The 72,089-nt window shown below is 37.2% G+C and overlaps 1 pseudogene; it reads right to left on the bottom strand.

Moving 5' to 3' along the window:
* Positions 1–17,633: 17,633 nt before the first annotated feature.
* LOC118847358 lies at positions 17,634–59,639 on the bottom strand (annotated as a pseudogene).
* Positions 59,640–72,089: the final 12,450 nt, after the last annotated feature.

The following is a 72,089-nucleotide window of genomic DNA, read 5'->3' as shown; positions in this document are numbered from 1 at the left end:
TTGACCAAGTCTGCACTGGCATGGCCTGCACTGGACTGAACTCCTCTCTCACCCTGGCATAACAGAACTTTTCTGCTGACCTTCTAAGTTGTCTTTGACTAAAAAAAATTTTCACCCTCTCCTTTTATGTGTTCTCCCACTACAAAATTTTTTTGGAATCATTATTTAAAGTTATTTGGAGGGAAATTTGGGAGAGTACAGGAAAACCCCTGCCTTTTCTCTGTCATCTTGGCTCTGCCCCTTCAAAAATTTTCTTAATCAATTTTTCCTCATGAAATGTTAAGCTGATCTCTTCTAAGTGGTCATGAATTTTCCTTCAGTAATCTGGACTTTGATATCAGGTGCTCAGTCAACAAGAATTTAATAAACACTATATGTCTGGTATTGCATTAAGTGCTTAGGAAACAAAGGTAGATCAAAGAAGTTGCTGTATTTAAAATGCTTGCATTAGCAGCTAATAGTGGGAGTTCTGAACAGTGAAACAAACAAAAGCCTCTTGTAGAACACTGGATTTGAGCTGAGTCTTAAAGAAAGATAGAGAATTGGAGAGGTGGAAGTAATGGGACAGAGCATTCCAAGGAGAAAATATAAACCGATATTGCTGTATCATAGAGTATATTGAGGGGAGTAAAATGTAATAAGACTGAAATGATGTAGAAGACCCAGGTTCTTATGGTTGTGGATAGATTTAAATAACAAAGATTGGCATTTATAGTTGATCCCAGTGTTAATAAAGAATCATTGGAGCTTACTGAGTAGATAAGGGAGTGTGGGAAGTGAGTAGGTGACATGGTCAAACCTAGCTTTAGAAAAATCATCTTAGAAGGTGAATGGAAGATAAACTGGAGCTGTGAGAGACTTAAGGTAAGAAGAGCATCTAGAAATAGAAAACTATATTACTAGTCTAGGCAAAAGTTAATGAGGATTGAAACTGAAGTTATGTGTCTATAAAAGAGGAGACATTTGTGAGAGATATTAAGAAGGTACGAATAAGATGTGGAAAAAGACTAGATATGTGATTAATACATTAACATTTTCAATCCTTTTTTTATTTGAAGACTGCACAGGACACTCCATGACAGTGGTTTAAGAAAAACCTTTTGGTAAGTCTGGATCTTCCTATTGTATGTCTTGTTTAAAATAGGTGATTAGTATCAAAGAACTAAGTTGCCATTATGCTTTCTTCTAACAAAAAATCATGAATGATTTTCATAGGAACAAGTAGGAGGGTCTATATTTTACTCTATCCAGTAAACATTTTTTTTAAAAAATAAACAAGCCATAAATACATAAATACAGTAAGATCTTGTATTCTACACCTTTCAGTCAATTGTGTGTTTGTGAAGATGTGGTGCATTGAGGAAATTTATGTTAGTCAGTTAGTATTTATGAAGTGCCTATGATGTGTCAAGCACTGTACTAAACACTGAAGATCCAAAAAGAAGTTAAAAAACCAGTTTCTATTCCCATGGAACTCACAGTTTAGTGAGGGAAACACCATGTAAAAACTATACATAGCAGATGATATATACAGAATAAACTGAGAATAATCAATGGAAGAAGACAATACTATTGCAGAGCATCAATAACTGCTTCTTGCAGTGAATAAGATTTTAAATGGGACCTGAAAGAATCTGGAGGAGACAGAAGATGAGGAGGGAGAGAATTCTAGGTATGGAGAATACTCAGTGGACATACACAGAGGCAGAAGATGAAATGCCTTGTAAGAGGAGCAGCAAAGAACAAGAAGCAGTCTATTGTTCCTTCCATATATTTTCATTTAAGATACCCTCTGTGCAAAGATGTTTTATATAATTCACATTAAGATTTTGTAAGGATGAGGAAGTAAGCATATGACTCAGTTCTTGAAGAATAACTTTGTTTTTTACAAAATAATATATACAAACATATTACCTTGCATTTTCCCTTCTAGTGCTTTCCTAAAATTTCACTAAGTACTTTACTTATAAGTGCTAAATTCAAAAGAATATTGTTATATCTGTTACCATTTAAAAAAAAACCTTTCTGATTTGAAAAGTGCTTTCCAATGGATTTATCATTTTATTGCAACACATTATGCTACATACTTTCTTATGCTGGAAGTCTTTAAAGAAAGGACTTTAATATGTCTGTAACCTTAGAAAATTATAGTAATGAGTATGAATCCAGAAATTTCAAGCAATTAGTTAGGTCAGGTTATACATAAGAAAATTGAATCTTTGTTTCTAACTCTAGAATGGATTCAAGGGATTTAGTCCCTTCACACATCTTGTCAGAAAATAATGACATGTAATGCTTCATAAATTATAAAACAAGCACTGGTTTTAGAGTGACATGAATTTTGAAAAGCTTATGTCAGTTGTAAGCTGTCAAGGATAACCCTCTATAATCGCCTGCTGATGAGAAATGAGTTGTTTTTCTTGTATTATCTGAGGTCAATTTTGAGTTTAGTGAACTACAGTTGTAATTCCTTTTGTCTCATCCTCCTCATTCCTAATACACAATGAACATTCTTAACCATTAATAGTACAAAGAAAAAGCTTAATCCATCTGCTCTGAATCAGGATGATTTCTTCACAAATCTATGCATCCTTTCATTCTCTTTTCAGTGTTTCAATAATGGAATTCAAATCAAGAGGAACCTAGAATAGGCAAATTAAAAAGAAAAAACATACCCTAAACATGTCTTTTGAAATTTTCCTGGAAAATGTTAGTGTGTAAATCTTAAGGCCAAGCCCAACGTCAGTGCCCGAGGACTACATATTCTTCCTTCTTAGGCTAAGCAAAGGATATAGCGTAAAGCTGTTTTATCTAGTTCACTGAGTTAAACTTTTTTTTTCAAATTATTTTAGAATTATGGAGGATAATCTGCTCATAATGCATCTTTTTAGCTCCTGAGTGAATATTTTTTTCATATTTCTTCTCTTCTCTATTGGATTTCATAGCTACTGTTTGCCTATTTCGCTTAATAGTACAGAGAGATTATTATTATTGCATTCCCGTTTGTCTTAACATCAAATTAACAATTCACAAGTATCCACCCTTTAATGAAAAACGATTTGTTGATTCAGAGCCACTTTACTTTGATTGACAATTCCATGGCCATAGAGAACACATTGCATAATTTTCTGCCAGATATTCAGCAATAGCTTCATCAGGCTTGTCTACCTCATAAACTGAGCCCTTTTCTCTGTGTCTTTCATTTTCTTTCAATTGCTTGAGATTTTGTTTGGTATTTGTTGAAACTTTTTCCTTTCTATTTCTTTGTAAGTTTTGAAATTTAACTTTATTCCAAGTATATGAAACAGGAATAAATACCCATGATGTCACTTATTGTGAGGATAGTTTATTTGGAAATGAAAGACACATACACATGCATCTATAGATAGATAGATAGATAGATAGATAGATAGATAGATAGATAGATAGGTAGATGTATGTGTATGTATGTGTGCATGGATACACAAGCATATATACATGTACGTGTGTGTATTGCAATGGTATACTGGAGAAAGTAAAGGCTTTAAGTGTGGAGATTTGGTTTCTACTCCCAGTTCTGCTCCTAATTGCCTGTGACCTTGTGTAGTAGCAATTATGTTTGAAGATCTTTCCCACCCATTAATAGGCCATGTGACCTGCTTACATGACAGGAAAAGGAAGTTACTTCACAGAAATGGAGAGAGAGAGAGGTTATGGCTGCTGGTGGCTGCCCTTATGGTTGTAGAAGTGAACAGACTGCCATAGTGGTACTGTGAGTTTGCTTTGGGGAAGACCCCAGCAGGGGTCAGAGAGATTTTGGGATAGTGAGATTCCAGGTTGTGATATTGTGTGTGGAATGTTTTACTGCTGTGGTAGACTGGATAAATGTCTTGTGGGATATGATGTTCTGGTGTCTGAATAAATGGTTTACTTCTTCTACCTTCTATGTGGAGAGTCTCATATACTTTGCGATACAGAACTACATAGGCATTTTTACAATTATCATCTACATTATTATTATATACTCACTGACATTTAATATGAATAGCTTTATGACTCTTACTGTTCCACCTTGGCAAGTCATGTCATTTCATATGCTTAAATTTCATTTTCCACAACCATAAAGTAACAGAGTTAGACTTCATCAATGGTTGTCAAACATTTTAATCCTGGAACTCTTTTTATACTATTAAAATTACCAAGCACTTTAAAGAGGTTTTGTTTACATTGGCTTCAGAGCGAGAGAGAGACAGAGACAGAAGGAGAGACAGACAGACAGACATACAGAGACAGAGACAGAGAGACAAAGAGACAGAGAGTCAGAGAGACAGAGAGACAGATAGTTAGAGATAGCTATAGAGATTGGTAGATATTTACTTTACAAGAACTGAATCTGCTAAAATTTTAAAACATTTACTGAGTCCATTGGACTCATCTGACTTAAAAATAAAAGTTGAGAACCTTTGATTTAAGTAGAGAGTAGACTATACTTTCATAAATGAAAATATTATAATAATTATAAATATTAGATTTAGAGAAGTTATAGGATGACATATTTAGCAAATGGCAGAATTGAACCTAAACATAGTCTCCTTATTTCAAATCCAGTGGTTTTTTTCAAGTATACCATATGCATTCCTTCTACCTTGCTGGTTGGTATGACAGTCTCAGGTTAGCTTGGGAATTACCAAAGTATGACTCTTTAACCTTTCTATATCTCTGATCGTTCTTCTAATAAGTGAGGATGTTCAACTGTTTTGAGTCCCACAAGGTATTACTTAGTTTTCAAAAAATCTATGTCCAATGCATCACATTTTATTTTATAAGCATAATTTGCCACACATATAGGTGAGGTAAAAAGCACTAAATTTGGGGTTAGAAGATCCAGATTTGAATCACAGCTTTGTTAATTACTACTTGTGTCATTTTGCAGAAGTTAATAGTTCTTCTGGGATCCTTTTTTTCATCTGTAAAAAGTAGTGGAAATGATCTTTGACTTGGTGTCAAGATGACTTGGATGCAAATTTTTCCTCAGACATTCACTAGTTGTGAGACTCAGGGTAAATAACTTAATTGTTTAGGCCTCAGTTTTCTCATTTGTAAAAGTAATGAGGTTGAATTTGATATATTCTAAGGTCCCTTACAACTCGAAAACTATATACCTTGTGACTAGAAAGTCACTAAAGTAATTTTCATCTTTAGATTCTAATATACTATGAATTTAAATAAAGCATTGATTTATTATAAGCTTTTTCCCCTTCAGAAAATAACAGAAAGATAACCAATTCAGATAGGCATAACATTTTTCAAGACTATGACTTTTCAAAATGTATATTGTTGTTTTGGACCATCTTATTTTTCTACTTATTGTTTTAGAATACACAACTTCAAGTTACATGCAACAACACTATTCATCAGTTGCAATAAAATAACTATAAACTTTAAAAGTAAAAATGTCACACTTTACTCATCTGTTTACCTGATATTACATGAGGATAAATTTTAAAATTTATCAGAAATTTAATAAAAAATAAAATTGTTGAGTCAAGAACAAGGTTGACAATACCTCCTCTGAGGGTTTTAGCTGCCTTGTGGGGGTGGAAATTTCATTTTATAATGCTACAGTTTAAAAGTGCCTATCAGTGTACTTCCCACCATGAGTATCAGTTAATGTTCATTAGTTAGCCAAACTCAATTATCTTTTAGGCACGGTATTTACTCAGATATTATAGTAGGAAAAAGTGGTACAGAACATCCCCTTAAAATTTATGGCACACTCATTAATTAAAAAAAAAAATCTAAGGAAAAACTGGGCTTAAACCTCAAGAGCACAAGTGGCAAAGGGTAACTCCATCCATGTAAATTCCTTTGATTAGGTCTGCAAGATGTTCTTCTTAGTACGGTATATCTTTTATTCTAAGTTCTTTGTAGATTTCTTGAATTCACTTTCCTAATGTCATCCAGTTAGTCCTTGCCTCTCAAGACAGACTGACATCAAATATTCTAGGAATATTTCTAGGACAGCAATGGGAGAAAATTTGAAGCTCACAAGTGCCTCCTCTAATCAAGGGGGAGAAGGGTAAGGATAAAGCTGCTCAAAATTCTCAGGTTCTTAACTAGATCCTGATTTTATACAAGCTACCCAGAGCCTGACCAAGTCCTTCACCCAATTGGAAGAGACTACCTGTCAATACCACTCCTTTTTATTAAACAATGATAAAGACTTTGCAATGTGGTCTATAAAGTCTTGGATAGCTGGATTGAGAAATGTCCTCACCTGACATTGAAGTTACAGTTTTAAAGCTGGTGCCCTCCTAGTTCAAGTTCAATGTTTCATGTGTGAATCACTGACCATTCAACAAAGGAGAAGGTTTGTTTTGTCCTAACAAAGATACAGTGGCATTTAGCTACTCTGATCACAGCTGTCCTTTTCGGAAATGTGTCTTCTCAGTCATTTATCAGCCAGTTATCAGGGTATAGTGACTCCATGGCCTTGGGCATTTGACACACTGGAAATGTGCAGAGGCAATAGGCTTTTTTATTGGCCCTAGGCCAGGAAGCTGTCTCACAGAAGCTAAGGCCAATTAGCTTTCATTAGGGGAGGAAGCTTTCCTAGGGAAACTGCTAGAACAGGGATGGGAAATCTGTGGTCTCAAGACCACAGGTTTCCCACCCCTGTGCTAGAGAAACTGGGGCTGAAGGATGTGCTATGGGAGTGGTGCATGAAGAAGCTTTTTTTAGGGTGAGGTATGTATGCTATATCAGCTGGTGTCCTACTGCAGCTTTTGATAGCTTTTTATCACTTATTTTAAATGGGGTTGGAGTGATTTGCTTGATTTATGTAACTGAATATGCACCCTAATAAAGATTTTCTTTGCATATGCAATGCATAGTTAAAGTTAGGTTAATTTGTCTATTTTTTGAAACTTCTAAGTTGTGTTAGAAAGAAAACAGTTAACAGGGAATTCAGTTTCATATAAAACTATTCATGGTTCTAATCCATTTGTTCATAATTGCCCTGCATATTTATAATTGCAAACAGAATGTTATAACTTTTTATAAACTAAAATTAGAAAAAAATGACATTCATTTATCACTTTGAAAAGTGATAGCACCGACAATTGGTTAAAATACATACTGATTTGATAGAATAATACAATATATTAGAAGAGCACTATGCTAATAGATGAACAGTATTTAAAATGTTGATGAAATTGTAATGCATCTTGGGACATATAGTGAATATTCATTTCCCCCAAGACAACTCATCTAATCTCCATCTAATAATATACCATTCTAATTATGCAGTTAGCTTTAAATTAACATGTTTACCAAGGATACGCATTTTAATTTCATCTAAATTCATCTTAATTTGGTTACAAAATATGAATGATTTTTATTTATCCACTGGTATACATTTTAACTCTCATGGAAATCGACAATCACTGTTTGTGTAACTTATATGAAAGCATAATTTCTGGTTTGAGCTAAAGGTTTCACAGTTCTGCCATTCTACATGACTGTAAGAAAACTTACAGCTTAATATTGACTGAGAAACAAAACAAATAGTTATTTAGGAAATAAGACTGCTGATTTGCATGTATGTTTCTGGAAGAAAGAAATCATATCTGCTACCTACACAGTGACCAAAATGTTATTGAAAATAATATTAATAAATATTTGCTGAGTGAATAAGAGACATAATTTGATGACAATTTAATTCTTCCTACTCAAGAAAAATGTAATGCCTGAAACCACATACCTTTAAGACTTCAAAAATCAATGCTGTAAATTGTGAAAAGAATTAAATTTTAGGAAATAAGATTAGAAATTGTTATGCTATGAACAAGATTTTGAAGGTTTATGGATCTGAAAAGTGACCTAATTATTAGGACTGTCTCTAAGTCATCTAGCATAAATAAAGTAGTGCAACATTATTCATTGGAATTCATTCTTCTCTTCAGTACTGTATCTCCAACTTGATAATTTGTTTTCTATACAATGTGAGATGTGGAAGATTTTCTTGAATTGTGGTTCATAATTAGAAGTCATTTCTCAACTTTATAGTTACTGAGCAATGTCTTGCTCAGATTTATCTTGGAAATATTATAAAGAAGGCATCTAACCTCTGTCTCCTGTCATTAAACAAATAGTTTACTTAAATTGAATATCTACCCCATATAATATGTGGTTTAGAGTCTATCAGTCAATAAGAATTTGTTACAGCACCTAATATGTACCAGATATTGTGACATGCCCTGGACATTAAAAAAGCCTACTCTCTGCCCTCAAGGAGCTGACAGTTTAATATGTGAGACAGAAAAAAATAATTATCTATAAATACAAATGCACTGCATGGGATACATTAAACTAACTACAGAAGGTGAGCATTAGCATTGAGGTGGATTTAGAAAGGCTTCTTAAACAAGATATTATTTGAGGTGAAATCTGAAGGAGGCTAGAGAACCTAGGAAAAAGAGCTGGAGAGGGAGAAAATTCCGGGCAAGAAGCACAGCCCATGGAAATCCACTGCTGGAAAATCAAGTGTTATGTGGAAGAGAGAGCCAGGAGACCATCACCATTTAATTAAAATTATGTGGAGGGTAGTAAGATGCAAAAATACCTGGAAATATATGAAGATACCTGGAAATGAAGGGGGCATGGCATGATCAGATGTTCTTTAGGAAGATCATTTTGATAGCTGAGTGGAGGAAGGACTTCAAAGGGGAGAGAGTAGAGGCAAAGTGACCAACAGAAGATTATTTCATTAGTTCAGGTTTGAGGATATTAAGGCCTGAACCAGGGTCAGAAGGGAGAAGGGGTTGTACACATAATTCACACATTATTGTAAAGGTTAAATGTTTATACATTATTGTGAAGGTTAAATTGGCAGGAATCATAAGTAGATAGGATAACACAGGTTTCTAGCCTAAGTGTCTAGGAAGATGACTATGATATTGACAGTAATAGGAAAGTTGACAAGAGGGAAGGGTTGGGGGTGGAGGGGTATGTGGGAAGATAATAATCTCAGATCATACTGTATGATTATATGCTGGAATTGGGATAATAGAAGACCATTCAAATGTCAGCTCCCTTGATATAGCAAAGTTTAACTTGGGAATTGAGCTATAACTTTCCTATCCTGGATTATAGTCCTTAATGCTTCTACTTTTATAAAGTCAACAGTACCTTAAACCAGTAACTCATTAGATCCCAAACTGGATGGCATAACTGTTTAGCTTTCCGAAACTAGAAAGATGAATAGTTATGATCCAGGATGGGAGGATTGCATGGGATCTGCTGAATTGATAGGTTTGACTGCCACCCTCACCTTAGAAAGTTCAGAAGGTTATCAGAAAGTGTTAAGAAAATGTCAAACTACCTAAAGATGTAATTACTCCTACACTGAGAGGAAGAGCAAAGATGGCAGAGTAAAGGCAGGGAATCACCTGAACTCTCTGCCAAACTCCTCCAAATACATTTAAATAATGACTCTGAAGAAATTCTTCAGTGGCAAAACACACACAAAGATGGAGTGAAACAATTTTCCAGCCCATGACAACTTAGAAAGTCAGCAGGAAATATCTGTTGCACCAAGGTGAGAAAGGAGTGTAGTTCATTGCAGGCTGCACCAGCACAAACTGGGCCCCCAGAAAAGCAGGAGTAGGCCTTGGGAATGAATGAATCAGCAGCAGCAGTGACTGCTTCTAGGGCTCTCAGTCCACAGATGGTAAAGGGGTCAAACAACTGATCATAAGGAGCTTAGAAGGGGTCTCTTTGCTAGCACTGGAAACAGGACTCTGTTGCTTTGCCCATACTCAGATCCAGGTAACAGACCTGGGTGGCAATCTGAGGGCAAGGAGCAGTATAACCAAAGCACAGCTTGCACCCACATAGGAGTGGGGATGATCCTCACAGTTGCAGGGCAGAAAAGAGTGTTTATGGTCACTCACAGACCAGAGCACAGGAGAGGGGAGTAATAAATACCACCTCTCCTTAGATCATGCCGCCATAAAAGAGTTGAAATTTTGAAAGTCCCTAGAAGTACCTTTTAAAACATTTGCACAAAAAAACTTGAAGTTTGGGACAGTGCTCACTCTACTCAGGAAGAAGAGCCCTACTTTAGCAAAGAGTTAAATGTCAAGTAATATGCTGGGGAAAATGAGCAAAGAAAAGAAAAAAATGACCACAGAAAATTACTATGGTGACAAGGAAGAACAAAACACATACCCAGAGGGTGATAACAAAGTCAAAGCTTCAACATTCAAAGTTTTCATGAAAAAATAAGAATTGGTCTCACGCCATACAAGAGCTCTAAAAGGATGTGGAAAATCAAATAAGAGAGGCAGAGAAAAATTGACAATCAAGAAATGAGAGTGATGCAAGAAAATCATGAAAAGTAGTGTCAATAGTTTGGTAAAGGAGACACACGCAAAAAATACTGAAGAAAATAACATGGTAAAAGACAAACTAAGCATGGGGGCAGGGATAGGATGTCCATTATCACCATTGTTATTCAATATGGTAGTAGAAATGTTAACTTTAGCAGTAAGAGAAGAAAAAGAAATTGAAGGAATTAGAATAAGCAAAGAATAAACTAAGTTATCACTCTTTGCAGATGATATGATGACATACTTACAGATTCCTAAAAAATCAAGTTAAAAAAATATTTGAGGTGGGGGGGTGGAACCAGGATGTGGCTGGAAAGCAGGGACTTGCTTAAGCTCTCCCCCAGGTACCTCCACACACTGCAAAAATGTCTCTGAACAAATTCTAGAGCTGCAGAACACATGAAATAGCAGAGAAAAGCAGGGCTCCAACCCAGGAAAGGCTGGATGGTCTCTGGGAAGGGTCTATTGCATGAAGCTGGGAGCTGAATAGAGCAAAGCCCAGGGTGGGCTGTGTCAGGACCAATCAGACTGAGAGCAGGGCAGAACAAGCCGTAGGGCCCTGAGTCATTGAGCTGTGGCAGTTCCCAGACTTCTCAACTCACAAACACCAAAGAGCAGGTTAGTGGGAAACTTTGGGATCACCGTGAAAGGAATGTATGGTCGGCCATAGACCTGGGGGTGGCAAAAGTGGTGCAGCTCTGGGGCTGCTTCCAGAGTTCCAGTTGCAGTTGCTTTGAGCCCCAAGCCTACCCAGTGGGAGGAATTAAGTGGCAGATCACAGCAGGAGTGCAGAGCCTGCTTGAATCTGGGTCGAGGTAAGGGTTGGCGGTTCTTGGGGGAGGAGGAACGCTGGTGTGGCAGAGCTTGCTGTGCAAAAGTAGCTCCAAAAACAGCAGCATAGCCCTTAAAGTTTGGGGCAAAGTACTCTCTACAGGCAGTCATACACGGAAAAAAAGCTCAAGTGTCAAGTAATTGGTTGGGATCATGAACAGGCAGAGAAAATAGACTCAGATTCAGACCCAGTCTTTAGAATCTTTTTGGTGACAAAGAAGATCAAAACATACAGCCAGAAGTCAACAAAGTCAAAGAGCCTACATCAAAAGCCTCCAAGAAAAATATGAATTGGTCTCAGGCCATGGAAGAGCTCAAAAAGGATATGGAAAAACAAATAAGAGAAGTAGAGGAAAAATCGGAAACACAAATGAGAGTGATGCAACAAAATCATGAAAAACAAGTCAATAACTTCCTAAAGGAGACCCAAAAAGACACTGAATAAATAAGACCTTAAAATGCACTAACTCAAATGGCAAAAAAGCTCCAAAAAGCCAATGAGGAGAAGAATGCCTTGAAAGGCAGAATAAGCCAAATGGAAAAGGAGGTCCAAAAGCCCACTGAAGAAAATGCCAACTTAAAAATTAGATTGGAGTAAGTGGAAGTTAATTACTTTACAAGAAATCAAGAAATTATAAAACAGAACCAAAGGAATGAAAAAAATGGAAGACAATGTGAAATATCACATTGGAAAACCCACAGACTTGGAAAATAGATCCAGGAGAGATAATTTAAAAATTATTGGACTACCTGAAAACCAAGATCAAAAAAATAGCCTAGATATCATCTTTCAAGAAATTATCAAGGAAAACTTCCCTCATATTCGAGAACCAGAGGCTAAAATAGAAATTTAAAGAATCTACCTCTTGAAAAAGATCCCTAAAAGAAAACTTCTAGGAATATTGTCACCAAATTCCAACATTCCCAGGGCAAGGAGAAAATATTGCAAGCAGCCAGTAACAATTTGAGTATTGTGGAAACACAATGAGGACAACACAAGATCTAGCAGCTTCTACATTAAGGGATCAAAGGGCTTGGAATATGATATTCCAGAGGTCAAAGGAGATAGGATTAAAACCGAGGATCACCTGCCCAGCAAAACTGAGTATAATTCTCCAAGGTAAATTATTTATTTTCAATAAAATAGAGGATTTTCAAGCTTTATCAGCCAAAAGACCAGAGCTGTTTGACTTTCGAACACAAGAATCAAGAGAAGCATGAAAAGGTAAACAAGAAAGAGAAATCATAAGGGACTTACTAAAATTGAAATATTTTGTTTATATTCCTACATGGAAAGATTGTGTAATTTGTGTAATTTGTGTAAATTGTGTAATTCATGAGACCTTTCTCAATATTAAGGTAGTTGAAGGGAATATACATATCTCTGGACAGAGGGCACAGGCTGAGTAGAAATGGGGAGAAAATTTGTAATTCAAACTCCTTGTGAAAATCAATGCTGAAAATTGAAAATATTAAATAAAAAAAGAAAAAAAAATCTTCCAATTTCTAAACTCCCTCCCCACTCCAAGATGGCATATATTCTGATTGCCCTGTTCCCCAGTCACCCCTGCCTTTTGTCATCCCCCTACCCCCTACCCAATCCCTTTCCTTCTTATTTTCTTGTAGGACAAGATATATTTCTATGCCCCATTGCCTGTATATCTTATTTCCCAGTAGCATGCAAAAAACAACTCTTTTTGAGCATCTGCCTTTAAAATTTTGAGTTCCAAATTCTCTCCCCATTCCCACCCCACCCACGGTCCCTAAGAAGGCAAGCAATTCAACATATGCCACATGTGTATCATTATGTAAAACCCTTCCACAATACTTGAGTTGTGAAAGACTAACTATATTTTGCTTCTTCCTATCCTTTCCTCCTTTGTTCAGTTTTCCCCTTGACTCTTTCCCTTTCTGAAAGTGTTTGCTTTTGATTCCCTCCTCCTCCTATCTGCCCTCCCTTTTATTGTCCCACCTTTTATCTCCTTCCTCCTTCTTTACTGTGGGGTAAGATATGCAACTGAGTGTGTATGTTATTCCCTCCTCAGGTCAAATCCGATGAGAGCAAGATTCACTCATTCACCCTCACCTGCCTCCTCTTCCCTTCCAAAAGAACTGCTTTTTCTTGCCACTTTTATGCGAGATAATTTATTCCATTCTATCTCTATCTTTCTCCCTCTCTCGTTATATTTCTCTCTCATCTCTTAATTTTATTTTATTTTTTGTATATTATCCCTTCATATTCAACTCACCCTGTGCCCTCTGTCTGTGTGTGTATGTGTGTGTGTGTGTGTGTGCGCACGCATGCACACGTCCACATGTATTCCCTTCAGGTATCCTAATACTGAGGTCTCATGAATTATACACATCATCTTTCCATGTGGGAATGTAAACAAAACAGTTCAACTTTAGTAAGTCCTTTATGATTTCTCTTTCTTGTTTACCTTTTTATGCTTCTCTTGATTCTTGTGTTTAAATGTCAAACTTTCTATTCAGCTCTGGTCTTTTGGCTGAGAAATCTTGAAAGTCCTCTATTTTATTGAAAATCCATATTTTGCCTTGGAGCATGATACTCAGTTTTGCTGGGTAGGTGATTCTTGGTTTTAATCCTAGCTCCATTGACCTCTGGAATATGATAGGTATCATAGCTGCTAGATCTTATGTTATCCTGATTGTGTTTCCACAATACTCAAATTGTTTCTTTCTGGCTGCTTGGAGTATTTTCTCCTTGATCTGGAACCTCTGGAATTTGGTAACAATGTTGCCTTCTTAGGGAGGGTGGGTGGGGAGAGAAGAGGGGAGAGAATTTGGACCTCAAAGTTTTAAAAGCAGATGCTCAAAGAAAAGTTTTTACATGGAACTAGAAAATAAGATATGTAGGCAACGGGGCATAAAAATCTATTTTGCCCTACAACAAAGTAAGGGAAAAGGGGATGGGGCGGGGTTGGCTGACAGAATGGAGGGCTGACTGGGGAATGGGACAATCAGAATATATGCCATTTTGGAGTGGGGGGGGAGGGTAGAAATGGGGAGAAAATTTGTAATTCAAACTCTTGTGTAAATCAATGTTGAAAACTAAAAATATTAAATAAAAAATAAAATAGGAGTACTCCATATAACAATGGAAAATAAAACCATGTATACATAGAGAAGGATATTGTTTCCATCAGTTTATCACAGGGTCATTAAGTTAAACAAAATTGAATCAGAGAAAAGCTTAAGTCCTGAAGGCCTTTTCTAGGAGTTGTTTAAGATTTTCCCAATTTCCCTAAGAAAAGGAAAAGCTCTCATGTTATATAACAAAGCAATTTGCTAAAAATTTCTAGGTGCATTTGATAAGTGACACCCTCACATACACAGAAAAAAATCCACAAGTCCTATATTTGAATAATTTTCTATAAAATTGCTTACTTAATATTACCTATATCAATGGCTTAAGTTGCAGCATTTTTCTTGCCTTGTTGACAGATTATAAAGTTTAATAGCAGAGCTAGCTAGCAAGCATCTTTTGATTCAGTGAATATTCCCTATAAAGGTATTCTTCCCCTTTTTTCAAAATCATTTTCAATTTCTCTTTCTCCTGTGACAGAGCACTTGTTGACAATATATTTCAAAATAATTTGACAGAAAGTTAAAACAAGAAGACTTTATTATTTACAAGGAGTTGAGATTAAAAAAATCAACTTATTTTAAAAATCAGTTAAAATAAATGCTTTAAAATCATCCACACTTTAATAGCATTCTTTGAGTTTAAAACAAAAATTGCCAGCCTGACATAGATCAAGATACCAGGAATTACAGGTTTCAGTTTGAGCCAAGAAACTGCTGGATAAAATTATTCATGGCTATCATGCCTCCACACTCATGAATGAGGTTTTAGCATAAGCGACAATTTGCATTTTGATGACTGTTGGCTATGACTGATGATAAATATAGATTATGGTGTCATCTCTCTCTAACCATATAACTGCTCTCACTATATTCATTGAAAGGCATACCATTACCTTCAGCCTCTCTGGGCAAAGTGATTCTCTTATAGAAATACATAGGGGGCAAACATGGTCTATACCATATTTAATATGTTAAGATATGAAATTTCATACCACTTTCTCAAGTCTGACAGCCTAAATTACTATTCCTTATTTTTATTCAAAACTTCAGCTATCATTATAGCTCACAATCCTCCCCTCACCCTCTGGCAAAGAAAATGAAGCAGAGTGAAGGAGAGAGAACCTAAAGAAATGAACCTGGAGGAACTCTATGTTTGTAAGATGATAAAGAAAGTTGCAGTAAAATTGAAATTGATAAAGGAACTTTAATTTTAGAGAAAAGTACTTTAAATTACCTGAAAATATAATAGGATTATTCAACTATCTGGATAAAGGAAGAAAAGATTTTTGGTCCTTCTGAAAAACTAGATGACTGACAATAAAGGAAAAGTAAGCAAACTATTTAGAGATAGATTTTTTAGAGATAGATTGGAACATTAATTGGAAATTCTATAAAAAGCAAAAACAAGGTCAATTTACAAAAGATAAGTTCAATGAACTTATGGATGCTAATGACAAAATAAGGAAGACTAAGCAATCAAATAAAATATAAATAGGAAATAATGCAATAGAGAAGAGGGGAAAACACAGTTGAAAAATTTCAGATGTAGTGAGTATTAAATAATTGCTCCTTTATCAGACAGAGAAGGGAAAACAGTAAAGGAACACATTACAAGGCTTTTTAACCACAGTCTTCACAAATCAATCAATAAAGACAGAATATCAGAAGACAAATGTAGCAACATATTATGTTTTGTGCCTAATATTTTTGCTTTATTTCAACTCAAAGGAATGCTATTTTATTGGCAGGGTATGTTTAAAAAGTCAGAACTGACTGACAGCCCTTCAGATTCAACATCTAAGAGCATTTTACAATAACAGTGTTCAATGTGGGGCCACTGAATATGGGATCGAATTTGTAGTCATTTCATTAAGCAGTTTTATTTTCTCATTCTATACATCAAACAGTAACTTCTACATTTCTGTTCTGAGAAAGTTTATTTAGAAATGTTCACACGTCATCCCAAAATGATCTTTTGTATTTCAAATTTATCAACAATATATATATATATATATATATATATATATATATATATATATGTGTGTGTGTGTGTGTGTGTGTCAAGTAAACAAATATGTAAAATCAAATACGATGTTTCTAATTAATTAGTGTATAATATGTACTACATTGTTACATAAGGGTTGTGTTACAACAATCTATGTGGGGGAGAAAGAAAAAAAAACTTCTTAGTATGAAATTTCTCAAATGTCTTAACTATCCAAAATTTACAAAGCATCAGGAGCTGATCTATGGATTTAGGAAACCTACTATTTAGGAAATTCAAAATGTTTTAGAGTCAAACCAAAATGATAGATTATATCAGTCATATAGTTCAAACCTTTCATTTTGTAGATGTCAAAATTAGAGGCCCTATGAAGGCCAGTGATTCTCTTGAGGTCCCACAGGTAGTAAGTGTGGATTTAATTGGGGTATAAACACACAATTTCTGATGCTAAATATAGTTCTTTTTTCCATTGTATTTATCATTTGTCTCTTTTCACTTTTATGGAAGGTAGAAGATACTAAATTTATAAACCAGAAACAATTATATCACTAATTTATTAACTGTACCTCCAGAATATAAAATCAAATACCCTTGTAAACATTTGAATCATGTTTACATACTTTCTCATTGATCACTGAAGAATAAGGTCTCTGAAATTCATTACATCTTTCTAGTAAGAGTCTAAAACAAGGGATTTCACTTTCATTGTTGTGAGGACTACTCCCTAAGGCATAGCAATTAATATGGCATAGTGGGAGGGCAACAGATTTGCAGTAAAATCAATTAAATTGTAATCCCAGGTGTGCGATTTGATACCTCTTTGAATTTTAGCAAGTTGTGTCTCCATTCTGCACTTTAAATTCCTAATCTATAAAATAGGGATCAAGGGGTTTATCTAGATGAACCTATAATCCCTCCCTCCTCTGTTTCAATGATCTAGCGATTGGGGGGGTCTGACAAAAAAAAACTACATCTTAGTGATTTACATCCCAGTTTCCTTTGAAATGCATGACTACAGTCTCAGTTTCTCATGATTAGGCAACATTTGCTTAACTAATAATTTGTCTTGACTAACTCCTCAGTCAGAACACATTGCAACTGAATCACCAAACTTTTCTCCATTTCCACTTTTAAAAATTTGCTGGGGGGGAGAGGAGGGGCAGACCCAAGATGGTCATGTGAAAACAGTGTCTTATAGGAGCTCTCTCACAATTTCTGTCAGATTCCTATAAAAAAGTAAATCTGAGCAGATTTGAGAGAGTTGGAAAACTCAAGCAATCTGAATGAGGCAAATTTCCAATCCAGGAGAGTCTGCAAGGTCAATCGGAAGAATCTATAGGCTGGTAGAGAGCTCGGGCATGTGGAGCTGCTCCAGATAGCACCGAAGTGGAAGAAGCTGTAGAAACCAATGTGCTAGACAGGCTGGAAGAAAGCTGGGCACCTGAAACCGGCAGAGATCCCTGGGCCTCCCAACATAGGACAGCAGTCTGCAGAAACCATGAGAGGTAGCAGCGCAATGACACTGGCCATGAGACATCAACTCCTGAGGCTTGCAGCCCAAAGGTATGAAATGTGAGACATAATGGCTGGTTAAATGGCTCTAATCCCTCCCTGCCCCACAACCAGATAATTCCTTGGGAATAAAGACTGGAATAGAGGAGACAGAAGTGGGGCTTGGGTGGCCGAGCAGTAGGAGTTTCTGAGTCCCAGAGGGGTAGAGACAGCAGGGGTCAACACCAGGAGCTCAGATGTACCCTTGCATGCCCAGAGGAAGTGGCAGACACCAAAACAAAATGGGCTCTTAGCACTCAGTTCGACCAAGTGCCCTTGAAGAGTTTAGTGTTTATTTCCTTGATTAGATTTGGCATTCCTTGGTGACCTCCTTGCCTCAGGGGAGGGCCTAGTTTACACATGAGTTTGAGTGACATGTTTGAGACATCAGAGACTTTTAGACCACGTGGGTTTAAGTTGCCTCTTTGGGACAATTCTAGGTCATGTGGGTGAATGGCTGTGACGATTCTAGGTCATGTGGGTGAGTCGCATGTGTGACTCACCCTTGACCCTTAAAAAAGATATAAAACCAGAGGTTGGCTTTCTCTTTTTCAGAGCTCTTACCCACAGCAGTGATGGCACACGTGACTCTGGGCCAGCCCTTGTTATGAGCTCCTGGGCTGAACGTAGATGTTGGCAACTATGAATTGTATTTGGTGTGTCTGTCGATGTTTGTAATTTGTTTGTATTTTGCTCTGAAGTTCAGTGTGCTGGCTTTTTCCCCTGAACTAAGAGAATGGTATTTGTATGTTGGATTAAAGTAAACTTGTCAACCCCTTAACATTGTTTTCCTTAGTAAAGCAGATGAAAAGTACCTGGGCTTTTGCAGCATGCTGGTAGAGTTCTGGTTGTTGGGCTTGTGTTGGTCTTTAACCCCTGCAACAGCTTCTAGCCAGATTGTTGAAACAAGGAGGTAAACAGAATTTTAGAAAAGGCAGATATGATAGATCTCTGGAGAAAACGGAATGGGGATCAAAAGTAATACTTTCTTCTCAGGAGTACATGGCACATATTCAAAAATTGACCATGTACTAGGGCATACAAACCTCACAATCCAGTGCAGAAAGGCAGAAGTAGTCAAGGCATACTTTTCAGATCATGATGTAATAAAAATTATTTGTAATAAAGAACTATGGAAAAATAAGCTAAAAATTAATTGGAAACTAAATAATCTAATTATAAAGAATGAGTGGGCCAAAGAAGACATCACAGAAACAATTAATAACTTCACTGAAGAGAATGACAATAAGGAGGGAATGTACCAAAACTTATGGTATGCAGCAAAAGCAGTTCTTAGGGGAAGTTGTATATCTCCAAATGCTTACATGAATAAAATAGAGAAAAAGGAGTTCAAAGAATTTGGCATGCAACTAAAAAAGCTAGAAAAAGAACAAATTGAAAATCCCAATTAAATACCAAATTAGAAATACTGAAAATCAAAGGAGAGATTAATAAAATTGAAACCAAGAAAACTATTGAAGTAATAAATAAAACAAAGAGCTGGTTTTATGAAAATAAAAACAATAACACTGATAAACTTTGGTCAATTTGATTAAAAAAAGAAAGAAGAAAATCAAATTACCAGTATCAAAAATGAAAAGGGTGAATGCACCTCTAATGAAGAGGAAATCAAAACAATAATTAGGAATTATTTTGGCCAACTGTATGCCCATAAACTTGACAACCTTAGGGATATGGATGAATATCTACAAAAACATACATATCCCAGGTTAACAGAAGAGGAAGTAAAATTTCTAAATAAACCCAACTCAGAAAAAGAAATTGAGTCAGCCATCAATGAACTCCCTAGGAAAAAATCTCCAGGGTCAGATGGTTTTACATGTGAATTTTATCAAACATTTAAAGAACAATTAATTCCTATACTTTGTAGACTATTTAGGAAAACAGGTGAAGAAGGAGTCCTACCAAATTCTTTTTATGACACAAATATGGTACTAATACCCAAACCAGGTAGAGTCAAAACAGAGAAAGGAAATTATAGACCAATTTCCCTAATGAATATTGACACAAAAATGTTAAATAAAATATTAGCAAAACCATTGCAGTAACTTATCACAAGAATAATACACAAATACCAGGCAGGGTTTATTCCAGGAATGCAAGGCTGGTTCAGTATTAGGAAATCTATTAGCATAATTGACCATATCAACAAAAAAACTAGCAGAAACCAAATGATCATCTCAATAGATGCAGAAAAAGCCTTTGACAAAATACAACACCCATTCCTATTAAAAACACTAGAAAGAATAGGAATAAATGGAGCCTTCTTTGAAATTATAAATAGAATCTACCTAAAACCATCAACAAGCATTATTTGTAATGTGGGTAAGCTAGATGCATTCGCAATAAGATCAGGGTGAAACAAGGATGTCCATTATCACCCTTACTATTCAATTTGGTACTAGAAACATTAGTTGTACCAATAGGAGAAGAAAAAGAAATTGAATGAATTAGAATAGGCAAAGAAGAAATTAAAATATCACTTTTTGTAGATGATATGATGATTTATTTCGAGAATCCTAGAGAATCAAGTAAAAAACTGCTTGAAATAAAAAAAAACTTTAGCAAAGTTGCAGAATATAAAATAAACCCACATAAATCCTCAGCATTCCTATACATTACTAACAAAGCCCAACAGCAAGAGATAGAAAAAGAAATTCCATTCAAATTTTCTGTAGACACTATAAAATATTTGGGAGTCTATCTGCCAAGGCAAACCCAGGGACTATATGAACATAATTATGAAACAATTTTCATGCAAATAAAGTCAGATCTAAATAAATGGAAAAATATCAGTTGCTCATGGTTAGGCTGAGCTAATATAATACAGATAACTATTTTACCTAAATTAATCTATCTATTCAGTGACATACCAATTGAACTACCAAAAATTTATTTTACAGAGCTAGATAAAATAATAACAAAATTCATCTGGAAGAACCAGAGGTCTAGAATATCTAGGGTATTAATGAAAAGAAATGCTAGGGAAGGTGCCCTAGCCATACCAGATATTAAACTGTACTATAAAGCAGCAATCATCAAAACTACCTGGCTAAGAAACAGAGTGGTGGATCAGTGGAATAGGACAGGTACACAAGATGGAGAAGTCAATAACTATAGCAATCTCCTCTCTGACAAACCCAAAGAATCCAGATTTTGTGCTAAGAATTCACTATTTCACAAAAACTGCTGGGAAAATTAGAAAATAGTAGTGCAGAAACAGGGTATAGACCAATATCTTACACCATATACCAAAATAAAGTCAAAATGAGTTCATGATTTAAGAATAAAGGCTGATACTATAAGCATTTTGGGAGAGCAAGGAATAGTTTACCTATTAGTTTTATGGAAAAGAAAAGAATTCATGACACAACAAGAGATAGAGAGCATTACAAAATGCAAAAGTGAGTTTTTGGTTGGCCCCAGCCTGGGGGTGTAGAAGTGGTGCAGCTCTGGGGCTACTTCCAGCTGCAGGTACTTCTGGCCCCAGGTCCACCAGGTGGGAGGAATTAAGTGGCAGATCAGGGCAGGAGTGCAGAGCCTGCTGGGATCTGAATTGTGTTTGGATTGGTGGTCCTTGGGGGAAGAGGAACACTGGTGTAGCACAGCTTGCTGTGCAGAGGTAACTCTGAAAACATCAACACAAGGCCCCTAAAGTTTGGGACAATGTACTCTCTACTCTACAAGCAGCTATACCTTCACAAAATGTTCAAGGGTCACATAGTTGGCTGGGAACATGGCCAGGCAGTGAAAACAGACCAAGATTCAGACTCACACTTTGGAATCTTTTTTGGTGACAAGGAAGACCAAAACACACAGCCAGAAGAAGTCAACAAGGTCAAAGAGCCTACATGAAAACCTCCGAGAAAAACATGAACTACACACAGGCCATGGAAGGGCTCGAAAAGGATTTGGAAAAGCAAGTTAGAGAATTAGAGGAAGAAATGGGAAGAGAAATGAGAGTGATGCAAGAAAATCATGAAAAACAAGTCAATGACTGACTAAAAGAGAAACAAAAAAATACTGAAGAAAATAACATCTTAAAAATAGACCAACTCAAAGGGCAAAAGAGCTCCAAAAAGCCAATGAGGAAAAGAATGCCTTGAAAGGCAGAATTAGCCAAATGGAAAAAGAGGTCCAAAAGACCACTGAAGAAAATACTACCTTAAAAATGAAATTGGAGCAAGTGGAAGCTAGTGACTTGATGAGAAATCAAGATATTATAAAACAGAACCAAAGGAATGAAAAAATGGAAGACAATGTCAAATATCTCATTGGAAAAACCACTGACCTAGAAAATAGATCCAGGAGAGATAATTTAAAAATTATTGGACTACCTGAAAGTCATGATCAAAAAAAGGGCCTAGATATCACCTTTCAAGAAATTATCAAGGAGAATTGCCCTGATATTCTACAGCTTGAGGGTAAAAGAGAAATTGAAAGAATCCACCGATTGCCTCCTCAAATAGATCCCTAAAAGAAAACACCTAGGAATATTGCCACCAAATTCCAGAGCTCCCAGGTCGAGGAGAATATGCTGCAAGCAGCCAGAAAGAAACAATTTGAGTACTGTAGAAATATAATCAGGATAACACAAGATCTAGCAGCTTTTACATTAAGTGATTTGAAGGTCTTGGAATATGATATTCCTGAGATCAAAGGAGCTAGGACTAAAACCAAGAATCACCTATCCAGCAAAACTGAGTATCATGCTCCAAGGCAAAATATGCATTTTTAATAAAATGGAGGACTTTCAAGCTTTCTCCATGAAAAGAACAAAGCTGAATAGAAAATTTGACTTTCAAATACAAGAATCAAGAGAAGCATGAAAAGGTAAACAAGAAAGAGAAATCATAAAGGACTTACTAAAATTGAACAGTTTAATTTGCATTCCTACAGGGAAAGACAATGTGTAAAATACATGAGACCTCAGTATTAGGGTAGCTGAAGGGAATATACATATATATTTACACAGAGGGCACAGGGTGAGTTGAATATGAAGTGATGATATCTAAAAAAATAAAATGAAATTAAGGGATGAGGGAGGAATATATTGAGAGAGGGAGAAAGGGAGAGATAGAATGGGGTAAATTATCTCACCCAAAAGTGGCAAGAAAAAGCAGTTCTGGAAGAAGGGAAGAGGGGGAAGGTGAGGTGGAATGCATGAATCTTGCTCTCATCGGATTTGACTTGAGGAGGGAATACCATATACACTCAATTGGGTGTCTTACCCCACATGAAAGTAGGGGGAAGGGGACAAAAAAGGGGGACATTAGAAGGGAGGGCAGATGGGGGGAAAAGTAATCAAAGCAAACACTTCTGATAGGGTTAGGGGAGAAAATTGAAAAAATGGGGACAGGATAGGAGACAGGAAAATATAGTCTTTCACAACCTGACTATTTATGGGAGTGTTTTGCATAATGATACATGTGTGGCCCATGTTGAATTGCTTGCCTTCTTAGGAAGAGTGGGTGTGGCAGGAGAAGGGGATAGAATTTGGAACTGAAAATTTTAAAATCAGATGCTCAAAAAAGGCTTTTTTTGCATGCAATGGGAAAATAAGATATATAGGCAATGGGGCATAGAAATTTATATTGCCCTACAAGAAAGTAGGGGGAAAAAGGATGGGGGGAGGGGAAGTGGGGTGATAGAAGGGAGGGCTGATTGGGGAACAGGGCAATCAGAATGTATGCCATCTTGGAGTAGGGGGAGGGTAGAAATGGGGAGAAAATTTGTAACTCAAAATCTTGTGGAAGTCAATGCTGAAAACTAAAAAATATCAAATAAATAAAAAGATCACCAAAAAAAATTCTACCTTAAGAGTACCTTCTCCAAGGATGTTCTCCAGTGTATAAGTTAAGGTACCAAAAGTGCCCTTGATAGACACACAAACATAGACAAGTTTTTAAACAATTCTCTTATTAGTGAAATTAAAGTGGTGTATAAAATAAGGACCTATACTCACCAAAGATGTTTGCTATTCTTTTGGAGAATGACTAATGCAGAGTCAAAGTAAAATAATTTCTTATCAGTGGTGAGATCCTAAGGTTCTTCCATTTGCACACGAATTTGTGTGAATTGCATTAAGCAGAGAATGTTACAGAACATCCTAAATGGGCATCCGTTATTATTCAAATGATGCAGAAAATATCTACCACACATACAGACATGTTCTACAAATTTTTGGTTATAGATTACTATTGTATGTTGTATATAAAATGGAAACATTTTCAGTCATTTTTCATAAAGGTTTTTTTAAATTAATTATTGACTGGAAACAATTGTTGTTAGATGTTTTTGTTTTCTTTTGAATTGTGAATTTTAATACATTATTGGTTCACCATTTTTTAAAATGGATGTTATCTTGTTGCTTCTCCACTATAATGAATAAAATCACTGTAAAACTCAAAAAGCCAAAGAGACTAGTAAGGTAATGAAAATGACAAGTCAGTGATATTTAGCCTGCAGAAGAAGAAAATTTGTTGACCACGAAATACTTTGAGAATTTTGTTACAGATAAGTATGGTGAAAAATATGTCAAATGGACATGAGACTTATTTAGGCAGCTGCATAATTAGATTGCAGTTTGGGATTATAACTTTAACCCCCAAACAAATATGACTAACTGTAAAAACCTCAGTTTCGTTGTTTCAAGTAATAATTTTAAATCTCAATATTTTGGATCCCCCCCTTAATTTTTGTAAGATGAATGTGGTTGTAGTGTATGCTGTGGTGCTTTTGTCCTAATCCATATTTCTCTGGAAGATCAAGTGTGAAAATTAAGGCTGCTATATCTCATTCAGAGTTTGTGTGTTTCTGTAAAGGGCTAGGACATTTTTTTCTAGTGCTATAATTCACAAGTCCATATAAGTATGCTCCTTGCCAAGATTATTAACTCATATAAATTAGTCAGATAGAATAAATCAGTTTTTAGAAAGCATACTTACTCAGAAATTATTGTAAAAACTGTTAGTATAGAACATTCCCACACTTCCCCCAGAAAAAAAAATATCTGTGACATACTCTCACACAAGAACAGACATAGAACAGGGAAAAGTAGGGTTATGGTTAACAGGTGTTAAACTTGTAGTTTATATCTCCCTGGAGTTCTTTTGCTAGAATTGTCCAAATATACCACCTTTGGGAATTAATAACTTCTCCTCTGGGTCCCTTGTAGACTCTTGAATCCTCATTGCATTATCAGACTATGTCTGGCATCTCATGCAGATATTGCTGCCAGATCCTCTCATCCTGGAGATATTTGTAGGACAGTGATGAAAAATTCCAAGCTTCTGGTGTCTGACAGTCCTTCATTGGCTAAGTATGTGTGGCACAAAGTGATTAGGATGAAGAATGATGCTGAGGCTAGGGTTTTTCTCCTCTTAAGTTATTTCTTCTTAGGAGCTTGGTTAGAAGGCTTCCACCATAAGTTATCAAACACTCAAAGCCACTATTCAAAATCAGATTTCTGATTTTATACACATTTTGTAAGATATGCCCAAATCTCTCAGTCTGAACTGACTTACTTTTACACCTAGGGACTTATCTCAGACTTACACAAACCAAGATCTTACCTCTGATTGATTTAACAGACATAAGTTCTCACCTAATAAAGGGATCAGAAAATAAAATCTTTCAACCTCAAAATAAATTTGTAAAGCAGACTTTTCAATTGCATAGGCTGACTCTTTCCACCCTCCTTACAAGAAAATGCCCCCTTTTTTGTTTGTTAGTGAATTCTTAATAGCAAACATAATTATTTATGTTCTGTACATCAAAAGGTATGAAGAAGATTGTCTTCTGTTACAGTAATATTGTAAAACAAGTAGATGTATGAAGTTCTAGATCCTCTTTATGGAGGGGGGGTGGTTGTAAAGTTGAGGGAAAAAAATGCAATCATGCAAAATTACTCTTGTATTTTCCCCATAAATTAGTGTCACTGAAGACATTGTTGAGCTCTAATTAGAGAATAATAAAGACTCCTTTGCATTGTCTCGAGAGAAAGCTCTTTTGAAGGTCAGAATTTTTCAAAAGAGCACTTCTCAGAGTCATTTGGAAAACCCATCATTTCTGTCAAAGTGTAGAATAGCTAACTACCTTAAAGAATGTATTAATAAAGTGTCTCCATAATACTTAGGATCATAGAGTTAGGGCTGCAAGGGACCTTGGAGGCTATAGAGTCTAACTCCCTCATTTTGTACATGAAAAAACAAGTGAAATTACTTGTCTAAAACCACATTTATGATATGTAACCCAGCTAGCTTTTGAACCAAGACATTTTATTTCCAAATCCAGAGCTCTTTCCACCACTTCTCTTTTGTGTGGAAGACATGTGCAACAAAGAGGCTAAATGACTTTCAAGTCCTCCCTAAACCTGCAATGCTCTAAGCTCTGTATGTTTCACACAATGTTTTGCAATCAGCCAAGTTTAAAATATATTCACCAGTTGAGCATCGATATGGGACGAAATTGTAAAATGTCTCTATCTGCCTATCTTTCAACGCTCCTCATTGATGTGATCCACTTTTTAACACCCACAGTCTTTTCTATTCTTTCCATATCCTTTGAATATTATTAGTAAAACAGAAAAGAAAACATTTACTATAAGATGGTTAGTTAGTATGTTATTCATATAACAGTTTAATATTTCATTAACACAAATTTAGTTCCAGGACTATGGCTGTTTGACTAACAACATGAAAAGTCCTTATTGACAAGTAGGGTGTCATTGATAAATATACTTAGAAAATAATTGTAAATAATACATATCTATCATCGTTTATTTATAAGTTTCAAAAAAAAGCAAATAGAGCACCTGAAATCCACTGAAATTTTAATTTATATTTATCACTTAATAATTTGCTTCAATGTGGGATAATCCAATAAAATCTATTATTAGTTAAATAACAATTATTTAATAATAATTATTTAATACCTCTGATTCAAAATTGATTTTTCCTCACTTAAATGCATTTTTTCTTCCAGGGAAAAGAAACATTATTTAACCTATACTACTGTTGAGTACAACATAATTTTTGTTGGCAATATCAGTCAAAGCAAGAAGGGTCAAGGTTCAAACACATTATAATGAGTGTATCTTCCAAGTGCTTTTCCTTGTGTATGTCTCATAGTCATCTGTCATTACTGTCAGGAGTGAAGACCAGCAAAGTAAAAGGAACACATCAAAGACAAAAGAAACAAAGAGATGAGAGGAAGAAAAGAAAGGCATCATGAACTACACTGTCCTTTTATGATGTGGAATTAGAGTAATACTCCTTCAGAATGAGTGGAGATTCAAATGCACTCTGTCATTACAAATCTTCAGATTTGAGAGAAGCACCAATGTGGAAACTAATATTAATCTATAAATGGGAGGAAATAAGTAATTTCAATCATCTAGCTGAGAATCATCTCCCCTTTTCTGAGCTCTTCAAGACACATTCAGGTGGTTTGCTTTACACCTATAACATCATAACCATAGGAACAACAACAAATCTTCCCAGCCTTCTTTGTAGCTATCTCAATTGAATCATCCCTCAGTTCTACTCCTGCCCATTTCCAAGTAAATCTGAGTCTCAGACAAGGGTTTATGTGTATCAAACCTCATAACAGGCCGTTGATCTGTGGGTGATTCTAATTATACAAAATCACATCCATAGGTCTTCATATCTGAACACACAGGAAGACTCAAAGAACTCCATAGCAGTACCCTGTTCTTTGAGCGCACCTTAAAGGCATAGTTGCTTATTAAGGACTGGGTCTGGAGTGAGGAACACCTGAGCTCAAGAACAGTAGCCTACTTGCTGCTCCTCACGTCAGACACCTCAACTTCTAACTTTGTATTAGTTATCATCCAAGCCTTCCCTCATTTTTTCTGCCTCCTAGGTTCCCTGTCTTCCTTCAAGATGTTGCTTAAATGCAACTTTCTGCAGAAGACTTTTCCTGGTTCCCTCAACTGCTGGTGTTTTCCCCTTTCAGGTGAGCTTCCACCTATTCAGTATATAACTTGTACATACCTACTTATTGTCTTCCCCAGTAAAAAAAAAAATGCCCCTTATCCCCAGAACTTTTCATAGTTCCTCTCTCATAGCAAGCACTTAAAATGATTCTTAACTGACTAACTGAAATTTACTAAGAACTACTGTTTTGACCTTTTAAGAAAGTGCAGTGTGGGCATATCCACAACATTTGGGGGTAATCTTTTTTGAGAAAAAGGCTCACCTCTTTTCAAGTCCATTAAACTGTTCAGGAAACTTCCTGGATGAACGTTATAAGAATAGCTTTTATAGAATCTGCAGAGAGGTCGGACAGTGAAAGGAACTTAATTCTTCCAGAGTAACCCGTTCACTTTGCCAGAGGAATTATTTCATCACATAAGGTTTAAACTTGTCTATCAGAGGCTTCTATATGTATTTTCTAATTCTGTTTTCTGGATCCAAATTGTGAAATCTAACACTTATTCTACAGTGCAATCCTTAAAAAATAAATTAATTAATCGCATCTATCTCCCCTGAATTTTATCTTCTTTAAATCAAATTTAATTTTTTTCAAGTGATTGTCATGTGTATGGTTTTCTAGCACTGCTGTTATACCCACTTTTTGCCATGTTCCAACTTGTCAATATCCTTCCTAAAATGTGGCTCCCAGGACTGGACATGTATAGATGTGGTCCGAATAAGGCAGATGACAGAAGAGTTACTTTACATCTTGACTTCCATATTATAGTTCTATTAATATATCTCAAGATCACAGTTTGTTCATTTATCTGTTTTCACTACAATGTCAAACTGTTGACTTCAATTTAGCCTTCAAAAGATTCCCAAATTTTCTTTCACTAGAATATGTAGGTTCAACATGAATTTTTCAAAAATAAGAAACTATATCATTCATAAAACACCTGTAAAACCACACCATATACTCACTAACATCGAATCTGAATGGCTTTCTGACTCTTTTTTTCAAGAATTAAGAATGAACAGTACAGTTGCAGATGCAGAAGAATGACTCATTCTCATGATCAAAAAAAAAAAAAGAGAGACTCATATTTTTACTTGAAAAATAAAAACCAGTGGACTTCCAGGAGCCAAGATGGTAGAGTAAGTAGTAAATTGCGGTAGCTTTCTCATATTTGTCTCCAAAAAGCCATAAAATAGTGCCCGAGAACAAATCCTGAAACAGTGGAAGCCATGTGGAAGAATGAGGAGAAGCAATCTTTTAGCCTGGGAGAGTTGTAGTACTGGCAACAAAGATGTGTCTCACTTGGCTCAAAGGGGGTTGCATTCCAGGACTGAAAGTATACCAGCAAGCCTGCAGCAACCCCTACCACAACAAACCAATGGGACATCCTGATTCTCATTGTGGTGGAGCAGGCAAACACCAGCACTAGGACCCCAATGAGCGGCAGCAAACCCAGGAGAACCAGTGGACTACAGCTCTGAGAATGACTATGTGCTTCTGCATAGCTCTGGGGAAATGGGACCCTCCAGCACAGGACCTCCAAGTGCTTCAGCACCTCTGAGGCCAAAAAGACATTCCCCAAAAACCAGACTACTATGTGCTTCAGCAAAGCCCTGGGAAAACAGGCACCCTCAGCTGGCCAGACCTCCATGGACTACTGTGTAAACCAAGGAAAATGCAGAACATCCTCCCTCTCCTGGACTCTGGCACATACCAGATACCACCACTAGGACCCCAGCTTAGCACTGGGTAAGCTGCCAGACTCCTACAGCCTCCAGCAGTGTCAGCCACCCCCACCCCCTACAACACAGGACCAGACATGAGAGTCTCCTGTGGGCCTCAGGGAAACATCAGCAAAGCAGCAGGTGAACAGCTAGGGCCTTAAGCCACTGGCACAATAAGGGTGAGACAGAACCCCATCTGCCCTGACAGCAGAAATCAAATTTAAAAGACAGGACAAATCCCACCCACCCCACCTCCAAAAAATGAGCAAACAACAACAACAAAAATTAATGATCTGACCATAAAAAGTTATTATGGTGACAGGGAAGAATTAAGACAAAAATTCAGAAGAGGACAGCAATGTCAAAACACCTATGGGCAAAACCTCAAAGGAAAATGGGAAGTGGTCTCAAATCTAGAAAAAAACTAAGGAAGAGTTCAAAAAGGAGCTTAAAAATCAGATAAAAGAGGTAGAAAACATTGGGAAAATGAGAGTAATGCAAGAGAATAATGGAGGACTCAAGAGCTTGTAAAACTACTTAAAAAGGTAGACTTGGCCAAATGAAAAGGAGATACAAAAATCCACTGAAAAAAACAACTCTTTAAAGTGTACAATTGGCAAAATGGAAAAGAGAGTAAAAAAGTTAATTGAGGAAAATAACACCTCAAAAGTTGGAATTCAGCAAATGGAATCTAATGACCCTATTAGATATCAAGAATCAATTAAACAAAATATAAAGAATGCAAAAAATATGGATGAAAATGTAAAATATCTCATAGGAAAACAACTGACCTGGAAAATAGAACCAAGAGAGACAATATCAGAATCATTGGAATAACTGAAAACCATAATCAAAAGGAGGATCTGGATAGCATCTTTCAAGAAATTATCAAGGAAAATTGTCCTGATGTCCTGGAACCAGAGTGCAAAATAGGCATTGAAAGAATCCACTGATCACCTAAGCAAAGAGATCCCAAAGGAATATTAAAGCCCAAATCTGAACTATCAGGTCAAGGAAAAAATACTACTACTGGCCAGAAAGAAACACTTCAGATATCAAGGAATCACAGTCAGGAATTGGCAGCTGAAACACTAAAGGACAGGCATTCATGGAGCATAATATTCTGGAAAGCAAAGGAGCTAGGACTACAACCAAGAATTACTTACCCAATAAAATTAAGCATAACACATCAAGGGGGAAAAGGTCATTCTACAAAATATAGGGATTTCAAGTTTTCATAAGAAGACCAGATTTAAATAAAAATATGACCTCCAATATTAAGACCCAAAGAGAAACATAAACATGTAAAAAAGGAAAGGAAAACATAAGGGATTCAATAGAGCTAAGTGATCTACATCTCTATACAAGAAGAGGATACTTGTAATTCTTAAAAATTATATCACTAATAATTGTATAGGTAGAAGGAATATTCACAGACAGAGGTTACAGGTATAAGGTGAATTTGAGGGAATGGCATAAAAAATTAAGAGATGAGAAAGAGGAGTGCAATGAGTGCAGAAGGAAGGGATGGGAAGAATGGGGCAAATTCTTTCACTTGAAAAGATGCTAAAAACATATTACAGTGGAGGAGAAAAAGGGAGGGTGGATGAGCAGCATCACTTCAGCCTTATTCTCAGCAGCATTGGCTCAAAGAGGGAATCATATACACAATCAGTTGAATATAGAAACATATCTTACCCAACAGGGAAGTAGGAGGGGAGGAGATCAACTAAGGAAGGGTGGGCAGGAAGTGACAGAAGGGAAGGGAGGTAAGGGAGGTGGAAGACAGAAGGAAAACACTGGTGAGGAGGAATAGGGTGAAAGGAGAGAGAAAATTTTAAACAGGGGAGAAAACAGAATGGAGGGAAATAAACTCATAACTGTTAATGTGAATGGGATGTACTCTCTCATAAAATGGAAGCATATAGCCATTGATAAAACGCCAGAATCATACAATATGTTGTTTACAAGAAACACATTAGAAGTGGTGACACACACAGAGACACACAATGTGTGCGTGTATAGATATACAGATATGTGTGTTTGTGTGTGTTACATACATACATATACATATATATATTCATGTTCTTGCTTAAATATTTTGTGCATAGTGCAATTTAAAAGAGGTGTTACATTTCACCTTAGAAGAAGCTAAACTTCAAAGTGAGAGAAATATGAATCATCTTTTCTCTATCATATGAAATTTAAATAACATTTAAAGACAACACTAAAATTCATGGATGACAGGTTCTACACAACAGCAAAACTAACTTTAAAAAGTTATGACAATCATAAGAGACCTTTAAAATAGACTACCACAAACTTAATATAAATACTGTAACTTTACCTTTACCTCAGTTTACTGTACACCAGCTTCACTTGGGTGATAAATACTCTTTGCCTGAATTTATGTTCCCATCTACTGATCTCTCTTTTCAGTACTCTAGATCTATTTGGATATATGATGAATATAATTTCTCAAGGACCACCCCACAAATTTAAAATTAATGGTAAGAAAATAATGTAAATAAACAGAATGTAATTGTGTCCACAGTGTGCATGGGTGTGTGTGGGTGTGGAAAGGCAGGGGGGAGAGGAAAAAGATATAAGAACAAAGTGGACGTTGAAAAATACTATTGTGTAGGAACTGCAATTTACCTTGCAGCCCATCTATGCCACCTGATAAGCCTTCTTACCCTTTTTGGTAGGCATAGGCTACCTAGATGAAGAATGTACCAAATCATGAACTACAAAAGGGCTGAGACACAGGCCAGGCAGAAGAACCAAACAAATTGACCCTTTATATTCTCTGGCAGGTGCAGCTTCTGTTGAAATAGTTCAATCCCAGCAACATAACAATTTATTGAGCCCAGTATAAACAGAGCTCTAAGGAAGTAACCATCTCAGGCAACAATAGTTGGAAAGAGATTTCAGCAGGTTCCAATACAAAGTCCAGTTGAAGCACTTAAGTACTTCAAACCTAAAAAGAATTGACAATGGCAAAGAAAGGTCCAGAGTAGATCAAATTTAAGATCGTGGTTTTCAGGACATATATATTTCTCCATGAACTACTCTGATAGTGTAAAAGTGAAACATTATGTAAACAAATCAGATAATTCTGTCTTTTCTGGTGTGCTATACAAAGTTTTGCTTTTGTTGGGCACAATTGACACACTTTCTTCACAATCCCACTCTGCCATTATGTCAGAAAAGTAAGTCATTATAAGTCTTGTAATCACAGTCACTGCCTGGTTTTGTTTAAATCACTCAAATTTTCTAGTGCGGGACTTCAGTATTTATACCAGAAATCAATGCCAACTGATGTTGCCATATGATGGTAGAAATGAGGCTGAACATGCAAGCCGTTACCAATCCTGTAGCAAAATGGTTATCCATTCTAACATTTAGATTGTTCCTATATTCTCTTAGGCTACTACCATGAGCCCACCCTTCCTGATGCCCATCCACAGTGGCCCTACCTCCCACCAACATATCTTTCCCTTTAGGAACTGAAATTGTTATAACATAATATATACTTACTAATTACTATAATATCATAATATAATGGGATAATAAGTCCAGAATAAGTACATAAGTAGAGCATAAAATAAAGAGTTATGAAACTATATGAAGGAGAGATCAATATTGGCTTGGGAGGCTCAGAGAAGGCAATATGGTATAGTGTCTATATCAAATTAAGGAGTTTAGACTTTATTTGGCATGCATTAGTAGAGTGCCACTCAGTGTTTTTTGAGAAGGTAATCAACATTTGCCATCTTTGCTTCAGGCAAATTGATCTGGCAGCCCTGTGTAGGATGAAATAGAGATAAAATGGAGAAGGGGAGAGAGTTGAGGCAGAGGCCAGTTAAGAGGCTAATCAGTTCAAGTGAGAGATAAGGATGCCTGGAACTAATAGGAGTCCACAGCATTTCTTATATCAGTCCACTTCTCTCTATTCATAGGAATCCACAGCATTTTTTACATAAGTCCACTTCTCTCTATTAATACAACTTTTACACTGGTTCACTTCTGGGCTTAAGTAATTAACTTGATTAATCAATTGAACTGAACTACAGTTCAGTCTGCTTGTATCCATCTAGGTGGCATAGCAGATAGAGCACTGGGTCTGGAATAAGGAAGACAAGTTTGAATCTAGCCTCAAACACTTGTAGCTTGACCATGGCCAAGTTGCTTAACTTTTGTTTGCCTTAGTTTCCTCAACTCTAAAAATGATACTGTCAATAAATTTCTTGCTGAGGCACTAATCTAAACTATTAAGTTCTCATTTCACATGAATTCCAAACCCCTCAAGACTCTTCACAGAAAACTCATTGTCATCATCATCACCATCACCATCATCACCATCACCATCACCATCACCATCACCATCACCATCACCATCATCACCATCACCATCACCATCACCATCATCACCATCATCATCACCATCATCACCATCATCATCATCATCGTGACATCTCTCCTTTCTGTAATATATTCTATGCACAACTGCTGAAGTGAGATTCTGAGAACACATCTGACAATGTCACTTCCCTTTTCAGAAAGCCGCAGTGGCTCCTGTATGATGACATAGGGAAATATTAATGTGAGCAAAATTTCAGTAAAACAATCAATAGAAACAAATATATGATGAGGTAGTAAAGAGGAAGCAGCCAACACAAATGAATTCTAGGTTTTGAGTTTCCTACTGTGGTAGAATGGAATTGCCATTAGCAGAAATAGTGGTCAGTAAAAAAAGGGTTTTTTAATAAGATAAAGGTAGACATTTGAACAGCACCACAAGTTTTGCAAGGCACTTACTTTTGTTCACTTACGCGCATTATGCCAACTGTACTCACAACAGCCACTTGAGGAGTATATTAAATGGATCCATGCAAACTAATGTGATCCACTCCAGCCTGTACTATAACAAGACAAAGGAGCAGCTAGGTCACAAAGTGGATAGAGTGCCAGGTGTGAAATCAGGAAGACCTGAGTTCACATCTGGCTGCAGACACCTATTAGCCACATAACCCGAGGAAAGTTGCTTAACTGTTTGCCTCAGTTCCTCATCTTTAAAGCCATCTGGAGAAAGTGGCAAATCACGCTATCATCTTTGCCAAGAAAACATCAAATGATGGCATATTTGGACACAATTGAAATTATTGAGCAGCAACAACATCACAAGGCCATCAATTTGCGCTTCCCTAAATGACTCTTTTCAAGATTTGTGCAGTTAATAAAAAAACAAGCATTTATTAAGTCTTTATTATATGCCAGGCTGTGTTCTAAGTACCAAGAGTACAAAGAAAAATAAAAATAACCCTTGTCCTCAAGAAGCTCACATTCTGGAGAGAATGACAAAATGAGACAAGATAAATAGATAAACTTTTCTCCCCAAGGTTTGAAATCCCCCTTCAATACACACATGCCTATCAACACAGGACCTCATATCAAGTTTACTGTAAGAAAATGGAGATTATTCATTTTGAATTCTCTTTTCTCCCCCACTCTGTATCTCAAAACATCATACCCCAGTCCCTCATCCTTTCTAATCTTGCCCAAAGCCAATACTTTTCCTTGTACCTTTGAGCCTCTATCTTTTAGTAGTTGTTCAGTTATTCTCAGTCAGGTCCATCCCTTTGTGACCCTATTTGGGTTTTCTTGGCCAAAGTTATTGAAATAATTTGTCCTTTACTTCTTTAACTCATTATACAGTTGAAGAAAGTGGGGCAAAAGCATTGAGTGACTTGGCCAGGATCACATCGTTAATGAGTGTTTGAGGCCAGATTTGAATTCAGGAAGATGAGTCTTCCTAATTCCAGGCCTGACATTCCACCACTTGACCACCTAGCTGTCCATCCTTTGGATCATTGCCCAGATAACCACTTCTACTCACTCATTTGTTCTCACTCCTTCTTTTAATCTATTCCTTTCTGCTGGCAAGCAGGTAACCTCACTCAAAAGAAAAACAAAGCAAAATAAATACTCTTTTACTCACTAAGGCTTGCCCTAAAGTTATCTTCCTGAATCTCTTCCTCCCTTCTCAGCTAAACTCATAAAAATCTGTCTACGTGCATTGACTCCACTTTCTTTCCTCTGTCTCAGTTTTCAATGCTATGCCACCTGGCTTCTAACATAATATATCCACAGAAATTACACTCTAGTAAATTACCAATGATCTCTTAATTGCTAAATCTAACGGCCTTCTCTCAGTCCTTAACCTTCTTGAATTATCTCAGCATTTATTACAGTAAGAATACCCCTCCACCTGGATAGTTTCTTATTACAAGTTTTTCCCTCACTGTTCTCCCTAGATTCAACCTCCTGAATGTATAATGACTCCTCAGTATCCTTTGCTGAATCATAATCCATGATATATTCCTTAACTCGAGATGTGGTCCCAAGCATTTTCCTTGTCTCCTTTCTTCTTATTGTATTCTCTCTTGGTAACTTCATTAGCTCCAACTGATTCAATTGCTATTTCTAAGCAGATTGCTTCCAGATCTATAAAGTTAGTCTTAACTTCACTTCTTAAAAGAGGAGGGAGCATTCATCAAGTGCTACCATAAGCTAGGTACTTGTATCAGTAAGGCAATAATAACAATATAGATGATAATTGTCAAAATGCCCATGTGGTTCTGTATCGCAAAGTATACAAGATACAAGGTAGAAGAAGTAAACCATTTATTCAGACACCAGAGAACCATATCACAGCAGTGAAGCATTCAATACATAATATCACAAAATGGAGCCTCGCCATCCCAAAACCTCTCAAACCCCTTTCTGGGGTCTTCCCAAAAACAAACTCACAGTACAGTTGTCACAGTATGTTTAGCTATCAGAGGCTCATTTTCTTTACTTCAGCTCTCACTATTATGAAGGCCTTTCACAGCCATAACAGCTCTCCCTTTCTCTCTCTCTCTCTCTCTCTCTCTCTCTCTCTCTCTCTCTCTCTCTCTCTCTCTGTCTCTTTCTGTCTGTCTCTCTCTTTCTCTGTCTCTGTCTGTCTGTCTCTCTCTATCTAGCTATCTATCTCTCCCTCTCTCTATCTCTCTGTCTCTCTCAACCTTTCCTGTTACATAACTTCCTTTTCCTCTCAGTAAGCTCCTCCCACCACATGTGACTTAGGCTTCTTGTGACATAAGCACATCATACAGCCTATTAAATGGTGGGAAAGATCTTCAAATCTAAATTACTATTAGAGTACTGTGTTAAATCCTTTACAAGCATTGTCTCATTTGATTACTAATGGCCTATTGGACATTTCAAACAAAATTTCCATGGCATCCTAAACTTAGCATGTTGAAAAATCATTACTTTTTCCTCAAATCCATTTCTTTTCCTGACTTCCTTGTATCTCTTGATACCACAATTTTTCTAGTCATTCAAATTCTCAATCTCAGAGTCATCATTGGCTCCTCAATCTCTCTCACCCCAAGATCCAATTAGTTGCCAAATTTAATCAATACACCTCTACAACTCAAATCAATGTATTTCTGTGCACAAATACACCTGCCAACCTGTTTCCATGCCTCAACACACTTAGCATTAAATATTGCAAAGCACACATAGTTGTTCCACTTGCTCCCAGTATCTCCCTACTACAGTCCATTCTCCACACAGCTGTGAAAGTAATATTCTGAGAGAACAGCAAACTCCAGTGGCTCCCTATCTCACCAAGAATCAAATATAAACTCTTCTGTGTGACAGTCATAAGCCTACATAACCTTACTTCACCATCTATCTTTGTGAGCTTATTAAACATTATTACCTTCCAGAAACTCTGGTTCAACCAAACTAGCTTTTTTTTGCTGTCACTGAGACACAAAGCTCCATCTGTTGTCTCCATGATTTTGCAGAGCCTGCTTCTTATATCTAGAATTGAATCTTTCCCTTTTCAGCTCTTCTACTTAATTTCTTTTAAAATTCAACTCAAGTAGCATATTTTCTATGAGATTTGTCCAAATCTCCCTAACTTTCAGTGCTTTTCTACATCCCCCAAATTGCCTGTATTTACTTTGTATTTATAATTTTATGTATTTATGTTGTATATATTGTGTTATAAACTTTCCAAAGGTAGTGACTAATTTATTATTTTTTTTAATATCCCCAGTACTCAGTAAAATTCCTAGAACTGAGTAGATACTTAATAAATGTCTGTCATTATTACTGTTCCTCTCAATCTCCCTTTGGTTTAGAATACACTATGCTTACTTCAAAGATGAGCACACTGAGCCTCAGTGAGGTAAAGTGATTTGCCCATTATCACACGCTAAGTATCAAAGGTATAATTTAAACAGAGTTTTCTGACATTGCTAAACATTCCATTATGCCACTGCAATTCAATTAAACCATTTTTACGATAATTCGTTTAAGATGCTGAGGACAACCAAAAGGAATAAATATAGTATGGAGTTGTAAACATTGAACTGATGTTCAGGAATAATAACATGGGCTTTATAGTTTGGGGAGTCATCTTAAATAAGTTGATAATTAAATCAAATTCATATGATTAGATGTAATCAAATAGTATGGCAGAGAAGTAAAAATAATTGAAAAAAAGTTATAAAAGTCAAAACATTAGAAGAACTATGGTTTTAGGAGATAGGAGGAGAATGGCAAAACAAGTTGTAGCACACGATTATGATAGACTACTTGGATTCTGTATGTAATGATGAAGGGTATGATTTTAGAAAACAAATTGAGAAAAAAAATTATATGAGCTGATCAAAAGAGAATTGAGCCTAACAGGAGAACAAAGCACAGAATAATAGCAATATTATAATAATAATCGACTGTGCAAACTTAGCAATTCTGATCAATACAATGATCCATGATAATTCCAAAGCACTCATCATGAAAAGTGCTATCCACCTCTAGATACAGAAGTGATGAATCTAAAAGCAGATTAAAACATATTTTTCCCTTTCTTTTTCTTGCTCTTTTTTTTTACAACATGGTTAATGTGGAAATGTCTTATATTACTCCATATGTATAATGTGTGTCATACATCTTGTCTTCTAACCAAGCAGGAGATTAGATATGAGAAAGGACAGAATTTGGAAGTCAAAGTATAAAGTAAAAAAATGAGACCCTGACAACTCTTTTCTTTTTATTCCTCTTCCCCATCCCACTCCCCAATAGGAATAAACAGTTCCAAGTACAAAACACCCCTCAGATTTGAATCTTAGGCATCCTGACTTATGTCATCCATGTTGGACTGCACCATCTTGTCTACAACCATGGCTCCCTCAAAGTCCTGGATTCTGTGGGAATTACCTCCAGCACTGGCAAGGAGGAAAAATACCATAGAAAAGAAATAAATACCCAGAAGCCAGTTTCTCAGAGGAACTATTTGAGGAACTATGAGAGGATAGGAAAGAACATTAGAAAAAAAGTGAACGAATGGCTTAGTTTCATCAAGTTTAAAGATCAAGGAAGCTAATCAAAAGAGAATACCCATGCACATTATAGGGAATGGCTTAGTTTCATCAAGTTTAAAGATCAAGGAAGCTAATCAAAAGAGAATACCCATGCACATTTTAGACCAACTGGATATGCTCAGATGAGCGCCAGTTCTATTTTAATAATTACAATAATCTAATAAGCCTAAATCTATGTTATATAGTCTGTATGTTTTATAAACACAATAAAAAAGTAAAGTGGAATGAAAACTCTTCTGCATTTTCTTCTATCAAGTAAATACATTTTATCATCTGAAACAGTGATCCTTATAGCCATAATATAGCTATAATATAATTATATTGCTATTTAGAGAAAAGAATTTGTTTTTCCTGTTCTTAATCATAATGTAAGAAACTGGTGAATTATTAATTGATTTGCCTGAGAAATTTGGAATTTTAATGAGAAGCCCTCTGTGATGTGTTATCACACAATTCATCAAGTGAATGTTACCTAAAGCAGTGGGTATAGAATTAAAATCTCAGTTATTTTTCTATCAGCAGAGTCCTCTGAGGAACTATTCCCACTACAACTTAAAATTATTCCTCCTACTACAATGCTGCATTTTATTTCCCTCAATTTATTCATCATATAGTTATAGAGAGAGAATCTAGATTCTAAAGGTAATATTTTACTTCCTACATTAGTCCTAAATGTTGTTATTATCTGATTCAAAGGGGAAAATCAAGCCAACTCCACATTTTGCTATGATTTCTTGAAGTAAGAAAAGAATTGAACAAATATTCTAATATTAATATTAGATATTCTAAGATATTTTATTTTTAAATGTTCTCAATTTCATTATTTACACATAGTGTCTATTCTCAAAATCATAAGTAACATTAAAATCACCCTGCCCACTTCTAAAATTTTAAATGCAGTATTGCCTCTGATCTACTTCTCAAACTTTTGTTCTCACTCACAGCTATAGCTACCTTGGGTTCTAGAGGAATAACTGTGGGTCTACATCCATAACACAATGTAATTAATGACCCTACATCTGTTTACTTCTTATTAACAGTCACCCATTAGATAGAATTAGCTCTTAGCAAAATAATTTATAGGCAGTTAAAAATCTTTTCTCTCTTTTAAGAGACTTGGTTTATTTCCCTTTGTATATGACATATTTGATAGACAAGTTGCTTACCTGGGTTCTCAGTGTCTGCTCTTCTCTATAGTGGTTCTCTTCTGTGCTGCTAGTCTTTATGCTCTTTTAAGTTGCTTCTTCTCTTGAATAACTTTTTCTGCAATTGTTCATCTAGAGTGTGTGCCACTTCTGCCTGCTGAATTCAGTGTCCCCTACTAGTCCAGTAGCTTTCTTTGAAAACAAATAGCTAATATGTATATAGTAAGATAAATCGGTATCCACAACCAACAACCATTTCCTCTTCCTTGGCATTTCATAGTTTATAATGACTATAACTCTTGAACCATATTGCTTAAATTGCTTGACTAATTGTGCTGTTGCTTCCTGACTCAATAAGAAATATATGAGAGATATCTCTATCTCTTGGTTTCTAGGCAATGGTCCCCTACACCAAATTACTTTTTTTTCATAATTATTAACAACCAAGGGACTTATTTAAATTTAGTGTTTAGGTACATAATAACAAAAACATTAATTATTTTAAATGTGTAGCCTACTTTTTAAAATTACTATAGTACTACTACTACTACTACTACTACTACCACCACCACCACAACCACCACCACCACCACCACCACCATTATTGACAAAGCTCAGTAAATAGAACTTTACAAAAAATACTAGCAGGTCTAGAGAAATTTCCCAAAGCAGCATTCTCCATTTTAAGAGTGGTTCTATAAAGGAAGTAAAGAAGGAAGGAAGGAAGGAAGGAAGGAAGGAAGGAAGGAAGGAAGGAAGGAAGGAAGGAAGGAAGAAAGGAAGGAAGAAAGGAAGGAAGGAAGGAAGGAAGGAAGGAAGGAAGGAAGGAAGGCAGGAAGGAAGGAAAGGAACATGTGTTAAGTGCCTGCTATAAGGCAGGCATGTTGTTGAACACTTTTTACATTTTATCTTGTTTAGTCCTCATAATAATCCTAAGAAGTAGATAATATTATTACCCCCACTTTATAGATGAGGAAACCAAGGCAAATAGGTGCTCACTTGTCAAAGATTACCCCACTGTTAAGTGTCTTAAGTTCAAATTTAAACTGAGACTTCCTGACTATAAGGGTTCTGTGTACTTCCATTTAGGAATTGTGCAGAATCTACCTCTTATTGACAGGGTTATCTTTCCCCACCTTTGAATTTTTGGAAAGAAGGACAAATGGAAAAGTAGAATCCTGAGGGGTATCAGGGGCTACAAAAATGAAGAGAGGGATATTGAGGTCAGAGAGGGAACCTACAGAGAGTAGTACTAAGACTAGGGGACTGAAGTCCTATAATTTAATGTTACACAGAAACTGCCCAGACTCTGAATTATTGACTATTATTGGTTGAGACACCTAAGACCAGTCCTGTTGATCTATCATTCCTCTTCTTTACTTTTATTCCTCACTCTCTTGAAAGAAGACCAAAGTCTAAAGCCTTCCTCTTTAAGGAGGATGACTCTGTTTCCAAAAACTTTGTTTACCTATAGTTGTTTAAATGTTTACTTGTTCTCAAATCAGCAATTATGATAAATGCTAACAAGTCATTGAATTGTTAATGTGGCTGTATGTATTGGGCAAGCAGTTAGGAGGAATCAATTGAGAGTGTTTATCTTGGGTGAGACAAAGAAATTTAAAGCTACAGTTTTATATTATATGTGTATATGTGTGCGGATATTGTATGTATATGTATATTCATTTGTATATGCATATATGTGTGCATATGTGTGTACACGCATGCGCATGTGTGTATAAATATGTGTATATACACATATGTGTATATGTATATGTGTATGTGTATATGTATATGTATATGTATATGTATATGTATATGTATATGTATATGTATATGTATATGTATATGTATATGTATATGTATATGTGGCAGCTAGATGGTGCAATGGATAGAGTGCTTAGCCTAAAGTCAGGAAAATTCATCTTTCTAGTACAAATCTGGCCTTAGATACTTAATGATTGTACTTTACTGGCCCAGTTACTTAACCTATTTGCTTCAGTTTCCTTATTTAAAAATGAACTGGAGAAGGAAATGGCAAACTACCACAGGATCTTTGCAAAGAAATCTCAAATGGGGTCATGAAGAGTTGAGCATGACTGAAAACAATATAACATAAAAATCAAAACATACACATAAATGTATCTATGTTTATGTGTATATACATATGTGTACATGTATGTAGCATGTATGTATGTGTGTATGCATGTATAGTGGGATTTCTCTAGGAAATGACTGAGTCAGTAGCAGTTGGGAGGGTTGGCCCAAAGCCTGCGTTTTCACCACTTTTTTCTTGATTTGCTTCATAGGGAAAACTCTTCCTTTAATTGAGGAGCCTAGTGAATGGCTAGAAAGACATTCACTCTGCCCCCCCCCAAAAAAATAGCCCATCTCAATAAAAAGTGGCTTGCAAATAAGTACATACAACCTAGTTTACCAATCTGGATGTTAGATGAGCAACTGTTTATTGTAAATAGCAAATAACAAGAACTTCCTGTGACAGGATGGTGGAATGATGCAGGACCTCCCTAGAGTCCTCCCAAATTTCCATCCAAACAACCTTGAAAATGGCTCAAATCCAATTTATGAGAGTTGAAACAACTTATACCTCATAAGGAAATCTCTGTCCCACTGGGATGGGAAGGGAACATGGTAAACAAGCAGCAGCAGAGGGGTACACCACAAGAAAAATATCAGCAAGATTCCAAACTCCAGGAGCAAGCTACAAATGAGGCCTTGTACCTGTGTAAGACAGCAGTCCTGAGGTAATACAGCAGTCCATGAAGACCAGCAGCACAGCGAGGCATAACTCCCAGTGAAGGCCAGCAGCAAGGCTCTCCTACTGCTGGCCAGCATTTTGATTCACTATTTGACAAAAACTGGTAAGGAAACTGGAAAATGATATGGTGAAAATTAGGTATAGTGTAGACCAACATTTTACAATGTATACAAAGATAAGGTCAAAATTGGGTGTGTGATTTAAACAGAAAGGGTGATGCCATGAGCAAATTAGAAGAGCAAGGAATAGTTTACCTGTCAGATATATTAAGAAGACAAGAATTTATGGTCAAACAAGAGACAAAGAGCATAACAAAGGGCAAAATGGAAAATTTTGGTTACATTAAGCTAAAAAGCTTTTGTGCAAACAAGATTAGAAGGAAAGCAATATGAGAAAGGAAACAATTTTTAGAGCAAGTGTCTCTGATAAAGGTCTCATTTCTCAAATATATAGATTACTGACTCAAATTAATAAGAATACCAATCATTCCCCAATTAATAAATGGTTAATGGACATAAGTAGGCAGCTTTTAGACAAAGAAATCAAAGCTATCTATAGTCATAGGAAAAATACTCTAAATCACTACTGATTAGAGAAATGAAAATTAAAACAACTGTGAGATAATACAGACCACCTGTCAGGTGGTCTAAGGTGACAGAACAGGAAAATGATAAATGCAGGAGGAGATGTGAGAAAGTTGAAACACTAATGTGTTGTTGTAGTTGTGAACTGATCCAACCATTTTGGAGTGCAATTTGGAATTATGCCCAAAGGGCTATAAAGCTGTGCATACCTTTTGGGCCAGTAATACCACTTCTACGTCTGTTTCCCTTTGTGGTGGATAAAAATTGGAAATTGAAGGGGTGGCCATCTATGGAGGAATGGCTGAACAAGTTATGTTATAAGAATGTAATGGGATTCTATTGTTCCATAAAAAATTATGAGAAAGTAGACTTCAGAAAAACCTGGAAAGACTTACAGGAACTCATGCTGAGTGAAGTGAGCAGAACCGGAACATTGTACACAGTAATAGCAACGTTGTGGGATGACTAATGTGGATAGGCTTACCTCTTCTTAGCAAGGCAAGGATCTAAGACAACTGCAAAAGACTCATGATGTAAAATGCTATTGCCATCCAGAGAAAGAACTATGGAGTCTGAATGCAGATAAAAGCACATTATTTGCTTTCTCTCTCTCTCTCTCTCTCTCTCTCTCTCTCTCTCTCTCTCTCTGTCTGTCTCTCTTCTCTCTCTCTCTCTCTCTCTCTCTCTCTCTCTCTCTCTCTCTCTCTCTCTCTCGCCCCCTCTCTCTCTCAGTTTCTTTCTTTGTCATGATTCTTCCCTTTGGTTCTAATTCTTTTTTACAATGTGACTACTGTGAAAATATGTTTAACATGAAGGTATATGTAGAGTCAATATCAGAGTGCACACCGTCCTGGGGTGGCAGGAGGGGATGGGGGGTAGAAAATTTGGTACTCAAAATTTTGTGGAGTGAATGTTGAAAACTAAAAGTAAATGAATAAAATAATATTTTTTTTAAAAAAAAGAGCAGCAGACCCCACAAAAAGACAGAGCAAAACAATTTCTAGGCTAAGAAAACTTAGAAGGTCTGCAGGAAAAGTCTGTTGCACCGCAGTGAGAGAGAAGCAATCTTCACCAGTGCATATTGGGCCCAAGCAAGTCAGTAGCAGGCCTCAGAGTGATTGAATCAGGGACAGCAGAGCTGGTTCCCAGACCTCTCAGAAAACAAATGTCAAAGACAATGTAGAAGGTCACCAGGAAAGATTTGTCTCATCTGGGAGAAAGTAGAGCATAATCCAGCCTGGGCTACATCAGCCGGACCCAGCCCCAGGAAACTAGAAGCAGGCCTTGGGAGCCATTGAATCAGCAGTGGCATTGGCTACTTCTGGAGCTCTCAGCCCAAGGATGGTAAAAGAGTCAAAAAACTGACCAGAAGGAGTTTATGGATGTCTATTTGCTGGAACTGGGGCCAGGACTCTGTTGTTTTGTCCATACTGAGATCTAGCTCACAGACTTGGATGGCAATCCCAGGGCAAGGAGGAACACTAGAATGACAGAGCTTGTGGCCTCAATAGGGTGAGTACACAGGTCATAGTTATAGAGCAAAAAAGAATTCTTATGGTCACTCAAAGACCAGAGCTCAGGGCAAGAGAGTAGTAAACACATCTTTCCTTAGATCATACCACCATGGAAGAACTGAGAACTACAGATGTGTAGAAGTATCTGTGAAAACAGCTGTACAAAACTCCTGAAGCTTGGGACAGTGCTCACTCCACCATGGAAGCAGAGCCCTATTTTAACAAAGAGATAAAAGTCAAATAACAGACTAGGAAAATGAGGAAATAGAAAAAAATCTGCACATAGGAAATTAATATGGTGACAAGGAAGATGAAAACACACTCAGGAGAAGATAACAAAGTCAAAATTTCTACATACAAAACCTCAAAGAAAAAAATATGAATTGGTCTCAGACTATGAAACAACTCAAAAATGATTTTGAAAATGAAATAAGAAAGGTAGAGAAAAAATGACAAGAGAAATGAGAGTGATGCAAGAAAATCATGGTAAATGAGTCAACAGCTTGTGTAAAGGAGACCAAAAATACTGAAGAAAATAACAGTTTAAAAACCAAACTAGTTCAAATGGTAAAGGAAGTGCAAAAAGCCAATGAGGAGAAGAATGCCTTAAAAAGTAGAACTGGCAAAATGGAAAAGAGGCACAAAAATTCACTGTTAAAAAAAAAAAACTCCTTAAAAAATCGAATCAACTGAATTGAAAAGGAGGTACAGAAGCTCACTGAAGAAAATAATTCCTTAAAAATGAGAATTGAGGAAATGAAAATTAGTGAATTTATGTAAAATCAAGAAACAATAAAACAAAACTCAAAGAATGAGGAAAAAAAGACAATGTGAACTATCTCATTGAAAAAACAATTGCTGTGGAAAATAGATCCAGGAGAGAGAAATTTAAAATTATAGAACTACCTGAAAGTTATGATTTAAAAAAAAAGATCCAGGACATTACCTTTCAAGAAATTATCATGTTAAACTTCCCCAATATTCTAGAACCACAGGGTAAAATAGAAATGGAAGGAATACACTGATAACTTCCAGAAAGGGATCCCAAAATGAAAACTCTCAGGAATATTATATCCAAATTCCAGAACTCTCAGGTCAACAAGAAAATATTGCAAGCAGCCAGAAAGAAACAATTTAAGTATCATGGAGCTATAGTCAGGATAACATGTGATTCAGCAGCTTCTACATTAAAGAATCAGAGGGCTTGGAATATGATATTCCAGAGGGCAAAGAGGGTAGGATTACATCTGTGAATTAGCTACCCAGCACAAAAGGGTACAGAAGGCTTTAAAGTATTCTTGATGAAAGACCAGAGCTAAATAGAAAATTTGACTTTCAAATATAAGACTCAAGCTAAGTATAAAAAGGTAAACAGGAAAGTGAAATCATAAGGGTACTTAATAAGGTTAAACTGTTTATATTCCTAAATGGGAAGGTGGTACTTGTAACTCAAGAACTTTCTCATTATTAGGGTAATTAGAAGGAGTATATATAGACAGAGGGCACAGGTATGAGTTGACTATGAAAGGATGATGTCTAAGAATATAAAATTAAAGGGTTAGAAAGAAGAACAGAAAGAAAAAGGCAAAGAGAGAGGTAGAATGCAGTAAATTATCTCATGTAAAAGGGACAAGAAAAAAATCTTTTACAGTGGAGAGGAAGTGGGGGGAGATGAGGCAGAGTGAGTAAACCTTACTCTCATCAGAATTGACTAAAAGAAAGAATAACATACACACTAAATTGGGTATAGAAATATAACTTACCCAACAGGAAAGTATTTGTCTTCTCTTATGTGAAGGAGAGGGGGTGGTGATAGAGGGGAGGGCAGATTGGGGGAGGGGGTAGTCAGAAGCGAAACACTTTTGTGGAGGGCTTGGGTGAAAGGAGAGCAACAATATAATAAATGGGGGGATGGAATGGAGGGAAATGCAGTTAGCAATAGTAACTGTGAAAACAAATTGAAGCAAGTTTCTCTGATAAAGGCCTCATTTATCAATCATATACAGAACTTAGTCAAATTTATAAAAAATAAGAGCCATTCCACAAATTATAAATGATTGAAAAATATGAACAGGTTTCAGATGAAGTAATCAAAGCTATCAATGCCATATGAAAAATGCTCTAACTTACTATAGAATGGAGAAATGTAAATTGAAACAATATTGAGGTACTATCTTAAGTTGGCTAATAGAGCAGAAAAATAAAATGACAAATGTTGGAGGGGGTGTGGGCAAAATGAGACATTAATGGACTGTTAGTGAACTTGTGAACTCATACAACCATTCTGTACATCAATTTGGAACTATAGCCCAAAATGCTATAAAATGATATAAAACCATGCATAACCAGCAATATCAATATTAGGTCTGTATCCCAAAAGAGATAAAAACCAAAAAAGGAAAGGACCTATATGTACAAAATATTTGTACCCAATCTTTTCTGGTGGCAAAGAATTGGAAATAAAGGTGATGCCCATCAATTGGGGAATAGCTGAACAAATTGTGGTGTGTGATTATGACAGAATACTATTATGATCTAAGAAATGGCAAGCAGGAGCATTCAGAAAAACAAACAAACTTGAAAGCCTTACATGAGCTGATGCAAACTGAAATGTACTGTGTATGACATAATAGCAATATTGTAAGGTTATCAGCTGTGAATGACTTAGCTATTCTCAGCAGTACAATGATCCAAGGCAACTCTGATGGAGTTATGATGAAAAATGCTATCTATTTCCAGAAAAAAGAACTGATGGTATCTGATGGAGTCTTAATTAAACTGCCCCAGCCCCAATATTCTAACTTCTTTATGGATCCCACTGAACATGAGGCATGCCCTGATTTAACCACACCAGAAGCTTCCAGACTCAATACAGCCACTGCCACTGCCCCTAGCTAGCCACTGTCCCTAGATCCAATTCACATATTTGAACAGATGTGTCCTGGTATTCAACCACAATCAGATCATTCATTTAGCCCACGACAGGACCACAATACCTAACTCTGTATCCTGACCAGACAGGACCATGATAGTTAGCCAATCAGAAAGCAGCATGAACAGGGTGTTTGACCATCATACCACAGAGGGAACCCCTCCCATTATCTAATCTCTAAGTAAACACCTCCTGCCTTTTAATATTCATAATTTATGTTGTATAATCAGCATTATCACACTATAAATTTGCGCGTGTTGTCTTACTGGTTCCTCTTAAAATCTAGCTCATTTCTGAGGGGTATCAATAGTCAATAAATGCCTAGACTTGCAATAAAGGTGGTCTGACTCTGAATTCTTTGAGATGACCCCACAACAAACCCTGAAACTGCAACAGTTTTTGGCATCCCTGGATAAGTGGAATCCACAGTGTCTAAATACAGATTGAAGCACTCTTTCTTTCTTTCTTTCCTTCCTTCCTTCTTTCCTTCCTTCCTTCCTTCTTTCCTTCCTTCCTTCCTTCCTTCTTTCCTTCCTTCCTTCCTGCCTTTCTTCCTTCCTTCCTTCCTTCCTGCCTTTCTTCCTTCCTTCCTTCCTTCCTTCCTTCCTTCCTTCCTTCCTTCCTTCTTTCCTTCTTTCTTTCCTTCCTTCTTTCCTTCTTTCTTTCCTTCTTCCTTTCTTTCTTTCTTTCCTTCTTCCTTTCTTTCTTTCTTTCCTTCTTCCTTTCTTTCTCTCTCTCTTTCTTTCTCTTGAGTTCTTGGGGGGTTTTGTCTATTTTTTCTTTCATAAAATGACTATTATGGAAATATTTTGCATGACTACATATATATTAGCCATATTGAATTGTTTGTTCTCTCAGTGGGAGGGGGGGTGAGGAGGGAGGGAGAGAATTTGGAACTCATAATTTTAAAAATCAATGTTAGAAATTTTTTACATGTAATTTTAAAATGTAATATAGTAAATAAAATATTAAATGAATATTTTTTAAAAAGAAGTGATCAGCAGGAAGATTTTAGAAAAACCTGGAAAGACTTACATGAACTGATGCTGAGTGAAGTGAACTGAACCCAATGTTGTGCATGGCAACAATCACACTAAGGTGTTATGAAGTATGAGTGACCTAGCTCTTCTCAGCAATATAACGATCCAAGAAAATTCCAAAAGACTCATGATGGGAAATTCTCTCCACATCTAGAGAAAGAACTGATGGAGCCTGAAAGCAGACTGAAGCACACTATTTTCACTTTTCCCCCCATGGATTTTTCCTTTTGTTCTCTTACTTCTTTCACAACATGACTCATGTAGAATTATTGCACATGTATAGCTTATATAAGATTGCTTGTCATCTTGGGGAGAAGGAAGGGGTGAGAGAGAGATAAAAATGTGGAACTCAAAGTCTTTCAAAAATGAATGTTAAAAATTGCTTTTACATGTAATTGGAAAAAAAAAACACTATTAAAAAAAGATCATACCACTTTGGAAGAACTGAAAACTTACGAGTTCTTAGAATTTTTTCTGAAAATAGCTTCAAAAAACCCTGAATCTTAAGAAACTGTGCCTTCCAGCCTTGGAACAGAGAACCACTTTTTCATAGAATTAAAAAACAAGAAATTGGCTAAAAAAGGAGCAAACAACTGAAAAATTCTGACTATAGACATTTACTATGGTGACAAGGAACATCAAAACACCCTTAGAAGAAGACACCACAGTCAAAGCTGTAAAATCCAAAGCCTGCAAGAAAAATATGAATTGGTCTCAGGCTTTGAAAGGGCTCAAAAATTATTTTAAACTTCGTATAAGAGAGGTGGAAGAAAAAATGGGAGGAGAAATGAGAGTGATGCAAGAAAATAAAGAACAAAAGAGTAATTAACTTGGTAAAGTAAACACAAAAAATACTTAAGAAAATAACACCTTAAAAAAACAAAATAGTCCAAGTGGTAAAAGAGGCACAAAAATCCAATGAAGAGAAGAATGCCTTAAAAAGCAGAATCGACCAAATGGAAAAGGAGGTGCAAAAATTCACCGAAGAAAAAAAATTCTTTAAAAAATAGAATTGGCCAAGTGGAAAATAGAGTACAAAAGCTCACAGAGGGAAAAAAAATCTTTAAAAATAACAGTTGGGCAAGTGGAAGCTAATAACTTCATAAGCCATCAAGACACAATAAAACAGATTCAAATGAATGAGAAAAAATGAAAATGTGAAATATCACATTAGAAAAATAACTGACCTGAAAAACAGATCCAGGAGAGATAATTTTAAAAGTATTGGACTACCTAAAACTTATGCTAAAAAAAAAAGAACCTCGACACAGTATTTCAAGAAATTATCAAAGAAAACTGCCATGATATTCTAGAATCAGAAGGTGGTGTAGAAATTGAAAGAACCCACTGATCATCTGAAAGAGATCCCAAAATGTACACTCCAAGAAATATTATATAGCCAAATTTCAGAGTTCACAAGTCAAGGAGAAATTGCAAGCAGACAGAAAGGAACAATACAATTATCATGGAACAACAATATTTTCTAGTTTCTATATTAAAGGATCAGACTACTTGTAATATGATATTATGGAGGTCAAAAGAGCTAGGATTACAACCAAGAATCACATACTTAGCAAAAGTCAGTATAATTCTTCATGGCGGGGGGAGTGGATATTAAATGAAATAGAAGATTTTCAAGCATTCTTGATGAAAATGAGAGTGCAATAAAAATTTTAATTTTCAAATACAAAACTCAAAGAGAAGTATGAAAAGGTAAACAAGAAAGAGAAATAATAAGGCATTTAATAATGTTAAGTTGTTTAGATTCCTACATGGGAAAATGGTACTTCTAACTCCGAAAATCTTTCTCATTATTAAGGCAGTCAGAAGGAGTATACATAGAGGGCATAGGTATGAGTTGAATATGATGAGATGTTTACATTACATAAAATAAAATAAAATAAAATAAAATAAAATAAAATAAAATAAAATAAAATAAAATAAAGGGTGAGAAAGAGAAAGGCACTCTGAGAAGGGGAAAAGAAGAGGTAGAATTTACATTGTGGTAAATTATCTCGCACAAATGTGGTGCAAAAGAGTTTTTAAAGTAGAGGAGACCATGGGGGGGGGCAGTCATTTAACCCTTATTCTCATTGAATCAGCTCAAAGAGGGAATATCATACACACTTAGTTGGGTATACAAATCTGTCTTACCTTAGAGAAGAGTAGGAGAAGAGGATCGTGATAGAAGGCAGAGCATATTCACATAGGTAAAAGACAGAAGCAAAACATTTTTCAGGATCATATCAATAATGTTACTTGCAGCTACTGTGGAGGATATGACCAATAACACCAGCACAAAGAAGGGCTGCTAGCACAGATTCTTTGATTGGTTTTTCTAAAGGAAAGTGACTTTAGTGGGTTAACAATCTTACTTAGCTGGACACACATATATCATTCACTTAAGTCAGGAAGAAAAGTCAGCACCCTGAACATCAGAGCAAATACAAACAGAAATTACAAAGAGACAAAATAACACAAATCAAGATACAGGCTTCTAACTATCTGATCATAGCAATGCATACATAGTTATCAGAGAGGGAACCACCAAAATCTGGTTTTCAAAGCCAGGAGCTCCTTAACAGCCACTCAGAGGCTTTTCTGGCCAAATCACATGAACACTCAATGTATGAGACCCAAAGCAAAATGCTAACCTCAGAGTATATATACTGTTTCCAATCAAGGATTCTTGATTCAATCAAGGAGTCTTGATTCAAACAAAGGCAAGACTTAACAAAAGGCAGTTGACTGCCTTACTGCTGTGAAGCATTCCAAAAGAAAAAACAGCACAAAGACCTGCTTTGCTTTCCATTATGAGGATAAATAAGGAGAAAGGAGAAAAAGAGCAGAATAAACAGGGAGAAAATAGAATGGAGGAAAATGCACAGTTAGTAATCATAACTTTGGAAAATAATTTTATAACAGTTTCTCTTGTAAAAACCACATTTCTTAAATATATACAGAACTGAGCTAAATTTGTAGAAAATCAGAGCCATTACTCAATTTTGAAATGGTCAAAGGATATGAACAGGCCCTTTTCAGATGAAGTAATGAAAGCTATCTAAAAATCACATAAAAATGTTCTAAATCTCTATTGATTAAAGAAATTCAAATTAAAACAGCTCTGAGATATCACCCCACACATATCAAATTGGTCAATATAATAGAAAAGTAAAGTTACAAATGTTGGATGGGATGTGGAAAAAAATGGGACAGTAATTAACTGTTGGTACAGATGTATGGTTGTTCACCTGTCCTGTAAAGCAATTTGGAACTGTGCCTAAAGATCTTTATCCCAAAGAGATTTTTTTAAAAAAGGAAAAGGAGCTGTAGGTAAAAAAATTATAACAATTCTTTTAATGGTGAAAAAAGTTGAAAACTGAGGGGATGTCCATCGATCGGGAAATGGATGAACAAGTTGTTTAGTATGATTGTGATGGAATACTATTGTAATATAAGAAATGTCAAGTAAGATGCTTTCAGAAAAACCTGCAAAGACTTACATGATCTGATGCAATGTGAAATGAGAAGAACCAGGAGAACATTTTACTTGGTGACTGCAATATTGCATAATAATCAACTGTTAATGTTTTAGCTATTCTCAGTAATACAATGATCCAGCACAAATCCTGAAAGGCTTATGATTAAAAAAAAAAACTACTATTCATTTCCAGAGAAAGAACTTATGGTCCCTGAAGGAAGATCAAAGCATACTTTTTCTTTAAGTTATTTTTCTTCGGCTTTCGTATGTTTTCTCTCACAACATGACTAACATGGAAATATGTTTTGCATGACTGCATATGTAAAACCTATATCAAATTGCTTGCTTTCTCAGTTGGGGAGGGGTAAAGAAGAAAGAAAGACAGAATTTCAAACTAATGTTTATGTGGATATTAAACATTGTTTTTCCATGCAATGGGGAAAAATAAAATAAATAAAAAACCCCAAAAATCTGAGGTACCAGCTCACACCCATCAGATTGGCTAATAAGAAAATACAGGAAAATGATAAATGTTGAAATGGATGTGAGAAAAATGAAACACTATTACAATAGTGGTGGAGTTGTGAACTTATCCAGCCATCACAGAGAATAATTTGGAACTATGACCAAAGGGTTATAAAACTGTGTGCACTACTATGTCTACATAGCAAAGAGATCATATAAAGGGAAAAGGACTGACATGTACAAAAATATTTATAGCAGCTCATTTTGTGGTGGCAAAGAATTGGAAATTGAAGAAATGCCTATCAATTGGGAAATGGCTAAACCAATTGTGGTATACGAAAGTAATGGAATACTATTGTGTTGTGAGAAATGATGAGCAGGTGAATTTCAGAAAAACCTGAAAGACTTATGTGAACTGATGCTGAGTAAAGTGGGCAGAACAAGGAGAATATTGTACACAGTAACAGCAACATTGGGGGATGATCAGCGATGATAGACTTAGGTCTTCTCAGCAATACAATGTGGAAATATTTTTAACATGATTGTACATGTATAATGTTTATTAAATTGCTTGCTGTCTTGAGGAAGGGGGAGGGGAGAGAAGGAAGGAGAAAAATTTGGAACTCAATATCTTATGAAAAATATAAATGATGAAAAAAGAAAAAAGAAAATATTTATAAAATATTTTCTATAAAGAAAAATTGTTTGATATTTCAATATATCACTCATTTCATCAATATGAATGCTTGTTCCATCACCATATATCCATGTCACTTTATCATGTGACTCATCCATATTCTCAGACAGGGTGTCCATTCTACATTCTAGGGGTCAGTCTCTTGGTCTTCTGACATTTTGTGGATAAAAATGCAGTAAGAAAGCTGTTAGCACTTATTTTGTCCACATCAACATAATACTTTTGGTTTTTAGACAATACAACTTTTATATGAAATTGAAACTGTTTTTGCATATGATTTATGCCTACTTTACATCTCTACATACCCTTTCCAGTGACATAAAATTGCAATACCAAAGATGAGAGAGTAGAGAAAGTAACCCAATAAAAATATTCCAACATTTCCCTCCAAACTATTTTAACATAATGTCTCAGATTGAATTCTGGAACAGGAGAGTCAACAAAAAAATCATTGTATAATATCTTTCCAAGACAACTTACAAAGCTGGAAGGTGAGGTCTGTGACACCAGGGTGCTGACCGACCTGGTGTGTGGCAGAAGTGCTAGCAATTGGCCTTGCAGGTAGAAGCTGTAGGAGATCTCAGCCCAGAGAGAGTGCGGGTCGGGAGTGAGAAGTGGATCAGACAACTAGTCAGAAAGAGACTATGAGAGATCATTTGTTGATACTGATTGCATACGTTGGTGCTGTTTGACAACTATTTTGCCCATACGTAGTTCTGGGTCATGTTCTGATTCACTCTTCCAGGGCAGAGAGGACCCATTGTGGTCTTTCACAAGGGAGCAGAGATCCTGGTCATAGTCCTAAAGAAGAGAGGAGCACTAGTTGTTGTGGTTTCAAGAAATTGGGGGACCTGGTCATAGTTTCAGGGCCAAGAGGAGCAGTCATTCTGGTTGCTACAGGGAAGCAAGAAACCTTCCTATGTAAAGACCAGAGAACAGTCCAGGAAAGCAGTGAATACAATTTTATAGGGATCACACCACCTTGGAAGCACAGACAAGTGGCAGATCCCCATAATTCTGATCATGGCTTTCAAGTACTCCAATAATTTTTTTTTAATTTTTAAATTATCTCTCCTGGATCTATTTTCCAGGTAAGGGGTTTTTTCCAATGAGATATTTCACGTTGTCTTCCATTTTTTCATTCTTTTGGTTCTGTTTTATAATATATTGATTGAACATAAAGTTACTAGCTTCCACTTGCTCCAGTCTAATTTTTAAGGTAGTATTTTTTTCAGTGGTCTTTTGGACCTCCTTTTCCATTTGGCTAATTCTGCCTTTTAAGGCATTCTTTTCCTCATTGGCTTTTTGGAGCTCTTTTGCCATTGGGTTTAGTCTATTTTTTAAAGTATTATTTTCTTCAGTATTTTTGGGGGTCTCCTTCATTCAGTCATTCAGTTGTTTTTCATGGTTTTCTCACATCACTCTCATTTCTCTTCACAATTTTTCCTCTACTTCTCTAGCTTGTTTTTTGAAATCTTTTTTGAGCTCTTCCATGGCCTGAGACCAGTTCATGTTTTTTTCTTGGAGACTTTTGCTGTAGGCTTTTTGACTTTATTGACTTCTTGTTGTATGTTTTGGTCTTCTAGCTGTATGTTTTGGTTTTCTTTGTCACCAAAGAAAGATTCCAAAGTCTGAGTCTGAATCTGAGTGTGTTTTTGTTGCCTGGCCATGTTCCCAGCCAACTTACTTGACCTTGAGTTTTTCATCAGGATATCACTGCTTGTAGAGTATAGAGTACTTTGTCCCAAACTTGAGGGGCCATGCTGTTGTTTTCGGAGCTATTTCTACATAGCAAGCTCTGCCACACCAGTGCTACTCCTCCCCCAAGAACCACCAAGCCTTACTGGACTAAGATCTGAGCAGGCTCTGTACTCCTGCTCAGATCCGCCTCTTAATTCCTCCCACCAGGTGGGCCTCAGGCCTGAAGCAACTGCAGGCATAGTTCTGTAGCTGTACCACCTTCGCTGTTCCTGGGGCAGTGGCCGAACCCTGAACTCCTTTCACTCTGTCCCCAGCAGTTTTTCCCACTAACCTTCTCTGTTGTCTTTGGTATTTGTGGGTTGAGAAGTCTGGTAACTGCCACAGCTCACTGATTCAGGGCAGCAGGGCTTGTGCTGCCCAGCTCCCAGTCTGGTTGGTCCAGGCACAGCCCATGCTGGGCTCTGGTCTGCTCTGCTCCCAGCTCTGTGTGATAGACCTTACCCCACAGCCATCCAGACTTTCCTGGGCTGGAGCCCTGCTTCCCTTTGCTATTGTTCAGAGCCATTTTTAAAGGTGTTTGGAGGGACCTGGGGGGGGGGAGATCATGCAAGTCCCTGCTTTCCAGCTGCCATCTTGGCTCCACCCCCCCCCATCCCCATAATTAATTCTGAAAACAACAACATGAAAAAGCCTGAAACTTGGAACACTGTCTTCTCACTGCTAGCTGAGTATAGCCAAACTTTAACATAAAATTCAAATCAAGTAATATGCTGTAAAAATGAACAAACAACAACAAAACCCTTAATAATAAAAAGCTATAGTGGAGACAGGGAAAACAAGATGAAAACTCAAAAACCTGTAACAAAGGAAAAAAACATATACAAGCAAAGTGTCAAAAGAAATGACAAATGGATGAAAGCTCAACAAGAGTTCCTAAAAGATTTAAATAAACATATAAGAATGGCAGAGAAAAATTGAGGGGAAATGAGGATGATAAAAGAAAATTATGAAAACATTTACCGTCTTCGTCAAAGAGTCACAAAAATATTAAAGAAAGTAGTATCTTAATGAACAGAATTGGCCTAATGTCAAAAGAGGCACAAAAATTCAATTAAAAGTCCTAGAATAGACTAAATGGAAAAGAAGGAACATAAACATTGAAGAAAAGAACTTAAAATTATAATTGGGCAACTAAAACTAATGACTCCACAAGACATCAAGAAAAAAATTTTAAAAAATCAAAACATTGAAAATATAAAAGAAAATGTGAAACATCTCATTGGGAAAAAATGACCTGCCTTGAAAACATTGAGGAGAGGCAATTTTAAAATTATCGGTCTGTCTGAAAGCCATTATAAAAAAAAAAGCCTAATCATATTTCAAGTTATTATAAAGGAAAACTGGGTGGATATCCTAGAAACACAGAAGAAAATAGATATTGAAAGACCCCACAAATCACCTCCTGAAAGAGATCTCAAAATTAAAACTCCTAGGAATATTACAGCCAAATTCCAAAGCTCCAAAGTCAAGGAGAAAATATTGCAGGCATCCAGTGAGAAATAATTAAAATATCATAGCGCTGAAATGAGGACCACACAATACCTAGCATCTTCCACATTAAAAGAATAGAAGGTTTAGAATAGGATATTCCAGAAGGCAACAGAGCTAGAATTACAACCTAGAATTGCCCATCAGTAAAACTGAGTTTAATCCTTCAGGGGGAAAAATTGGACATTTAATGAAATATAGCACTTTCAAATAGTCCAGATGGAAGGACCTGAGTCTAATAAAAAATGTGACATTCAAACACAAGCCTCAAGAGACACATAACAAGTTAAACATGAAAAATTAATCATAAAGAACTCAATAAAGTTAAACTGTTTAGATTCCTATGTGGGAAGATGATGTATGTAACACCTAAGAAATTTATCATTATTAGTGTAGTAAGAATGAGTTGACATAGACAGAAGGCATGGTTGTGAGTTGATTATATTGGAATGAACCCCCCAAAAATGAAGCATTGAAAAAGAGAGATGCACTGGAAAAAGGAGGAAGGCAGTAGAGGAATGGGGAAAATTATTTCACATCAAAGAAGCTGAAAGGAAAAGCTATTATAGTGGAGAGAATAATGTAGGGGTGGTGGGCAATTCTTGAAACTCATTCTTATTAGAATTGGTTCAAAGAGAGAAAAAATCTATCCACAAATATTGATATCTATAGACATACAGATGACAGATAGATAGATAGATAGATAGATAGATAGATAGATAGATAGACAGACACATTCAAACTGCATTGGATATATCTTACCTAAAGAAAGTAGGAGGGGAAGGGTAATGATAACAGGAACAAGGGATTAAGGGAAGCAGCAGCCAGGAGTGAAACTGACTTTTGTGAATGGAAACAGGAAAAAGAAAGAAAGATAAAGAGAAGAAAATAGAATCGAGGAAATATAGTTAGTAATCATAATTTTTAATATGAATGAGATGAACTTAACCATAAAACTGAAACAAATAGCAAAATTATTAGAAATCAGAAAGTTGTTTACAGGAGAAACACTTGAAACTGAAAGTGCTGGAGCAGAATCTATTATGTTTTGACTGAAGTTAAAAAAAAGCAGAGATAACAGTCATGATCTTAGACAAAGCATAAATAGACCAATTAAAAGAAAGAATCTGGGAAATTATATTTTGCTAAAAGGTACTATAGATAATGGGCAGCAAGGCTGGATGAATAGAGTGTTAGGCCTGAAGTCAGGAAAACTCATCCTGAGTTCAAATCTGGCCTCAGATACTTATTAGCTGTGTGACCCTGGGTAAGTCACAACCTTGTTTTCCTCTTTTGCTAATCTGTAAAATGAGTTCCAGAATAAAATGGTAAGCCACTCTAGTATCTTTGCCAGGAAAACATGAAATTGAGTCAGAAAGAGTCAGACATGACTGAAATGACTGTTCAACAACAGTTGTAAATAGCGAAGTACTATCAAAAAGTTTCACAGTAAGTTTCTCTGATAAAGGCCTTATTTCTAAAATACATAAGAAATTGAATCAAGGTTAGAGAAATGAGATATTCCCCAATTAATAAATGATCAAATGATATGAATAAGCAGTATCCAGAAAAGGTACCTTTAGTATTTAAAAAAAAATATGTCCTAAATCACTATTGATTGGAGAAATGCAAATTAAAAAAAAAAACCTTTTAGTTTCCACTTCACATTTATTAGAAATAACAATCACTGGAGGGGATGAGGGAAAAATAGGTACATTGAGGGGGTTGTGAATTCATCCAGCCATTCTGGAGAATAACTTGGAGCTATGCCCAAAGTGCTATAAAACTGTGCATACCCTTTGATCATGCAGTACCACTACCAGGTCTGTATCCCCAAGGGATCCAAGGAAAGGGTAAAAGATGTGTATGTACAAAATATTTATAGTGGCTATTCAGGTGATGGCAAAGAATTGGAATTTGAGGGCTTGACCATCAATTGAGAAATGGCTAGACAATTCGTAGTATATGATTTTGGTGGAATACTATTATGCTTTAAGAAATGAAAAACCTGGGAAGACATATATGAACTGATGCAAAGTGAAGTGAGCATAACCATGAGAATGATCTAGCATACAGATTAAGAGTAATTTTGTAATAATGATCACTTGTAAAAGACTTAGCTACTCTGATCAATACAATGACCCAAGAAAATTCTGAAGGAATCATGATGAAAAGTATTATTCACTTCCAGAGAGAGAGAACTGATGAACTCTAAGTGAAAACTAAAGTATAATTTTCTCTTTTTGTTTTTCTTGTTTTCTTTTAACATGACTAAATAAGGAAATGTGTTTTGCATGATTTCATATGTATAACATATATTGCTTGTCTTTTCAATGGGTTGGGAAAAGATTGGAGAGAGGGAGAGAATTTAGAATTGAAATTTTTAAAGAGAGAAAAAAATTATTTTCCAAAAAAATAAAGTTTCAGTGCATAGAAGACCATAGAATTCCTTTATTCAGAGCCATAGAGCAACACTTGTTAGGGGCGCTCTGGACCTGGGCCTCCCGAGAGGGTAGTGAGACGCCAGGGAGTCTGGACCTGCTGACGCAGCAGTGCCTGTGTGGCTTCTGTCACGTCAGTACCGGGGCGGCTCCAACTGGAGGGGCTCCACCCTCGGGGAGGAACTGGGGAGGAGCCAACCCGGAACACCCTGGGAGGATAGATGAGGCGTGCCCCAGAGAGGGTGTGGAGGAGTTTTCTGAGATTTCTGGCAGGCCATGCAATAAAGCTGCTGCTTGTTCATTCCGGTGTACTGCCTGGTGATTCTCCTCTCGCATCCCCCGAGAGGAGCCGGAGACGTCCGAAGACCCGAGGGCAGGGTAAGTGGTAGGCGGTGGTCGGGGTGCAGCCCCCGACAGCTGGCGCCCGAACAGGGACGATACCAGTGAGGCCGCTCCTGCTCCCTATAGACAAGGGGAGCGGAAGACCAGGCAGACCCAAGGAGACAGGTTGAGCCCTTGGGAAGATGGGACCAAAGGTCTGTAAAGCCCACGTTGAGCCGGAGGACAAAGGCGTACTCGCCTGCCAGATCTACAAGGTCTGTAAAGAGCAAGGCGTTAGAATTCATATAAGAGCATGTAGAGAGTGGGTGGAGAAGGTCTGGGTAGTTAGCCCGTGGCTAGAACACACGGGGGTAGATCCGCAGAAATGGGGGTTGGTGGGCCAGCAAATGGCCTCTTACCATAAAACGGACCCCTCATTCTTAGACCCTAAAGATTTTACGATCTATTCGGCGATAGGGGCTGCCCTATCGCCTCAGCCACCCCCTATACGGGACGAAAGGGGGGCCCAGGTAGGGGCCTCTCTGGCGGGCTCAGACGATGAGGAGGAGAAAAACCCTGAGCCGAAATCCATTTATCCTTGGGAAACGTTACAACACGGCAAAGAGGATTTCCCAGGTCCCCCTTCAAGGGAGGAACTGTTCAGGACCCCGCAAAAGAAGGAGGGGTGGAATTCCCTAGAAAAAGGAGGTGCTCCTGTGCCGCTCCAGCACCCCATAGATGAGGGGAAAGAGGGAAAGAAAAGATGGAGTCGGTGGGGGGGCACTCACGAGCCCAGGAAGAAGAAGGAAGCGGCCACCGCCCTAATGGCGGAGATGACGCTGGGGCCGCTGAAAGGCTTTTCGTTCAGCACAAGGGGTGCGGCTACACCTCGGCCCCCACAGAGCCTGCTTTCCTTCAGCCTACGCCAGGCTGTTAGAGACGGGGAGGACATAGATTGGACAGAGTGGGACTCCCCGATGGCACTACCGGTGATAATAGACAACCCAGGCGCTTTAGATGAGGATAGACATCACCGACCTGTTCCCTTTAAGTTCATTAAAGATCTAAAGGAGGCAGTCCAAAAGTATGGCCCAGGCTCAGCCTACATTCAAAAGGCTTTAGAATCATCTTGCCTTACGCTCCCCTGGACGCCATTCGATTTTCAGGAGGTCGCCGAGGCGATCTTCGAGCCCACCACGGCAGTAGCCTTCAAGGCTTACGCCCGTAGGGAAGCGCAGAAGTTTGTTGCAGAGAATAATATTATGGACGAGCAGGATGCCTTAGACATGATCTTAGGACAAGTGCCTTATGTGTCCTTACAAGACCAGTTAAATTATGACGTCATGGTAAGGAGGGCGGTGAATACCTGCCATCTTAAGGCCCTCCAAAAATTAGGCACTCCCGGGAGTAAGGTATCTTTAACCTCCCTCAAGCAGAGGAAGAAGGAATCACCCCTGGACTTTATTAGCAGGGTGCAAACAGTAGTCCATGCCACCTTTGGCAAGACAGGCGCAGCACCACCTCTGACAGTGCAGTTAGTGAAGGGAGGGCTGTTACCGCAATATCGTGCAGCGCTTGCATCGCTGCCACATAATCCCTCCCTTGATCAAATTATTGAAAAAATGATGGATTTGCCACACCGAGACCCTATGACCATGATGGCTTCATGCCTGGAAAAACAAACTCAGTTGATGGCACAGTGGGGCGGGAATGGAAGGAGGCTTACTTGCTTCAACTGTGGGAAAGAGGGGCATATGAAGAACGCTTGCCGTGCGCCATTTAACGGCGTTAAATGCTTCTCATGTGGCAAGTTAGGGCATGTAGCCAAAAACTGTCGTTCCATGCTAAGACCATTGGAACTATCCTTACCCAGTCAAACTGCCATTTCTGAAAATGAGATTTTAAAGAAAGAGTTAGATGCCTTGAGAGCCTTTTGTGATTCAGTTAAACAAGATAAGATTAAGCTCCAAAATGAACTGGCCCATAAGGTGGCAGTATGCAAAGCTTTGGCATTAGAATGTGAAAGAGTCAAGGAGGATTCTGATGACCAGATAAAGCAGTTGGAGGATGCTTTAAAAGATGTGCAAAAGAGAATGTATGATTCAGAAGGTAAAATAAAGCAAATGCAGACTCATTTTCTTGCTCTAAAGGAGCACTTGACGAATGAAGCAGCTTCAGGAAATAACAGATTAACAGAAGAACTAAGGAAGCAATTGAAAGAAATGAAAGCAAAATATGAGGGAGCTTCTGCTGAAGCAGGAAGGCTAAAGAACCAAATCAAAAGAAATGAAAAGTTAGTAGAGGAATTTAAAAGGGATAAAGGGAGACTAGGAGAAGAAAATAAGCGACTACAGAAAGAATTTAGCATGTCTGAAATAGAGCGAGAGAAGAGAGGAAGAAAAGCCTTGGAGATGGAAGGCCAATTAAAGGAGTTAGCAACAAAGTTGGCCCTCTCCATCCCTATGGAAAAATTTGAAAACATGAAGAGCTTACTATCAAATGAAGTGAATGAGAAAGCAAAAAAGTTTGTAGAGATGGAAAGGGAATATGAAAAATCACAGGCTGAACTTAGGCAGTTAAAGAGAGAACTTGAGAACTATGAAGCTAAGCTTTCTCAACATGTTAGGCCAGAAGAACATGAACAACTTAAAGACAAATTTGAACAAAAGTCAGGTGAATTTGGAAAGAAGATCACTGAGTTAACTTTGAGGAATCAGACATTACAGAAAGAACTTGAGAAGGTTGGTTCAGATAATAAGCTACTAAACCAACAGTTGCAGAACCTAGAGATTGAGATGCTGAACAAAAAGCCAATGAATGTGACACAAAAGTATAAAGAAAGAGAAATGGAAACTGAGAAACTTACGCCACGGATCAGGCCACATTCATAAGAATCATATACAAGATGGCCAAGATCAGGGGTGTACAATCACTCCCCGAATTACAGATGTGGCTACCGGAACAGAGCAAGAGGAGGAATTTGCACACTTGGTAGACTCCAAGGACAAGATACCAGAAAAAGGCAACTTAGCATATGATCCGGAGGAAAGAATGAAGTCTTCTTTGGCCCCTTCCCCAACTCCTCACATTCTGAAGAAGTTAGTAAAAGAAAGCTGTCTCTTTAAGAGACCAGCTAGCGATCTGCCTCTGATCATCTTAAACGCAGGGTCTCCACAACCCCAATAAAGCATGGCACCTGGCCTCCGTTACATCAGAGGGCCAAGCAATTTGTGCATAGGATTCAAAAAATCCCCTCTGTGTTTTTTGTCTCTGTGTCTGTGTGCTGTATCTGTGTTTCTGTGTGTGTGTAACCTGACACCCTGTAATGTCCACTGTCTCTTTCTCTCCCTCCCTGACTCCAGTCTCTTCAGAGGAGCGGGAGGGCAGGGGGGGAGAGCAGGAGAGAGGAAAATGTCTTCTTGTTTAACGGTTTATAGTTGTTGGAAATAATGCTCTTTCTTTCTCTCTTCATCCCAAATCTGGCCAATTTGGGATCTGAGGAGAGATAAGAAAGGAGGCGGGGACCTTTTCCCTGAAATTTAAAGAAATGTGTTACTCCTGATTTGATGCTTAAGATAACGTCAGAATTTCTCATACTATTTGGCACTAAGGCAAATTCGGAATATGCATGAATCTCTAATAACGAGACACTTTGAGCTCCCCAGTGTGAGGAGAAAGGGACATGGTACCACTGGATCTTTTCCAGAGTCCCACTCACCTTAGACTGGCAAATTCAAAGCTCTCACTTCCAAAAAGGTTTTTAAGGAGTGAACACAGAAGTAAAATTTACTCGAGAAAAAATTAGAACCATTAAGATCTTGATTTAGCAGATTCTGTTAACCATAGATAATCTGGTGAAGTATATAAAACCTTTTTCAAAATAATAATGCACGTATGAATGTGAAGAAAAATCAATTTATATGACAAAAGGTATTCTGTATCCCCCTCCAATCCGTAGACTCCTTGGGGGGTTAAGAATTCCAGCTCTATGTCAGAAGTATATACAAAGATGTTTTAATCCCTGTGTGGTGAATGAGAAATCACCATGAGACTAATATAGATAAAAAAGTTGGAAAAAGTACTTTTCAATCTACAACTACAGAGATCCTTACGTGCAATTTAGTGACCCTCATTCCTGTTTGAATTTGAAACAAGTGGTTTAAAGCTTCCAAAACAGAGAAATGAAAGCCAAACGTGAAAGCCAGTCTGAACATAGTGTACCCAAAGGACTGTTACTGACTGTTACTGTAGTCCTGAGAAACAAAAATACTTCTTCGGATAGGAATTATCTCCATAGATATAACCCAGTCCGCCTGGGTGAAAACATTTCTAGCTCACTGTGATTTTCCTACGTTTGCTACTTGGAAAGTTTTAAAAAGTGATTCGCAAGTATACAATAGAGAGTTGGCTTCTTTTCCAAATAATTGCCCAGTGTACAAGCTGCTTTTTCTTCTTTAGGCCCTTTTATTACGTAGTGCTTTGTTACTTTACTTACTGGAACATCTTTGATACTTTACGGGGACATCCTGCCTCGTGCCTCACGTAGCTCATACAGCTCTGATACCATTTTGCAACATGCCCGAGCATTCCCATGCCCCCGTAGATACTGTAGGACGGTATCCCCCTTTGTTCCCATACCCCTACAGAAACATCTTGCAACGGTCCTAAGGCCCAAGGCCCTTGGAACCGCAAGGAGTCTGCTATTTGGCTGTGACACCGGGACAAGTTTAGAGTAGGGGATGAAAGATGTTTAATTAAATCCCTTATGTATGCGAGTCCTATTCTCATAAAACAAAAAGGGGGAGTGGCGGGCAGGCTGACCCATGCGCAGCTCGCTACAGCTACCTTTACTGCACAGCTACCTTTACTGCCAATTTTTTATTTTTTACGATTTCGTGATGATAGCCTCACGCCCGCGCTAAAATATTATGCTGGGCGCCGGTGTGGACAACAGGACCCAGACCAAAAGGAGACATCACCAACTACGTGCCTTCAAGGCAGCACTGCCTGGTGGAAAGATGAGAAAGGGGTGTGGCATGGGCCGGGAAGGGTCGTAATCAGAGGGAGAGGGTATCTTTGTGTCTCCACAGATGACGCCACGGGAGAACACATCTGGGTGCCCCTCCGCCGGGTCCATGAGGTTGCGCCCCCGTCAGACGCGGCGCCCCAGGGGACGGAGGCCGCGACGGAAGGACAGGACCGTCTGGAGAAAGACGGCAGCCTTCCACAACACCCTTAGCTGCCTGCTTGTCATGCTCCAGTTGGCGGCCCAGCCACAGCCGCTCCCACTATCTTGCCACCCCTGGCAGTGAATCCCACGCACTGGGCCATTACCCCACATCTCCCGATGTTCCAGTTGGTGACCTGGAGCCATGGGGCACTTCCGCTTCTGGTGCCCAGCAATGTGTCCATCATCACTGGCGGATCTGGGAGGCCCATCCTGTCTGTGTAACCCCTATTCCCTGCCATGTTTCCCAGTATGCACAATTAGAAAGACTTCTAGCGCTGCCACTACTTTCACCTCTGAACTGCACATGTTAGATGAGGCCATTGCGGCCATACAGACTGCCACTATACAATTCAATGGCGACCGGGACAAGAACTGTAACAACGCCAAGGATTGGTGGGACACTCTTCATGTCCATCAATTACTCCAATGGGCCTCCATTGGGGGGTTTGTCCTCGTCCTTGCCCTTCTCACCTGTTTGTGCTTACCCTGCCTGACTTCTTGTATGATTGGGGTTCTGCGCCGCTCATAAAACAAAAAGGGGGAGTTGTTAGGGGCGCTCTGGACCTGGGCCTCCCGAGAGGGTAGTGAGACGCCAGGGAGTCTGGACCTGCTGACGCAGCAGTGCCTGTGTGGCTTCTGTCACGTCAGTACCGGGGCGGCTCCAACTGGAGGGGCTCCACCCTCGGGGAGGAACTGGGGAGGAGCCAACCCGGAACACCCTGGGAGGATAGATGAGGCGTGCCCCAGAGAGGGTGTGGAGGAGTTTTCTGAGATTTCTGGCAGGCCATGCAATAAAGCTGCTGCTTGTTCATTCCGGTGTACTGCCTGGTGATTCTCCTCTCGCATCCCCCGAGAGGAGCCGGAGACGTCCGAAGACCCGAGGGCAGGGTAAGTGGTAGGCTGTAGGCGGTGGTCGGGGTGCAGCCCCCGACAAACACTGATGTAATTAATATAGATAGATACAGTTACAACTATATATATATATATATATATATATATATATATATATATATATACTCATTCATTTATTTATTCATGTGTGTGTCTATACATTGTGTGTCTATCCAATAGCTAGCTATTTCCCTTCATGGAATATTTTGGCTGAAATCTTTTTAGTGATTATGATTCTTCATACATTAGTCCCCGCAATGTTTTGGCACCGATTGATGCTGTCAGGTGATACTGTTGGTAGTGTGGCTAGACTTGGAGTTAAGAAGACCAGAGTTCAAATCCTGCCTCAGAATACTACTACCTGTACTACCCTGGGAAAATCACTTAAACTCTATCTACCTCAGTTTTCTCCCGTGTGAAAAAGAGATGGTAATAGCAATTTCCTTCCAGGGTAGTTGTGAAAATGAATTTATATTTGCAAAGTGTTTTGCAAATTTTAAAATGCTACATAAATACTATCTATTATAATGATAATGAAATCACTGAAATTGAATAAAATCATCTTTAAAATATCATGGTAAATTCTCTTGTTTTCATCATCAAATGTGAAGGAACAGGAGCTCCTATTCATATTATATCTGAATTCTATAAAAGAAACAAGGTAGGGTTAAGAGTCTAATGAGGTCTCTGTCTTAAAAAAGACACATAAAGTTCTTAATCTAACTGTCTTTCCTTTGTATTGTGCTACCTTGTGGACAAATGTATTTCTGATTATTAGAGGTCTTTGAGTACTTGTTAAGTATATTATAGAAAGAATTATCTTTCAGGTAGGTTTTGGACTAGGTGGCCTCTGAAGTCCTTTCCAACTCCAAGATTCTATTAAAATAAAACACACAGAGGTAGGATACTATAACACTCCCTGTGAATTTAAATATCAATCTCTCTTTGTCCTTATTAATATTTATTAACTGGGACTTTATTAACAACATAAAAAGGTGAAAAATATGAATGTCACACAATGATTTTTTTATTACATTGCTATACTTGCATGCTGATTGCTTCCCTTTCCAGGATGAAAGATGATTGCAGAGGTACAAAGTTGATTGCTGAGTTGTGGTCAGTGCTTTAAATAGCTGTATTTTGCATATTAAGAAGCCACTAAGAATGGAGATGAAAGAAAATTCAAAAAAATGCCAAGACTAGACAAAACAAACTTTTAATTTATTCAGAAAGTTTCCAAAAGCAAAGCACTAGGCCAAGAACATAATAAACTCTTAGGAAATTTGAGTATGGAATTGATCTCCATTTCATGGATGTCTTCTACATTAAAAAGCTGAAAACGCCCATTATGTTATTTTCTCCAAAATGGAGAGTAGGAAACTTATGATGTGATGAGAGGAAAAAAAAGACATTTGTGGGAGTTTCTGTAATATAGTCTGTACACATGCTAATACTTTGATTTGAGCTTGAATTTTGTTCTAGGAGTTAACAGGTTTCTTTTCTTCTTTTTTAATATTTCTTCATAATATGAAAAAAATTCAAATCTATATTTTAATGGGGGCATCTGCATGTCATAGTGGATACAGTGCCTGGTTTGGAGTCAGGAAGACTCATCTTCTTGAGTTCAAATCTGGCCTCAGACTCTCATTAGCTATATGACTCTGGGCAAATCATTGAATTCTGCTTACCTCAGTTTCCTTAAGTGGCAAACCACTCTGGCATCTTTGCCAAGAAAAGCCCAAAGAGGATCATGAAGAGATGGACACAACTGAAATAAATGAACAACAAATATCTGTATCATCCAAATCTATTTCTATAGCTATAACTAAACCTATTTCTATCTCTCTATTTATCTTTATGAGACACATGATGATTACAGAGAGAGGGCTAGCTTCGGAGTTAGGAAAGGTCTAAGAAATATTTGAGAGAAATTTCTGTTCTGTGACCACAGAGAAGTAATTTGGCCTTATAGTGGTCCAAGTAAGTGTCCAGTCAATCAATCATTTAACAAACATTTATAAAAGGTCAGGCATATACCAGAAATTTTGCTGATCCTTAGGATAAAGAGACAGAGGTGAGGCATTCTTTAACTTAAAGGAACTGACAGTCTAATGAATTTTCCCAAAAAAGACAGTTTTAAAGCTTTTTATTGTATGCTAGGAATTATGCAACAAGAATACTGAGCAATATAGTCCCTGCCTCAAAGGACCTGACACTCTAAAACCTAGAGGAGTGGTGTTTTACTCAGGAAAATTACAGCGATAGGTCCTGAACTTGAAGGGCAATTGATCAGGCAGGTAGCAAAAGCATAGCAGATGCATATTGTGGCTGTTCAGTTGTGTCTGACTCTTTGTGACTCTATGGACCATAGCATCCCAGGCCATTTTATCCTTCACTTTCTCTAAAGTCTATCTAAATTCAAATTCATTGTTTCTGGGATGCTCTCCTTCTCATCCTCTGCCACCCCTTTTTCTTTTGCCTTCAATCTTTCATGACATCAGGGTCTTTCCCATCTTCAAATTATGTGGCCAAAGCATAGAAGCTTCAGCTACAGTATTTGAATGACCTGAATGAATTTCTTCAAGTATTGACTAATTCAACCTGTTTTCTGTAAAAATAACTTCCAAAGTTTTCTCTAACACCAGAATTCAAGCGCATCAATTCTGTGGTGCTCAGCTTTCTGTACAATCCAACTTTCACAGCCATACATTGCTACTAGACTAGACATATCTTTGTCAGTGTATACAAAATATATACACAATATATAGGTACACAAAAATAGATACACAAGAGATAGAAAATAATGGTAGCAGGTAGGAATCAGGAGAGTGCTCATAGAGAAGGAGCACTTGAGCTACATTGTGGAGGACACTAGGGATTCCAAGAATGTAGAATGAAAAGCAAGCATTTCAATCATAATAGTTAACTGATGAACATTTTATATTTTTTAATTTATCATCTATTGTATTCTGTTCTGTCAGTAAATAATTATGCTTCATGATAGGTCCCAATTCTTCTATGTATTTCTTCAGGTTTTGTTGTGATTTAACAATGCTACTGTAGTACTCTTTGATTTGATTTACTGCCCTCTTCTTCAATTTTAAAAACTATTTAATTATTTTCATACTCTTTACTTTTGAAATTTTGAGTTCCAAATTCTTTCTGTTTCCCCTGCACTTTCCACACTCATTGAGAAATAAGCAATATGATATTAATTATACATGTGAAGTCATGTAAAACATATTTACATATTAGCTATATCACAAAAATTAAAATGACAAAATTATGCTTCAATTTGCCTTGAATTCATCAGTTGTTCTTCTCTCTCTGGAGTTGGATAGATTTTTAACATCACAAATCCTTTGTCATAGGCTTGGATCATTGTATTGATCACAAGTGAACATCATTACAATATTGCTGCAATGTATTGCTGCAATATCCTGAATCTGCTCACATCATTTTGCATCAGTTCATATAGATCTTCTCTTTTTTTTCTGAAAGCATCCTGGTCAACATTTATTATAATAATACCCCATCAAAATCTTATGCCATAACTTCTTTAGTCATTTCCCAATGGTTGAGCACATCCTCAATTTCCAATTTTTCCACCTCAGAAAGATGTTATGAATATTTTTGTGCTTATACATCTTTTTTCATGCTCTTTAATTTCTTTAGGCTACAGACCTAGTAATGGTATTGATGGGTCAAAGGATGTGCAAAGTTTTATATCCCTTTTGGGTATAATTCCAAATTGGTCTCTAGCATGGTTCAACCAGTTCACAAATCCACCAACAGCTCCTTAATGCATTTTTTTTCCCATCAATGCCTCCAGCATTTGTCATTTCTGACAGGTGAGAGAAGGTATCTTACATTTGCTTTAACTTACTTTTTTTCTAATGGTTTAAAGCATTTTTATATGATTTTTATAGATCTTTGATTTCTTCTTCTGAAAATTTTCTTATCATTTGACCATTTATCAATTGGGAGATGGCTTTTTTATATTTTAATCAGTTTCCCATTTATTTGAAGAAATAAAATGGTTTTTTTTTATCAAAGAAACCTGTTATAAGTATTTTATATTGTATTATTTCATCATCTATGATATATTTTAGGAAAATAGTTTCCCTAATTATCTCTTTTAATTAGGTCTAATTTTGTTTTTACTTTGTCTGAGATCATAATTTCTTCCCTCGCCTTTTTTACTTCATTTGAGACATAAGAGCTTCTTCTATAGCCCCTTATTTTAATGTTATATGTGCCTTTATATTTCAAATGTTGTTTTTTCTTCTTAACAACAATACTATGTGATTCTGATTCCTAATCCATCTGCTACTTGCTTCACTTTTTATGTGAGAACTCATCCCATTCACCTTTATTGTTATGTTTTTCTTCTGTTTATTCTTCTCTTTCTTTTAGCCTCTCCTTTCCTGAAAATTTGTTTTGTTTCTATCCACCATCTCTCTTAATCCCTCCTCCCCTTTTCTCATTGCTCTACTTCTTCCCATGATCCTCTTTCCCTCCAAGTTCCCTGTTGGGTATGATAAATTTCTATATGCAACTGAGTGTGTTTGGTTCTCATTTTGAACCAGTTCAAATAAGACTGAGGTTCAAGCATTGCCCACCACCGCTACATTTCTCCTTTCATTGTAAAAGCTCTTCCTTCCTGTATCTTTTATATAAGATAAATTTCCCCATTCCTCCAGTGCTTCCCCAACTCTCCTAGTGCTCAAAGCTTCATTTTTTAATATCATTTCAGTATAATCAACCCACAACCATAGTCTCTGCTTATGTAGACTCCATATCATTACCTCAGTAATGATAATTTTTTAGGAGTTACATGTATCATTTTCCCATATGGGAACCTAAGCAGTTTAAATTTATTGAGTTCCTTAAGATTAATTATTCATGTATAACTTGGTATGCCTCTCTTGAGTCTTGCATCTGAATTTTTAATTCAATCCTGGTATATTTATATGGAATATTAGAAAGTACTTTATTTCAAGAGGTGGAGATGGCAGAGTAAAGGCAGGGACTGACCTGGAATCTCTCACAAACACCTCCAAATGCCTTTAAATAATGACTCTAAACAAATTCTAGAGTGGCAGGCCTCACAAAAAGACATAGTGAAACAATTTTACAGTCCAAGACAACTTAGAAGGATGGCAGGAAAGGTCTGCTGCACCAAGGTGAGAAAGGAGCACAATCCAGAGCAGGCCATGCCAGGACAGACTGGGCCCCAGCAAACTAGGAGGAGACCTGGGGATGATTGAATTACTGGGAGCAGTGGTGGTTTCAAGAGTTCTCAGCCCAGAGATGCCAAAGACAACTTAGAAGGTCAGCAGGGAAGGTCTGTCACACCTGGGTGAGGCAGAGCACTAGCACAGCAGAGCTTGTGCCCCCGTTAGAGTAGAGACCTACCTCACAGTTCCAAGAAAGAAAAGAGTACTTATGTTCACTCATAGACCAGAGCACAGGCAAGGAGAGTAGTAAACATATCTCTCGTTATATCATGCCACCTTGGAAAACTGAAAACTTACATATCTCTAGAATAATCTCTGAAAATAGCTGTACAAACACCCTGAAGCTTGGGCAAGTCATTCCTCCACCCTGGAAGTAGAGTCCCATTTTAACAAAGAGGTAAAAGACAATATATCAGTAAGGCAAGATTCATGACCTGGAGGATAACCATGAACATGCCTGAAGAGTTCAGAATTGTAATGTATGAAAAACTATGTAGAAGGCAGGGGAAGTACAACATTTATTTGGACTCCAGATGACCAAATCTGAGAACCAAAGCCCCCAATTAGATATAGTAGGAATTATATTTCAAAACCAGTAAGCCCACCTCAATGGAGTAACAAGGAAATTAAAGCACAGTATTATAGCAAGAAACTAAGTCATCCTGTAACCTTCCCCCCTCCCCCCTGCTAGGGCCTTCCTGTAAACAGTTACCCATGAATCCTAACTCTCCACTCAGTGCTCTCACTGTAGCCCTGTTGATTCTGAGTTCCTGCTCTTTCTCCTTGGGCTGAATTCTGATTCCTGTAGCTCTCTGCAGATTCTGCTCTTTGATATTCACAACTCTCTTGTTCTGTACCTTCTGCTCTACAGTCTCTCTCGATGCTGGCTCTCCCTCAATGTCTGCTGCTTCAATGTCTTCTTTATGTCTGTTTCTGAATTCTGCTGCTCTCAGTTCTGCTGCTCTTAGTTCTGCTCTCAGTGCTGCTTCCCTTCAATTCTGCTACTCTTCAATTCTGGGCTCTCCTTTTATACAGTCCTAACTGGCATCTGATTGGATAGAACTCAGATC

This window comes from Trichosurus vulpecula, chromosome 4, assembly GCF_011100635.1.
Source record: "Trichosurus vulpecula isolate mTriVul1 chromosome 4, mTriVul1.pri, whole genome shotgun sequence".
Lineage (NCBI taxonomy): Eukaryota > Metazoa > Chordata > Mammalia > Diprotodontia > Phalangeridae > Trichosurus > Trichosurus vulpecula.
This window is presented reverse-complemented; position numbering and strand designations above follow the sequence as displayed.